General features: G+C 38.8%; 1 protein-coding gene and 1 pseudogene across 2 annotated transcripts; one reads left to right on the top strand and one right to left on the bottom strand.

Annotated features, from left to right (window-relative positions):
• Positions 1-12285: 12285 nt before the first annotated feature.
• SLC25A24 (solute carrier family 25 member 24) lies at positions 12286-66512 on the top strand. 2 transcript variants are annotated; one of them, XM_036998405.2, is made up of 10 exons: positions 12289-12653; positions 27071-27197; positions 30222-30309; positions 42836-42947; positions 48799-48957; positions 51143-51295; positions 57392-57499; positions 58835-59002; positions 62039-62189; positions 64495-66512. In XM_036998405.2, exons 1-10 carry the CDS (start codon positions 12471-12473, stop codon positions 64677-64679), a joined length of 1434 nt encoding a protein of 477 aa, XP_036854300.1. In that variant the 5' UTR covers positions 12289-12470; the 3' UTR covers positions 64680-66512. The 2 variants fall into 2 exon arrangements, with proteins under 2 accessions (XP_036854301.1, XP_036854300.1); XM_036998406.2 differs by lacking the exon at positions 58835-59002 and having other exon boundaries at positions 12286-12653.
• LOC140848936 (DNA-directed RNA polymerases I, II, and III subunit RPABC4 pseudogene) lies at positions 30318-42812 on the bottom strand (annotated as a pseudogene).
• Positions 66513-72089: the final 5577 nt, after the last annotated feature.

Genomic DNA, 72089 nt, shown 5'->3' with positions numbered 1-72089 from the left:
TGGGATGGGATTCTCAGGCCTATTACTGGAGAAAGACAAGAGAAAACTGTCATTGGTGTGATTTTCCTGTAGGCAATTAGTGTAGCTGACATTCTTTGCTGTCCAGAATAGAAAATGACCTTTAAGAAAAGGGGTATTATTCTGTTAAAATGTGCCAGCCCCATTAAAGTCTTTTTCTTTGCAAAGATAGTAGCCTCAAGAGGAGGGAATGAATGTCTGACCTGACATCTTGCTATAACTCCTTTAAAAGAGCTGTAATTACTGAACATATCAGAAAGGGAGGGATATCAAAAAGTCTCTTGCTTTTGTAAGAGCTATGGGTTTTGTGAATGTCTGATTAAGGAAGTTCTGAAAAGAAAATTCTGATTAAGGAAGATATAGGACTGTCTGAAAACATCAAATTTCACCTTATTGGAAAAGGTAGACCAAGAGAACACTGTGCCATGCAAAAGTAGATTATGTCAGGGGAAAGACCAGATGAATGTAACAACCTCACAGTGCAGTACACACTCCAGGGAAGTGTAAGCAGACGGTGGGGTAGTGGTGCAGCCTACTATGAAGCAGAGAGTAATATAGAAGACTTTATGGAAATAGCTCATACAGGTGATACTAGAGAGAAATCTTACCCTAATTTTTGTGGGTTTGTCAAAAAATTTTAGGCCACTGTGTCACTTTACTACTATAATTTTGCTTTTGCAAATGTATATGTTGCTCAATACTTTAGCTTTCAATAAAATTTCCTATGGATTTTTGCTTGTAGATTGGAGACTGAATGCCAGAATATTGATCTTCCTGAGGAAAAACATTCCTCAGGTTTCTGCATAGTACTGAATTAGAAATGTACATACAGCTTTCACAAATACTCAGTCTCTCCTTTTCCCTGGGAATGCAGCTAAACAAAGTTAGGGTAGACATGTGACCAAGTTCTTTGCAATGGAATGTGAGCAGAAATGATGTACCCAATTTCTGGGCCTGAATTAGATTTCCTGAAACTGCATGGAGGAGAGCTACCTGTGCTCTGGAGGACATGTGTAGCACTATCATGTAAATGAGAAATAACCGCTTTTGAGTTTGGGCATTTACAATTTGGGGTCTATTTGGTAGAGCAATACAACCTCTCCTAATACAAGTCTCTTTTGAATATTTAGTGAATAAATGAAAGAAAATCCTTTATAGAACTCATATACTCTTAAGGTGTGGGTATCTTATGTGGGAAATATTGATTCAATGCAAAGTAAAGCAGTAAAAAGGAATAGAGCAAAAACAACATGAGACATCTAGAAAATAAAAGTGAAATGGCTGGTAATCCAGTGATTTCAATAATAACATTAAATGTGAATTCATTAAATAATCCAAAGGCAGAGATTATCAGGCTGAATGAAAAAATAAGAACCCACTATATATTATCTACAAGGAGATATGCTTTAGATTAAAAAATAACAGGTTTAAAGTAAAAGGATGGAAAGATGTATCATAAAAATAGCAATTATAAGAAAGCTGGAGTGGCTATACTAATCAAAGTAGATTTTAAAACAAAAGTGTTACTAGATATAAAGAGGGATATTTATAATAATAGTTCTGTCCACCAAAATAAAACATGCACCTACCAGAAGAGCCCCAAATGATATGAAGCAAAAAATGACAGAATTGAAGGGAAACAACAATTTCTGGACACTTTAATACCCTGTTTTCAATAAAGGATATACCAACCAGGCAGAAGATCAACAAAGAAATACAAGATGTAAACAACACCATACGCAAATTAGACCTAACATATATAGAATACTCTATCCAAGACAGCAGAATACACGTTCTTCTTAGTGCACATGGGACATTCTCCAGGACAGACCATGTGCTAGCCTATAAAATAGTATTGATAAATTTAAAAGGATTAAAATCATACAAAGTATGTTCTCTGATTTTATTGTGAGTATCCTAGACTATTCTAAATAATTTTATAAAATATAAATACTCCAATAGAATAAATCTTTTTTAATGTCCATGATGATTTCCTTAAGATGAATTTCTAGAAATGAAGTTGGAGGATTCATACTATCTGATTTTAAGACTGCTCTAAAGGTACAGTAACAAGACAGGGTGGTATTGGCATACAGTTAGGCATTCAGATTAATGAAATAAATTAGAGAGTCTGGGAATAGACCTCACATATATGGTCAATTGAATTTTGATGAAAGAGCCAAAGTAATTAAGTGGGAGAAAGGATAATCATTTGAACAAATGGCTCTGAAGCAGTTGGATACTTATATGGGGTAATACGAATCTCAGTCTCCCTGCCTTACACAGTGTTAATGGAACCAGGTCATACTTTAATGTAAATGCTAAAGTAATGCTATTCAAAGTATTCAATTAAGACACCATTTCACCTCTTTAATTGAGAGGGTTTATAATATTCTAATACCCAGTACTTGCATTTTCTAATTAAATAAAGCACTCTCATACACTAAGGAAGTGTAAATTAGTTCAATTTTACTGGACGGCAATTTGATGATACTTAGCAAAAGCCATAACTGAGCAACTTCATTTCTAGAAATTCATCTTAAGGAAATCATCGTGGACATTAAAAAAGACATCTATTAGAGTATTTATATTTCCCATTGTTCCATAATAGCAAAGAATTGTAGTAAATATATTTACAAAATATTAACAAGATACAAAGTAGTTTAAATCTAACACGGTACAATATTAAGCAGTATTAAGCAGTTCTTTGAAATGATGTAGGAGAATGTTAATAACATGGGAAAATGTTTATTATATACTCTTATCAAGTAGGAAAAGCGATATTCAAAATAGTATATATAACGTGAGATTATTTTTAAAGTAGAAATACACAATAGAGCAGTTATACAAAAGGGAGGTAGGGGAGAGAGAGACAGGAAGAACGACTGAAAGGGTACACATCTCAGTTAAATCTCTGGAGGATGAGATCATGAGTATTTTTTCCTCTGTGATTTTCTGTATTTTCCATACAATAAGTAGGTATGTGTGTAATTTGGTAATCAAAAATGAAATTACAAAGGCCATTTAAAAATACCAACAGAAATTGGTATGAAGGAGAGTATTTTAAGATTCCTGAAAAAATTATAATACAGGTGTCTAATGAAGCTCTGATGTTTTTAAAATTAAATGCCTTAAACAGCATTTAAACAATAAAAATGTAAGAGTAAAACAGGCATACTTTAATCCATTTTTTAAAACTTTGTAATGTTGTAATAGTCATCACCTATCTCTTACAAGTAACCTTTGTTCTCCTAGGGAGAATATGATAAATGCCTTGAGGCAAGCTGAAGTGTTGTTTATAACATGTATTTATTCACTCTGTCAGGTCATGAATGACTCACAGGAAGTCTGTGCAAGGTACTGTGTGGGCAGTGGGAAGTTCTGAGCTTTAACAAATAAGTTTGGCTAATATTCAAACAGGTGCACCTAGTGGCCATCCTTACTCCAGTTCATTCAGGTGCACTCTGGATTATTGCAAGCCAAGTCATAGTTAGATTGGTATGATTTGTATAATCCAAACACAGTTTTTGTTTAGTGATACAAAATGGGAAAAGAATGGTCTCCCAAAGTTTTGAAGAATAAAAAGCCTTTGTTTTTTATTGGCAGCAATATTATGTTGTTTGACCAAAAAACTTATTTTTTGAGAAAGCATTTCCAGTTTGAATTTTTTTAAGAGAAGAAGGTAATAATGGATTTAGTGCTGTAGTAAATCCAAATAATTTATGATGATGATCTATGATCCCAAAGAAAATACATGAGATTTGATACCATAAAATTGTCAACATGCCTAGTTATAGTAAGATATAGTGTATTCTGTATCTGTTGAATGTAGTGATTTTTCTTCTTCCAATTCTTAGTGTGTGATACATAAAAGTTAACTGAGTTGTTTTCAAACTTCTTAAAGGAGAAAATGAAAGTAAAATCTTTAGACAGTTACTCTAAATTACTTGAGTTTATACATTTGTCACTAGTATTTTTAGTTGAATAATAGTAGCTTATAATTGTAGTTATTGTGGTTTATAGTATTTGTAACCTGCTTTGGTTTTGAATGTTGTTCTTAAGACTGTAGTTAATGACCCACTATGTTTTAATTGCTAGGAAATTTCAGAGAATGTGAAAAAGTTTTGGTTAAGCTTGGGAAATAACCATTCTTGCTTTCCTATAATTCTGTCTGCAGAGAAGGGACAGTAAAGTATTGCTCCCCTCCTCTGGTAATAGTATTTTGGAATTAATATAGTGCTTTATAATGTATCAGCTCATGATTCTTCCAATGTCCTTTGGAGGGAGGCCGAGCAGGCAATGTTAATTTGATCCTGTCTGCAAAGAAAATGGATCCCAGAGTTAAGGTAAATTTGCTGTGAGTTAGAGATGTCTAAGAGAAGGAAATGGGAACTGAGGTGATGTTTAGAAAGGATGTTGGCTGTTGGAAGCAGATAAAATGCCTGTGACTCAATGACAGTCTTTTGAGAAGGTCAATCTTGTTCATAGTTTTCACATATGTAAAAAAGGGATTAATTCCCACTTGGAAGATTGTTACGAGACTTAGATTAGAATTATATCTGTAATACATGTATATTAGATATATAAAGTATCTAGAATCTGTCTTTAACAGCTGTCTCCTTTCCTTTATCTTAAATATCTCTATATTTATGGGGACACTTAGCTGAACATTTTAAGTGTGGTACCAGCATTAATTGTGGGATGTAAGTGCTATGCCATTTTAGCTGTTTCTTAGAGTCACTTTGAATTTATTTTGTGGGGCTGGTTCTTCCCTCGCTCCAGATGAAATTTAGGGCAAGTCCTATGACTTACAACTTTTAGTCAATAAAATGTTCTTCAAAAAGTAATTAATATGTTTGGTGGCATGTAATCATTAAAACTTTAGTCTCCATTTAAAGCTTAAACTTATTCCTCTACCTTGCTTAGGTAAAGGTCCGCAAGATGGGCGTGTTTGGCTTCTTTCTTCCCCTTCTAGAAGTCGTCTTTCTCCAGCTTGCTAACTCCCATCAGAGCCACGACAGAATAGAAAGGACAGGAAAGGGCTGGTAGGCTGCTGCTTACTTGACTAAAAGGGCTGTGATGTGAGCAGTGCTGAGTTCTCTGCCCTGACATCTCTGGAAGCTCTCTTGTTCTCTCATGGGGCTCTTTCATGGGGTTTTTGCAGACTCCTTGCCCATCCAGTTACTAGGAAACTCTTGTGCAGTTTCCTGTTGGGTATCATGCACTCTCCTTGCCTGCCCACTTTTGTCTCCTTTTTCAGTCTCCAGACATCTGATGGTACTCCCACATTTTTTTTTTATATTACAATTTATCTCTTCAGACAGCCCTTCAACGCTTTTAGACAGGATCTAGGAGAGCTCCACTCTTTCTCTTGCATAGCCCACATCTGGTGCAGGAGAAACATTCACATATTCTTTGTTTCAACAAACTGGGAGTGTAACTTGCCTAAAGCAGCAGCTTCTCTTTCACTGTATTGTGAAACTGGTTGGCAGACATTTCTTATGCATGATCCTCAAAACCCGTGAGACTCAGATCAAATTCAACTCCTTTTTACTTTCAATGTAGGTGAGGGTGTCAAGGGTCACAAAACTGACTTCCAACCACTACTTACTTCCTTTGAAGATTCTGTATCATGGGCTTGCATATCATTTTGAAATAGGATATCTGTTGTCTTGGTGTCTTCATCTGATATCTATTTACAGCCTGTTAATTTTGTATTACTTTATATAAATCCTGTGTTCCTATGAAGTTGATTATAAATTTAGTTTTTATTGAATCTCATTTTGCCATTGACTTTAATAATAATTCCAGAGGTGCTTTATTGTTTCTTTCTGATTCGTTTTAAGTGGTACTGACTTTGGAACATTGGACAAATTAAGAATAATCTCACCTACTGAAAGCCACAAGCCAATTCAACTCAATAAGGAAAATCTATCTGTATGTCTGTATCCTCTTCCAGAAAATGCTCTTCTCCCTTTTCCTTTTATTTAGATTCATTGGGAACCCCAATGCATTGACATAATCTTGGGCCAATGACATTGCTGATTGTTCCAGTGGTGAGTGCCAAACCTAAGTTGAGGAGTGCCTTATGAAGATTTGGAGAACTTAGTACCAGAAAGACATGAAGAGAGGCTCTTTCTGGTGCTTGATACAGTAAGAGAAAGAACAGAGCTGTGACAACCATATTTTCTACCATGTGAAGAAAACTGATCTGCATTGTGGGAGAAGTTGGAAGCAGGAGCACAGATAGGAGCAGAGACACAAGATAGAGAATCTTGAGGCTGTTCCAGTTCATGGCTCTTCTCTTACCTGAGTTCCTGCTGTAGTCCTCTTTACATAAGTTAACTCACTGGATTTCTGGCAGTTGGATTTTCCAAACACTGTCTATTTATAAAAGCCTGCTAAGGTTTCTTAGAACAATTTTTTTTTTTGCAAAGAGAAAACATAAATTTAGGATTTAAATATGGTAATACACTGTATACAAACATGTAATATTTTGCCTTATACAGAGTCAACCTCTAGAAGACATTTGAAGCTGTATATACATCAAGAGAGGATTAATTAAAATCAACAACAGTAACAAAGTGGTACATTTTGACAACAGGAAGTTTCAAGGGTTATGAAAGAAACTTTTAACTATCTCTTGTCCTTTTTTTTGCAGCTCAAAGTTACGTTATAAACTTAAGAGCTTAGATGACTGAGTCACCAAGAAATCATTCACAGGGATCAAAAAGTTCCTGACTCCTCATGAACATTTGATTTTATTATTGATGGAAGGATGCTGATGTGAAGAATTGTTTTTGCAATATATAAAATAATTTTTAAAGATAAGATAAATATCTCTTCTGTTGATTTACTTTAGTTTTATTGGAATGCATGTAAATGAATACGGCAGAAAATATTTTTTAAATCAAAAAATTGTCTAGTTACACCTATGCTCTAAATGCTATTTTAGTTCTTTATCACTTGTCAGTGCATTTTAGGAATCCGTAACTATATTGGTGACTAAGAAAATAAAGTTCCATTTATTTTCCTTCTTTCCTTTGATCCCCTCCTGCCTGTATCTGTCTTAGCTTTTTAAATTTATTCCCAAGCCATTCTTCATCTTTAAGTACAGCACCCTTTTTACTGAGTTGTCAGTGACATTACATGGTGGCCATTTTTCCAATAGGGGCTGCTTTTTCTTCAGAAGGAAAATAATACTTTGAAAGTGTACTAAAAAGATGAATTTCTTGAAAATTGAATTGCTCTCAAACTATTTGAAACTTCCTACAAAGATACAAGTAGTCACATTACTTCAAAGATACAGGTGATCGTTCATGAGTTCGAAGATGTTATCAAGATATAAACAATGTAAAAGATATTCAGGTTTTGAGTATATGAAGCAAAACATTAAAGAAAAAACAGCGAAAAATTTTTTTTGATGTGTACAACTTTTAAGCACTTTAAAATGAGAAATGTGCACTAGAAATTTCTCACTGCACAGTGTAACTTGTGAAATGCATGTGAGAGGAACAATATTTTATTGCTTTTTAAATTCTTCATTTTATTTATATTAAAATTTCTTCTAGCTACATCATCCTGGAGATATGATTGTTATTTTTTGTCTGCTCTGACTAAAGTGTATGTTCCATGAGGACAGAGACCCACTTGTATTTCTATATCTACAAATATTTAAAACAAGCAGTTCAAATCCAACAGTGTAGTAGTTCATTCTAGCTTTCTCCTTTGCATATTTGTAACTCATTTCTCTGAGATGAAGAAGTTGATCTCATTATCCTCAATATATTTATTTATTTGCTCAGTCCTCTTATATGTTACCCATCTCCCAACCCATTAGGCTGCTGCTTCGAGCTTTGACCTGTACTGGGCAGCTTTCCTCAGGCCTGCTGAAGGGTTTTTAATTGGTGATTCAGAAAGGAAAGAGGCAAGGAAGGTAAGGTAGAAGGGAGGGAGGGAGGGAAACAGAGGTTTTACATTCGAAAGTGTAAGTATAAAATATTGATTCAATTTCCATGATTATCTTCAATATGTGCAGAATTTCTTTTTTCATTTTAAATCTTTCAGTCTTCAAAACAATTTACATAAATCTTTACAAACCGAAGACAGTTTTAACAGTCTTTTACATAATTTTCAAAGTAATGAGGCATGTGGTTTTGAAGCCGGTTTGAATTTGACACAACTGTTTTGAAATGGGAAGTATTTACATGATTTAGTAATAATGGCAATTTTTCAGTAATTAAATGTCATGTTTTTATGATTGAGAGTTGTCTGCATTTACTTTTTTAGGGGGTTAGGAGTAGTAGATAGGACGAGCAGGAGACAGAATTTACCTTCTTACCTGGAATTCTGTCTCCTAATTGGCTTGGAAAATTGGGGAGAATATCCATTTAGCTTAATATGATAACTGAATCAAGCTTAAAATTATTGTCTCCTTAAAGACTACTAGGATATTCAAGTTCAAAAATCATTGTATGATAAAATATTTCTAGTGTTGGTGATGGCTTTACGTTGAGCTAATCAAATTCTCTTACACAACCCACTTTTGATTGCTTAGATTTTGAGACAGCAGTGACCAGGATTTTGAAACTGAGTTTGTCCTAATGCAAAGGCTGAGACTTTGGTCTTACTAGCACCACATAGTAACTAAGTGGTCAAGTAGGTAAAAAGGGTAAATTTGTTTACTAGCTGTCTTGCCAATGGGTTTCAGCCCTAGGCAAGTTCACTATGGATTCAGTGTGACCAAAGTTAAAACAGTAGAACGTTCTTGGGGTGAAAGGGTTATACCCAATTTTATTTCCTCTGTGACAGGTCAATCACTAAAATCTCGTTCACTCAGAGGGAGTCTGTGTGCAGCGAGCTGGTCTCTGCCTCTGGGCCTCTCTGCCCTCACAGCTATTCTCTGGTCCCCTGTCCTCTGTGCTGCCACCACTTGAGCCTCTGCTCTCCTGCAGCCTTGCAGCCGTGCCACCGTGTCGCCCAGAGCACTGGGCGGAGCTCTTTATATAGTGTCAATAGCAATGTATTGCACACACGTGTGTAGTGAGCTAGCCAACCAGGGCCAGGTAAGAATCCTGGCCACAGGAACTTTCATTTTATACACATCAGCTAAAACTGTGAAAATCTATAATGATTTTTTGAGCAGATTTTCTCTTGACTGCAAGGTATTCAAAGTAGATGCTGACAGATCTTCAGAGACCAAAATATATGAAATTGATAAAGTTTGAAGGTTGTTCCAATGGAGGACAGTAGGACTTGAGGCGGCTTGAAGTTGGGAAAAACGGGCAAACTGAACTGGGCTAAACCCTAGACTTGTCCTGACCACAGAAATGAATTGGGTTAAGGAAATTTGAGTGAGTTCAGGAACTACTGAGTTTGGGGGACCACTGGTCTTTGAGAATTAACCAACATAGAAGTGGGTAGAGATGCCTTCTCTCAGATGTTTAAATGTCTATGTGACTTTTTCTTCCCTAATGCAAGAAGTTGATGTTGTTAATTGTACCTTTATTCCATATAACACAAATAATGTTTCTTAATTCATTGGGAACATTGGGAATTTGTAAAATACAGTAAATAAATGATACAGTAATAAATGTAAAATAAAAATGAATTATTAGAAAACATAGAAGGCAAGCCTTGAGTTTTTATTAGATTCAACAAACAGAATTACTCTATTAAACTGCTATAAAATTTCTAACTGCTTCCTCTTAATTTCTAATTTAACTTGTGAACAAGTAACAGGTTGCAGTCTGGCACTAATGTGCAGACCACCCTTTAGTATTACTTCATACCAGCCCAGCTTCTCAAACTCTAATGTATGAAAGGTTAACCTGGGGTCCTGTGTGACTCCTATTTAGTAGATCTGTGGTGGGCCTGACATTCTGTATTTGCTAACAGGCTCCCAGGTGAATCTGATGCTGCTGATCTGCAACCATACTTTTGTATAATAATTCTTGAAGTTTACATATTTCATAAACTTGATTTTCACAGTGATCTTCTGAACTAAGTTCTTATTCCATGTATGTTATTCCTGTTTAAATAAGATACTAATTAAAGTCATATTTATTGGAACATGACTGCCACATAGTAAAACCTCAGTGTACAATGCTGTGCATTTTAACAGAGCTCAGGTGTGTGTAACCACCACCAAAATCAAAACAGAACACAGTTCCATCACCCCCAAATGATCCCTTCTACCCTTATGTAGTCAACACCCGGAGCTCCTAGCCCCTGGCAACCACTGATCTGTTTTCTGTCTCGATGTATTGCTCAGTAGTAATCCATCAAATGAATACAACATATTGTTTATTCATCCATGCACCCATTTAAGAACATTTTGCCTGTTACTGCGATTTGGCAATTATGAATAAAACCACTATAAACATACAACTTTTTGTGTGAACATAAGTTTTCCTCAGTCAAAAACTTGATAGGTCATTCCTCTAATTATAACCAAAAAGAAAAACATTGAAGTCTGGGGTGACTATTTCAAGCAGGCTCTCTTCAAGCACCACAGTAGGGGATAAAAGGGTGCTTTTAAGGACAGAAAATTTGAAGTTTGAAGGCCTTTCCACAGAAAGAGGATAATTCCTAACAAGAATGTAAACGAAGTAATATAAGCAAATAAATTGGTTTCAAGATGATTTTACTAAGGCAGTCCTCATTTACAAAGTAGATGCACATATGTCTTAAATATATATGTCTTGCCAATGAGTTTCAGCCCTGGGCAAATTTGCGAAGGATTCAGTGTGACCAAAGAAAATTGACAGCAGAACGCTCTTTGGGGTGAAAGGGTTGTACCCAACTTTATTTTCAGGTGGCAGGTCAGTCACTAGAATCCCATTCACTCGAGTGAGTCTGTATGCAGCAAGCCAATCTCTGCCTCTGGGCCCCCCTGTCCGCACAGCTGACCCACACAGCCGTCCTCTGGGCCTCTGCAAAGTCGTCCTGCACAGCCGTCCTCTGGGCCTCTATCCTCGGCGCTGCCGCCACTCCAGCCTCTGCTCTGCTCTCCTGCAGCCTTGCAGCCCTGCCACCGAGTTGTGCCCAGAGCACTGGGCGGAGCTCTTTTTAGTCAGCAGCCATGTAGTGCCCACAGGTGTGCAGTGAGCTAGTCAACCACAGCCAGGTGATAATCCTGGCCACAGGAACTCTGATTTTATCCACAATATAAAATGATACGAGGGGTGGTAAATTGAAGATCTGAGTTCCTGGATTTTTTTTGGAAAAGCCAGTCTTTTGTTTAGTGATTTAGAAAGCGTGGGGAGAGCCTTACAAGTACAGAGGTGTATCTCCTGCACATAATAGGAATACAATGACAGTTTCCATTAAGCAGCTGTGGATGGACAGAATTATTACAGTTAATGACCTCTCATTTGATTGGCACTTGAGAGTTTTAAGACTTCACATAAAATGTACAGTCTTGTTATTACGAGGCAGATACTCATACTCTCATTTTACTGGTGAGAGACTACTCAGGAGCTATGCCACATCTCCAAGTTTACAGAGCCGAAGGATGATTTTTCTAAGTCCTTGTTCCTTCCCTTATCTTGTGTTATGCAGTTAATAAGTTCTGTCTTACCTGGGCAATAAACCAAGTCTGGTAACCACGCCCATCTTGAGAGGGAGGGGCCTGAGGTTTTTTTCACAGGGCTGTGGGCAGATTCCCCCTGATTGATCAGGAGCAGGTCATACTAAGATGTAGAGCAAAGGAGTTCCTCTCTTTACTGCTGCCCACCCAGATGTTGATCTTTTCTGCAAAAGCCCCTTAAGTCCTCCCCACCCCACCCCCTGCTGTTTTACTGAGAGTAACTGATATATAACATTGTATTCGTTTTAGGTGTTTATTGTTTTTATAATTTAAGATTTAAGCAGAATTCCTATCCCAGGTGTGCAATCCCCCAACTCTATCATTTTTGTAAATGGAACACAGGCCCAAGGATGTGTGTGGAGTCATGAAAAAAGTCAGGGAGTTGTGCTATCCGACAGGGTCCAATTGCCATGCGGGGAGAACCACCTGTGGCAGTTGGCCAGGGCCCCAGCCGGAATGGAAGGGATTGAAGTTTAGAAACCCAGCCTTCAAACTGCCCCCAAGCCCGCTCCAGCTAACGCTGGAACCCACAACCTCTGGGGGCTGGCTCCTCACACCCGCGCCCCTGACCGCCCGACCGCGGACGGGGCAGAACCCACTTCCTAAGGCCTACAGCCTCCCCGAGACCCATTCCGCAGCCCTTTCACTTCCTGCCAGACCCGCCTCTCCGCTCCGCCCTGAGAGGCTGGCGCGAGGCGAGCTCCTCCCCGAGCAGCCTCGACAGGCGCCACTCACTGCGCTTCGGCTGGGGTCTCGGCTCAGGCGCCTGCACGCCGCGCCCCCCACAGCCAGGTCGGCGGCCGTAGCGACCCCTCGGCCCCCGGTAACTTCGCTGGGCTGGGCCGCCCCTGCCTCCGGGACCATGCTGTGCTGGCTGCGGGGCTTCGTGCTGCCTGCGGCGGCCTGCCAGGACGCGGAGCCGAGGACGCGCTACGAGACCCTCTTTCAGACGCTGGACCGCAACGGGGACGGCGTTGTGGACATCGGCGAGCTGCAGGAGGGCCTCAAGAACCTGGGCATTCACCTGGGCCAGGACGCCGAGGAGGTGGGTCACTGCTGGGCGCGGCCCGAGGGCTAGGAGGGCAGCGGGCACTCTGCCAGCAAGAAGGCGGAACCGTGGCTCCAGCCCGCGCATAGGTTCAGAAGCTCGGGAATGGGATCTTAACCCCATAACGGATCTTTCAGAATCTGAAAGGCTACTGGTATTTTTCCAAATAAAGTTAGTGCAGTGAACACTCTAACCCACTGTAACAATGAAAAACCCTGTATCACGATACTTTTTCTGAATACATGCTGGGTCCTTTACCTGCCTTTCTGAGCCTTTGTAAAAATGTAATCAATGTTTTTAAGTAACCCTTAGCTTTTACAGTTAATCAAGTTTTTTCAGCTTTCATTCTTAGTGGTATAAAAAAGGCTCACAGTTTGTATCTCTTAAAGGCTGCTTTGTTAGTCCAGCTAGTTTTGTTCCCTGCTTCAGAACTGTTTGAAAACCAATCGTGTTTCCCCCAATTTCCTGTTGAGGAGGTGAGGCGACATTCCATTGTTTGAGACATTCTTAATGCCCTAAGTACACATATTGATGTAAAGGGTTGGCCCTTAGCTGAGCAATTTCAACTTCTCCAGGTCATTTTAACTGTGTCCCTGAAGTTTGGCCCCCTTAGGGCCACTCCTTCCAGGGCGGAAATATTTGGAACCTTTCCAGCCCCACTGAAACATGAGAGGACACTTGGGCATTCTGTATCCCAAGAGGGAAAGTGATTACCTATAAGAGGCAACAACTGTTCTATAGTTATATTTTAAGCTATTCATTCAGTGTCCTTGGTAGTTACAGGCCTCTCTGGTTTATTAGTTAAGATGGGTTAGAACTAGTAAGTTACAATTTTTAGGAAACTGCTCACTTTGTCTAAGGCTCATAATATTCATTTAAGATTTTTAAAAAGTTCTGATTGCACCTGTAGTAATGTTTTCTATTTCATTACTGATTTCAATCTATTTTTCCCCCTTCAATCTTAACAAAGGTTTGTCTATTTTATTTATACTTTGAAAGAATCAACCTTTGGTACATCTTGCTGATTGTCTCTGTTCCTTATTTTCTCCTCTTTCTATCTCTTTCTTTTTATTTTCTTGGGGTTTACTTGTTTGCTTTTTTCTAATTTCTTGAGTTGAATGCTTGATTCCTTAAATTTGAGCTATAGTATCTCTTTAATCACTTATTCAGCTGCATCCCACAAGCTTGTATTTTTGTTGTTATTTAGTTTGTATTTTCTAATTTCAAACATGATTTCATCTTTTTAAGTGCTTTCTTTATATTTCCAAGTATATGCTTTTTTGGTTGGTTCTTTGAAAATATGAATAAAATAGACAAACCTCTGGCAAGATTGATTAAGAAAAAGAAGACTCAAAATTGGAAATAAAAAAATATCCCCAGTTTTCTGAAATTTATATAAGAACAAATTATACAGTAAGGTGTATAAAACTCTGTATCAAACACACAGAACAGGATGGCATATATCTATCATTATAGGTATGTATTTTATACATATAAATAAAATATATTTTACACAAACATACATAAATACACATAATATTACTCCCTGTGCTCATGCCAGATATTAACTATTCCTAGCACTCTTTTTTGACTGGTAGGTACATGCTTCAACAAAAGGTTAATCATGGTTACCTCTGGATGGTCAAAGTTAAATTATCTTTTTTTCTTTGTAATTCTTTATTAAATTTTATGTGTTAGTTATGATTGGGGGAAAAAAGGTTTTTTTGGGGTGTGTGTGATAAATATCACCTCTACTGGGGCAAGCCTTTCTGGACCACCCTCTATAGACGAGTTGATCATGCTCTACTATGTGTAGGTCCCTTATCTCATATATCACTACTGTTACAATTTTCAAAAGGTATCATTTTTATTTACTGACTGTGCTAAGACCAAGGCTCTTGAGGAAAAGGATCATGTCTTAATTATCGAAGCACAGTAATAAAAAAGATTTAAGGCTGTGATTTGAAATACCATAAACAAGGTAGTGGCTCATTTGATTGAAGTGGCTCATTAATTAAAGGAAAAAAAAGATAAAACCTAACTGTAAAGCAGTTGCTAGTGCCTGTATTTCTAGCATATTTAGGACAAGATAACCAAAAATCCTCCTGTGGCAAGACACCTAAAAATGCTGGATAAAATAAGATAAACATGCTTATCTTATTTAAATATATAAAAATATTTATATAAAATATCAATATAGCGATAACAAATACATTTATATTATTTATATTTGTTATTTTTCTATATTATTAAATAAAATTGTTTATATTAAATATCTATAAATATTTATTTATAAAGATGTTTACCTTATTTTTAAAGACTTTATTTTTAGAGCAGTTTTAGGTTTACACCAAAATTGAGAGGAAGCCTCAGAGATTTCCCATATATCCCCTGAAGCTATGCATTACATGCATACCCTTCCCCATTGTCAAAATCACTCATCAGAATGGTATTTTTTTTTTTACCAAGGATGAACCAACACTGACCAATCATTTTACTCCAAAGTCCATAGTCCATAGTTTACCTTGGAGTTCACTCTTGGTGATGAATATACTCTGGGTTTGGACAAATGTATAATGACATATATCCATCATTATCATATGGTACAGAATATTTTCACTGCCCTAAAAATCTTCTGTGTTCTGCCTGTTCACTCCCCCACCACTACTCTTTCTATTATCATATTTTCCCCAGATAAGCATCTTTTTACATGCAGATAGCTTGTAAGAGAATAAGAAAAACCTAGTCAAACAGCCTGGGTTTAAATCTTGGTTCTGCTACTTACCAGTTAACTTTGGGCAATTTTCTTAATCTCTCTAGCCTCAGTTTCTTCACCTGTAACAGAAATCACCCTAGTACCTATCTGAAAGGATTATTGTAAAGAATAATTGAATTAAATATATGTAAAATAGGTAGAATAATACCTGGTACCTGAGAAGCCATCAACTAGCTATTAGCCTTTGAATTATCTACTACTGTTACTATAATCGTACTGAAGGAGCTGTGTCAGAATCTCCATTATTGGAATGTGCCAACTTTTCTTTATAATTCTGTCAGTTTTTCCCTTTTATATTTTAAAAATAGACCATATGGGGGCCTACACTACTGGTGTATCCAAGTCCAGCACTCCTGGATCTTTCCAGTGAACCACCCCTTTTGTCATTGTGCTTTCTTGCCTGCCCTTATGCATAGTTCCCTGATATTTTTCAGATGCCTGAATCGCTGCATTAGCCAGGGTGTTCCCCTCAGACAGGCCATTTTCCCAGGTCACCACCTGGAAATCTTCAGCATTTGGGCATCTGTCTTATGCAAGGCACTATCCTTGTCCCATATTCCACTCGTGGTTCTTTGCCAGCTGGGCTGTGAGTGAGCAGTTCCCAAGCCTACTGCTTAGTGTCTCACCTCGGCTAACGGAGTCACTGAGGAGCCATCACCTGGTAGTGGGTCCTATGGGGGCCGTCCATGCTAGTACCCTGCCACGGCTGGTTGCTGGCTGGACAGCCCAGGGCGGGGGCTTGGGGAAGCGCTGCAGCCAGCCCAGAGCTCCAACGGTGTGGCAGGCAGGCTGCCATCAGCTCTGCTCACACAGCAGGCTCTCTGGAAGGGCCAGCTGACCTGGCTACCGCGGACCGCTGCCTGTGCCACCCAGGCCTGCCCCTCTGCACAGGCTTGGGGACTGCTCCCTTGTTCTCAGCCTCTGTTCCTCCGGGGGTTCAGTGGGACAACCACAGGCCCCACCACTTCAGCTGGTCACAACTGGTGCTCAGTATTTCCTTTCTTAACTGGCTATTTTAAATTCTCACATGCAGCTGCAATTCCTGTAGATCTTTGTGACTTGCCTGATGGTGTGACCAGGCCTGCCTTCCTGAAGGGACTGGGCATCCCAAGCCAGTGTTGCGTGGGCCCATTCATGGTTAAAATGGGGCAAGGGAGTGCCAGGCAGCCTTGACGTAGTCACCTGGGTGCCATACGCATTCCTCTCTGTCTCCACTGTGTACCAGCAGCCCTGCCTCCTGCTGATCAGGGTCAGTTTACACCTGCTGAGATGGTGACTTCTTTTCTTGCTTCTTGCTCCCTGGACACAAGGATTTCCAAATGTCCAGGTGGCAGTTGTAGCTCATAGCACTATAGGACTCTTGCTATGTTCCCTGGCAAGAGTATATCCTATTTGGGGACCAGAAACTAACCTTGCAGAGCCCAGAGATGTGGGGTCAGGAAGCAGAGGATCTCCCGGTGAGTCATGGAGAATGATAGCAAGTGAGACCTCTCCTGCTAACACCTCTTGGGTCTTAGACTCATGTATTCTTTCTGCTGGGGGCACAGAGCCATACAGAGGTCCCTGATGTAGTGCATATAATGCACCCTGAAGGGGGCAACCGTCCTTGCCAAGTATCTTCTGTGCAGCACATGACCTGCGCTTTCTGTAAGCTGCTCCCACATCCTGTGAGATTGACTGCTTCCAGATGGTGCGGCTGTGATATGTCCAGTGGGTCCCTGGCCATGGGCCTGTTCCCACACCTCCTTTACTGTGAAGCAGATACCCTAGGCAGGTGCTGTTATGGGGTGATTCCATGCCCGTAGATCAGGCATTCCATAAACTCTCAGACAGTGGTGATATCTGAGCACATGTGGTGGGAAGGAGAATCCTTACCTGTAAGAGGTATCTTTACCTGTGAGAGGAGCCAGTGTCCCTTCCAGGACAGGGAGCCCCAGTATAACTGACTTTCCACCTAATGACGGGTTGGTTTTCTTGAGGAATAGTGTCATATGAAGGGCAGATAAGGGCCAGACCATGAAAGACATTGTAGGCCTGCTGAGTGGTTTGAATTTTTATTATGTGAGAAATGGGGTCCCTTGAGAGGTTTTAAGTAAGGGAGGACACAGGCAGACTTGCGTTTTAGGAAGATCACTCTGGTCACTGTGTGGGAGATGTATGGAGGAAGAAAAGGCATCGAGGTGAGCCTGAGAATCAGTGGCCAAATACTTGGTGGTATAATTACATGGCAAGTCTTTATAGGGGACAACTTCCCAGACATAGGCCAAGGGTTTACATAATGTCAAGGACTGGGGAGGTTATCTACCTGAGTACCATGCCCGTGGTTTAGGTACTCTTCGAAATAAGAACTGCAAAGTGACACTGCAAGATAAGTTTTCAAGGTAATAGCTTGCATCCAAGACATAGACTCAACTTGATGTGAATCCCTTAAAATTTCTGATTTGATGTCCTTACATGTTTCCAAGCTTTTGTAATGAATACAGCATTTAGAAAATAGCAAATTCTGTTTAAGTTTCTTTAGATGGAAAGGATATGGAATATAAAACTAGAATGTAGAAAATAGGTATAAGGAATATGATAGCTAATCCTAACTATCCAGACTTAACCTGGGAAGAGGAAAGACTTCAAAGCAAGTTTTGAGACAAAATTAAGAACTAGCTGGATTTTATTTCATTAACATTTTAGTTGCTAGAAACTTTAATACTAAAGTAAATGTGATACAGAAGTCACAGAGGCACATTAAGGCATGATAGCAGGAAGATTATCATATAAGAAAAACAATGAATTCCAATTACAGTTGTATCAAAATGTTCTAAAATACATAACATCTGTATCTTTTGTGTTTTCTCCTGACTTACATGTTCAAATTGGTGTTATCCCTTCTTTGAGGCTCTTTATTTCAGAAAGAATGAAAAAAAAGTGGAAGAATTCCTTAGTGAGCTATAAAATACCCTTTCCATTTTGGTGGCAGTCTACCTTTTAATCTCCTTCCCAAATCTCTAACATTCTATATCCTTGATCAGGCCACAGCCATTTACATTTATCCCTTTATTTTCTTTTCTGTGCTTGGCATTGCTCTCACTCCCCCTTTTCTGCCTGATAAATTATTACCCATTATGTAAGGCCTTAGCTCACATTTATAATTTTCCCCTACTCCAATCTGAATGATTTCCATTATCAACATTCCAGTAGAGACTTTTAGAAATGAATAAGCCTTCACAAGGTAACATTCTGTAAGGTTGCTGTTTTTAACTACTTCTGACCATTCTGAGGTCAAAGGTCACATAGAAACCACTGAGATGTCTGTATTTGACAGGACCTATGAAAACAGCAAAAGGATCTGTTGAGAAAGTTTGCAGCCTCACTCTGAAATGCAGACCATAGTCTCTACTACATTAACTGAGTAAGGTAGTTAATGCCTGGAAACCTCAAATGTGAACTAGAAATGGTAAGAGCTACCCAATAGCTATCACAAATATTAAATTCGTTCAATTAAATTAATTCAAGTGCCAGACACAGTTCAGTGAATTGAGGATATTCACAGTTCAGAGAAGATTCCTCGACTGGGTTCTAAAATACACAACATTTTTCCCTATAGGAGGTCTGTGGGGGGGTGGGGGTGTATGGGTGGTGGGGGGGAATAATTAAAAGGAAATAATTAACAGCATAATATCAAAAAGTGGAAAGAACTATTCAACAAAAATAGGTGACTTTTCACTTTAAGACTATCAATCTATGTTTTGCTCCTTTCTATCAGTTATATAAAATGCTGTCTCTGTTTTCCTTATTACCCTGGCCATGGCTTCTGTCTTTTCTACCAGGTCTTATGGACTCTTGTGCCCTGCTTGGGTGTCTGCTATGATTTTTTTTGTTGTTCTTATCATTAATCTACAATTACATGAAGAACATTATGTTTTCTAGGCTCCACCCTTAACCAAGTCCCCCCCACAGAGTCACAGTCCATCAGCATAGTAAGATGCTGTAGAATCACTACTTGTCTTCTCTGTGTTGCACAGCCCTCCCCATACTCCACCCCACATTATACATGCTAATCGTAATGCTCCCTTTCTTTTTTCCCACCCTTTTCCCTTCCTTCCCACCCCTCCTCCCCAGTCCCTTTCCCTTTGGTAACTGTTAGTCCATTCTTGGGTTCTGTGATTCTGCGCTGTTTTGTTCCTTCAGTTTTTCTTTGTTCTTATACTCCACATATGAGTGAAATCATTTAGTACTTGTCTTTCTCCACATGGCTTATTTCACTGAGCACAATACCCTCCAGCTCCATCCATGTTGTTGCAAATGGTAAGATTTGTTTTTTTCTTATGGCTGAATAATATTCCATTGTGTATATGTACCACGTCTTTATCCATTCATCTACCAATGGACACTTAGGTTGCTTCCATTTCTTGGCCATTGTAAATAGTCCTGCGATAAACATAGGGGAGCATCTGTCTTTTTCAAATTGGGCTGCTGCATTCTTATGGTAAATTCCTAGGAGTGGAATTCCTGGGTCAAATGGCACTTCTATTTTGAGATTTTGAGGAATCTCCATACTGCTTTCCACAATGATTGAACTAATTTACATTCCCACCAGCAGTGTAGGAGGGTTCCCCTTTCACCATAACCTTGCCAACATTTGTTGTTGTTTGTCTTTTGGATGGTGGTGGTCCTTACTGGTGTGAGGTGATATCTCATTGTGGTTTTAATTTGCATTTCTCTGATGACTAGCAATGTGGAGCATCTTTTCATGTGTCTGTTGGCCATCTGAATTTCTTCTTTGGAGAACTGTCTGTTCAGCTCCTCTGCCCATTTTTTAATTGGATTATTTGCTTTTTGTTTGTTGAGGTGAGTGAGCTCTTTATATATTTTGGATGTCAACCCTTTATCGGATCTGTCATTTATGAATATATTCTCCCATACTGTAGGATACCTTTTTGTTCTATTGATGGTGTCCTTTGCTGTACAGAAGCTTTTCAGCTTGATATAGTCCCACTTGTTCATTTTTGCTTTTGTTTCCCTTGCCTGGCGAGAGATGTTCATGAAAAAGTTGCTCATGTTTATGTCCAAGAGATTTTTGCCTGTGTTTTTTTCTAAGAGTTTTATGGTTTCATGACTTACATTCAGGTCTTTGATCCATTTTGAATCTACTTTTGTGTGTGGGTTTAGACAGTGATCCAATTTCATTGTCTTACATGTAGCTGTCCAGTTTTGCCAGCACCATCTGTTGAAGAGACTGTCATTTCCCCACTGTATGTCCATGGCTCCTTTATCTTATATTAATTGACCATATATGTTTGGGTTAATGTCTGGAGTTTCTGTTCTGTTCCACTGGTCTGTGGCTCTGTTCTTGTGCCAGTACCAAATTGTCTTGATTACTGTGGCTTTGTAGTAGAGCTTGAAGTTGAGGAGTGAGATCCCTCCTACTTTATTCTTCCTTCTTAGGATTGCTTTGGCTATTCAGGGTCTTGGTGTTTCCATATGAATTTTTGAACTATTTGTTCCAGTTCATTGAAGAATGCTGTTGGTAATTTGATAGGGATTGCATCCAATCTGTATATTGCTCTGGGCAGAATGGCCATTTTGACGATATTAATTCTTCCTAGCCAAGAGCATGGGATGAGTTTCCATTTGTTAGTGTCCTCTTTAATTTCTCTTAAGAGTGTCTTATGGTTTTCAGGGTATAGGTCTCTCACTTCCTTGGTTAGGTTTATTCCTAGGTATTTTATTCTTTTTGATGCTATTGTGAATGGAATTGTTTTCCTGATTTCTCTTTGTATTAGTTCATTGTTAGTGTATAGGAAAGCCACAGATTTCTGTGTGTTAATTTTGTATCCTGCAACTTTGCTGAATTCCGATATTAGTTCTAGTGGTTTTGGAGTGGAGTCTTTAGGGTTTTTTATGTACAATATCATGTCATCTGCAAATAGTGACAGTTTAACTTCTTCTTTACCAGTCTGGATTCCTTGTATTTCTTTGTTTTATCTGATTGCTGTGGCTAGGACCTCCAGTACTATGTTGAATAACAGTGGGGAGAGTGGGCATCCCTGTCTTGTTCCTGATCTCAGAGGAAAAGCTTTCAGCTTCTCTCTGTTCAGTATGATATTGGCTGTGGGTTTATCATATATGGCCTTTATTATGTTGAGGTACTTGCCCTCTATATCCATTTTGTTAAGAGTTCTTATCATGAGTGGATGTTGAATTTTGTTGAATGCTTTTTCAGCATCTATAGAGATTATCATGTGGTTTTTTTTTTTTCCCATGCAAGAGATTTTATTATCTGAAAGAGAAAGTGGCTGCCCCAAGAGGGTATGGGGTAGAGAGAGGATGGGGGGAGGAGCAGCAGCGTGGTACAGAGCATTGTGTCTTTTATTGTGGTGGATCTGCTGGGCCTGTTGCCTTGGGGGAGGGTCGGTATGCTTAGAGATAAGGCGGGGTAAGCCCAGGCAAGCCCAGGCATAATTCTCACGGGTTTATGTGCTTGGGACTATGGGTTAAATGGAGGATAAATTACTATTTTCTTATATTCCTCCCTTTTCTGTTTTATAAGTGGTAGAGGATTTGGGAAGGGGTGAAGGTTAGTCTTCAGTAACTGCTTCCTGCTGATTAGGGGTGATGAAGTTCATTTTTGTATTGAAGAGGGGCAGTCTTCGGATGAGCTCTTGGTCTGCAGTGTCGATGGCATTTTCCAGGTTCAATAAGGATCATACTCTTTGGAGAGGGGTTGGTAATCCTGTAATATAAGCAAATTGAAGGCCGGTATAGGGCAAGAAGACGAGCGACTGGGGAAATGGACGGTGAGCCCCTGGAGGAGGATTGGGCAGTGAGGGTTCCCAAAGCAGCTCAGGATCCCGGAGGAAGAGCAAAGTCAATAGGAGAACCTCATCCGAAGTCACGGCATCAATGAAAGGGTATCTCGCTGTGACCCTACTTACCCAGGATGACTCAGTAGACACGGGCCCACGCAAGAGATTTTATTATCTGAAGGAGAAAGTGGCTGCCCCCGGGGGCGGGGGCAGGGGGAGAGAGAGAGAGAGGGAGCAGCTGATCATATGGTTTTTGTCCTTCTTTTTATTTATGTGGTGGATGATGTTGATGGATTTTCAAATGTTGTACCATCCTTGCATCCCTGGGATGAATCCCACTTGGTCATGGTGTATGATCCTTTTGATGTATTTTTGAATTTGGTTTGCTAATATTTTGTTGAGTATTTTTGCATCTACGTTCATCAGGGATATTGGTCTGTAATTTTCTTTTCTGGTGGGGTCTTTGCCTGGTTTTGGTATAAGGGTGATGTTGGCTTCGTAGAATGAGTTTGGGAGTATTCCCTCCTCTTCTATTTTTTGGAAAACTTTAAGGAGAATGGGTATTACGTTTTCTCTGTATGTCTGATAAAATTCCGAGGTAAATCTGTCTGGCCTGGGGGTTTTGTTCTTGGGTAGTTTTTTTTATTACTGCTTCAATTTCTTTGCTGGTAATTGGTTTGTTTAGATTTTGTGTTCTTCCTTGGTCAGTCTTGGAAGGTTATATTTTTCTAGGAAGTTGTCCATTTCTTCTCGGTTTTTCAGCTTGTTAGCATATAGGTTTTCATAGTATTCTCTAATAATTCTTTGTATTTCTTTGGGGTCCGTCGTGACTTTTCATTTCTCGTTTCTGATTCTGTTGATGTGTGTTGATTCCCTTTTTCTCTTAATAAGTCTGGCAAGAGGCTTATCTATTTTGTCTATTTTCTCAAAGAACCAGCTCTTGATTTCATTGTTTTTTTCTATTGTTTTATTCTTCTCAATTTTATTTATTTCTTCTCTGATCTTTATTATGTCCCTCCTTCTGCTGAATTTGGGCCTCAGCTGTTCCTCTTTTTCCAATTTCAATAATTTTGACTTTAGACTATTCATTTGGGATTGTTCTTCCTTCTTTGAATATGCCTGGATTGCTATATACTTTCCTCTTAAGACTGATTTCACTGCATCCCACAGAAGTTGGGACTTTGTGTTGTTGTTGTCATTTGTTTCCATATATTACTTGATCTCTATTTTAATTTGGTCATTGATCCATTGATTATTTAGGAGCATGTTGTTAAACCTCCATGTGTTTGTGAGCCTTTAGCTTTCTTGGTACAATTTATTTCTCGTTTTAATACCTTTTTTGGTCTGAGAAGTTGGTTGGTAGGATTTCAATCTTTTGGAATTTACTGAGGCTCTTTTTGTGGCCTAGTATGTGGTCTATTCTGGAGAATGTTCCATGTGCACTTGAGAAGAATGTGTATCCTGTTGCCTTTGGTTGTAGAGTTCTATAGATGTCTATTAGGTCCATCTGTTCTAGTGTGTTGTTCAGTGCCTCTGTGTCCTTACTTATTTTCTGTCTGGTGGATCTATCCTTTGGAGTGCGTGGTGTGTTGAAGTCTCCTAAAATGAATGCATTGCATTTTATTTCCTCCTTTAATTCTGTTTGTATTTGTTTCACATATGCTGGTGCTCCTGTATTGGGTGCAAATATATTTATAATGGTTATATCCTCTTGTTGGACTGACCCCTTTATCATTATGTAATATCCTTCTTTATCTCTTATTACTTTCTTTGTTTTGAAGTCTATTTTGTCTGATACTAGGACTGCAACACCCGCTTTTTTCTCCCTGTTGTTTGCATGAAATATCTTTTTTCATCCCTTGACTTTTAGTCTGTGCATGTCTTTGGGTTTGAGATGAGTCTCTTGTAAGCATAATATAGATGGGTCTTGCTTTTTTATCCATTCTATTACTTTGTGTCTTTTGATTGGTGCATTCAGTCCTTTTACAATTAGCATGATTATTGAAAGATATGTACTTATTGCCATTGCGGGCTTTAGATTCGTGGTTACCAAAGGTTCAAGGTTGGCTTCTTTACTATCTTACTGTCTAACTTAACTTGCTTATTGAGCTATTATAAATACTGTCTGATGTTTCTTTATTTCTCTCCCTTCTTATTCCTCCTCCTCCATTCTTTATATGTTGTGTGTTTTATTCTGTGCTCTTTTGTGTTTCCTTTGACTGCTTTTGTGGGTAGTTGATTTTATTTTTTGCCTTTAGTCAGTGTTTCGTTGGTCTGTTTTCTTTCCTGTGATTTTATTTTCTCTGGTGACATCTATTTAGCCTCAGGAGTCCCATTTAGAGCAGTCCCTCTAAAATACCCTGTAGAGGTGGTTTGTGGGAGGCAAATTCCCTCCACTTTTGCTTGTCTGGGAATTGTTTAATCCCTCCTTCATATTTAAATGATAATCGTGCTGGATACAGTATTCTTGGTTCAAGGCCCTTCTGTTTCATTACATTAAATATATCATGCCATTCTCTTCTGGCCTGTAAGGTTTCTGTTGAGAAGTCTGATGTTAGCCTGATGGGTTTTCCTTTGTAGGTCACCTTTTTCCTCTCCATATCTGCCTTTAAAATTCTGTCCTTGTCCTTGATCTTTGCCATTTTAATTATTATGTGTCTTGTTTTGTCCTCCTTGGGTCTCTTCTGTTGGGATTTCTGTGTGCTTCCATGGTCTGAGCGAGTATTTCCTACTCCAGTTTGGGGAAGTTTTCAGCAATTATTTCTTAAAATACACTTTCTATCCCCTTTTCTCTCTCTTCTTCTTCTGGTACCCCTATAATGTGGATATTGTTCCATTTGGATTGGTCACACAGTTCTCTTAATATTCTTTCATTCCTGGAGTTCCTTTTATCTCTCTCTGCGTCAGCTTCTCTGCGTTCCTGTTCTCTGGTTTCTATTCCATTAATGGCCTCTTGCATCTCATCCATTCTGCTTTTAATTCCTTCCAGAGATTGTTTTATTTCTGTAGTCTCCCTCCCTACTTTGTCCATTAGGTCTTCCATTTTTCTCTGCAGCTCCATCAGCATGGTTATGACCTTTATTTTGAATTCTTTTTCACGAAGATTGGTTAGGTCTATCTCCCCAAGCTCCTTCTGAGGGGTTGTCTTTGTTAGTCTGGTCTGTATCAAATTCTTCTGCCTTTTCATGGTGATAGAGGTAGTTGTGGAGAGTTGGCATGTGTGACATGTGGGAGAACATCCCTTCTTGCTAGTTTGTGGCCTTCTTCTCTTGGGAGAACAGCGGCCCCCAGCAGCTTGTGCTGGGAAGCTGCTCACAGATGGGGTCTCTGATTCTTGCCTGGGCCACTGTGGAGGGAGCTCTGCGTGCCTGCTGTGGGCTTGGCCAGCCTCAGGCTGCTGCTCCGCTATGGCAGGGCTGCGCCAGAGGGGGATTGGTGGGAGGCTGTTTATCACTGTGAGGGGCCTCCAAGCTGTGCTGCCGCCCAGGGGGTTAGGTTGCCCAGAGTTTCCTGGCATTACCAGCTGCTGGGCTGAGTGCACTGGGATGCTTCCGTCCAGCTGTGATGCCCCTGTCCTTTTAAGACTTTCAAAAATCACTCGCTTTTCTTCTGTACCAGGGACACTAGCTGCAGGGACCCCCTCCCAGATTTTACTGTCCTGTTTCCCTAGTATCCAGCTCACCACACACTGTGTGTCTGCACTCCCAGTGTGGATGACTAGGGCTGGATATTTAGCAGTCCTGGGCTCCCTCTCCCTTCCTGCTCTGACTCCTCTCCTCCTGCCGGGAGCTGGGCGAGGGGTGCTCGGTTTCCACCTGGCCATGGCTTGCATCTTACCCCCTTCATGAGGTGCTGGGTTCTCGCATGTGTAGATGTTGCCTGGCTCTTGTACTGTATCTTCTGGTCTCTCTTTTAGGAATAGTTGTATTTGTTGTATTTTCAAAAATATATGTGGTTTTGGGAGGAGATTTCCACTGCTCTACTCACACTGCCATCTTGACTCCTTCTTGATGTTCATGTATTTTTATATAAAAATTACATAATATCTTTGATGTCTACAGTATGTAATTTTTATTTTTACTTCATGATGCTGATTATTGCCAGTTTCAGGGGTTCATAAATTTTGTTGGTAATTTCAGAGAGTCATCTTTTGATATTGTTGACCATTTCATTATATTTTTCTTTCATTCTTTCTTTCCTTCAACTTTTTTCTTTTAGTTTTTTAAAAGATTGAAGTAAGCCTCAGTGATTCATCATTGATTTCCAGACTTTCTTCTTTTCTAATTATGCATTTGCAACCATAAATTGCCCTCTAAGCTTTTGTTGTATCTCCTGGTTTTCAGACCTTTTCCTCTCTGATTCCAGAGGTTGGAGGTCTGATCATTATACTATTCCACCACGAAGTGTAATTTTCCCAAAGAGCATGATGATCAAACCAATAGAATTAATAAGCCTTGAATGGATGAGTGTGAGTTTCCTAATAGGCAAAAGGTTTATGTTTTGGGTGACAATCAGCAAAGGCTTACATGTAATATCAAATGCCATCATTTTTATGTCTTTCTTAAAAACAATGATTCCATTAATAGAGAGAGACAGGTTTTGATATGACAACTTTTTATAAGGATCATCTTTAGGAAAAAAATGTTTAATTTTGGAAATCAAGGGGAAAATTACTATTTTAGACATTTAAATTCCTACCTAGACCAAATGTTTGTCTTCTGTCTTGGGACTTATAAGATACATTCTTTTAGGAAAACAGCCAATTTGCTTGAAGTGAATATATAAATAATTTAGAATTTAGCCTATATTAAAATATCTATTTTTTTCTTTTTTTGTAGAAAATTTTTACTACTGGTGATATCAACAAAGATGGGAAGCTCGATTTTGAAGAATTTATGAAGTACCTTAAAGACCATGAGAAAAAAATGAAATTGGCGTTTAAGAGTTTGGACAAAAATAATGATGGTTTGTCTTTATTTTCTCTTCATCACCAGCTATGAAGAAGCACTTCTCATACTTGCAAGAGTCTAAAGCAATGTATATTTAGTGTCTCTTTTTTAGATAATGATTATTTCATCTAATGTTAATATTGGTTTTTCTCAGTCATGTGATTTTTATATAGAATTCAGTTTTTAGTGAAGAAAAGTTATAGATAGCTTTGCTTATTGAATTCAAAAGTGTGAGTAGGGCCATTTGTAAGATGTTAACAATATGGAACATTTCGCTCATCTGACTTAAAACTTTGGGTTAAAAATAATATGTTTCCTTGCGCTCTGAGCAAGAGATTTATTTTTGTTTATATATAAGCATGAATATTACTCTAACAGTTAAAAAACATTCAGATTATCTTACTTGTGATAATGTTTTTGAAAGAATTAGATGTCATTTCTGATCTCTCTAAATGGTTTCTCCATTTAGATTAATAGCTCAGAGTCAGAGTCCTGGTTATGTAGAACAAAAAGCAACAGCCACAGTAGGAGAGAGGGAAGAGTCATGAAATCCTTATCACCAGAGGTAACCTTTGATGGGAAAAAGGAATTTATTTAAAAAAATTATAGTGTAGCCTCAAACTTCCCTACATATGAGTAGGTCAGGCATTCCATTCACATACTTGTTTTTCAAGAAGCAAGTCAAACCAATAGATGGACAGAAGATATGGTTCATACCAGGGGTGGGCCAGCTTTTTTTGTAAGAGGGCTGATAGCAAGTATTTTAGCTTTGTGGGCCGTGTGGTCTCTGTCGCAGCGGCTCATCTCTGCTGTCACAGTGCAAAATCAGCTGTAGACATGTGTAAATGAATGGACATGGCTGTTCCAGTAAAACTTCATCTTCAAAAGCAGGCAACATGTCTTATTTGGCTGGAAGGTCATAGGTTGCCGGCCTTTGGTTTATTCTTGAAATAAATGACGAAATCCTTTAACTGGATTTGATGATTGTTCAAGTCTGTGACACTCAGCCAGGAGAGCTGCGTTTGTGATACTGGATCATTACTTCCCGTTAGCCTTGCATTACAGACCTCAAGTGTACTCCTAGTCCAGTCTCACAGTAAAATTCAGTTCTTAAATTAACTTTACTTCTCCCCTGCATGTTTTCATCCCACCCAGACCCCCCGTAGTGCAGCTGCAGAGAGAGTACATGCCTCCCAGCATGGCGGGGAGGGGCAGCTAAGCCAGCAGCATCTGCTACCAAGGAGAGGTCAGCCCGGGACATAAATTGGCACATATCTGTTGTCCATTTCAGCAGATTCTAAATGAAGCAGAGGAAATAGTTAAAGGTGGAATTTTATGATGCATTTGTAATAGATGCAAACAGTTTGTCTTGTTTGTACATTTAAAAACAATTTCTCATGATAGATTCATATTTTGCTTATTAGACTTCCTTAAAGGAAGCATATACCTTCTATCCTCATTACTCCTGGATTCTGTTTTTGAGAATTTGCCTACTTGCTAAAATTTAACCCCAAAAGCAACACCAAAGCAATACTTGTGGATGTTAGCAGAGCAGCAATAAATTTCATTTGCTTGATGAGCACATTCTAACCTAGCCAGAACAAAGTGATGCTCTGCTTTCTTGTTTTAGTTTTCGTGCTGTAAACAGGTGTACTTCTGCAGTCTACTTAGTGCCATGTTTTTTTGCATTTTGAGCTGTTTTGTTGGTTATTTTGCTGCTTAAAATGACTCTCAAGCATCGTGCTTCTAAATCCAGGAAAGCTGTGATGTGCCTTAGGAAGAAAATACGTGTGTTAGATAACCTTCATTCACGCATGAGTTGTAGTTCTGTTGTCTGTGAGTTCAGTGTTAATGAATCAACACTATATATATAATACAGGGTGTCTTTTAACAGAAACACATGTAAAACAAGGTTTTGTATTTATTGGTTGGAAAATGTTGTGACCAGAGGCCCACAGGAACCTCACCCTGTATTTCCCATAGGAACCATGGTTCCATATCTGATAGTTCAGGGTTCACAGTCATCTTACAGAACATAACCACCATGGATAATGAGGACTGACTGTATTTCTTTGAGTGCAGTTATGAAGGAGAATATTCGGAGTGGTTTAAATGAATTCCATTGCCAACAAAAGATGTCTCTAACTATCCTTACGTTGTCTGGGTTCTCACGCTGTTCCTTTCTTCTCCCAAGAATTCTCCCTGAATCTTGTCATTTCTTCAAAGTTCTTTTAAATGAAGTCTTTCCTTTCACCACTAGCAGTAATTTTTGTCTTCTTTTCCTGGAGAATTTTGCCATTAATATTGGTTTGGTATCAGCCTCTCTCTGACTCTGTTTTGTTTCATCCTATATCACGCAGGCTCGGACCCACATGAGTCTTTGAGTTGCTTCAGGGAAATGTAGCATTGCTCACATTTATTGCTTATCTTTTTTCCTTCTCCCTCTCTTCTGATTCTCCTTCTGTCCACAATCTTTCTCTAATTTCTCTACTAATAATAATTTCCCTCTTCTATTGTCCTACTATTCCTGCTTTCTTTATTTTTATTCCCAGGTTTCTCAAAAAAATAGTCCGCACTCTTTGACTGTATTTAGTCATTTCCAACATCTTTTTAACTTAGTGCAATGCATCTTTATGCATAATAAATGCCTAGTTATTTATTAAAATGTAGAAATGCATGTACTTTTAAAATTAATAGGTCCTAGCTTAATTGAATTTATGTCTAAGAGTATCTTGATTTGAATCTCAGTTCTGCTGCTGCTTAATGTTACTTAATGAGGCACATAAGCTCTCAGTCTCTTCTTTAGATGCAATGTCATTATTTACCTATAGGGCTTTATGATTTCTGAATGAAATAATGTGTATATACTTGTTTAATGTATTTGTTAAATTTTGAGTTGGTGTTGCAGTATGCTATTTAAGCAAATCAGTAACTCATGTAAATTCATAATTTTGCTTTAATTAGTTCAAGGCTTTCCCATTTAAAACATGATTTCCAAGGTCTGTCTGAGTTCACGTATGCTCTTTTTGATTTTTTAAAGGAAAAATTGAGGCTTCTGAAATTGTTCAGTCCCTCCAAATACTTGGTCTAACTATTTCTGAACAGCAGGCAGAGTTGATTCTTCAAAGGTAAGCTCTTCATTTTATTGATAATTTTTTTAACTCTAATTTTAATATCGTGCATTAGAGATCTGTGTTGTAAGTGTGCCTTAAAGCAACTTCCTGCACCTTACTGTTCTCATTACATGTGTTCAGTACCCTTCTTCCCTTTGTCTTCCCTTTTGTTTTGGATGTACACCTACATCTAAAGGGCGGGAACTGGAAATGTAATCTCAAACTGGAGTCTGTCCCAAGGCCTTAGGGGAAGTGGAATGGTAGTAAGGTATTAAATCTATGGAGAAGGAACCTCAGAGTTTTATGCTGCCATTTTCTCCACTTGGTTTCTGGAACTCATTATGTCAAGAATCAGATGAATGATGTTCATCACATTATTTAATTCGTATGTGACTGGACACAGGAGAAATTCCAAAGCTTTCCTAGCTGACTTAAACTTTCAAATTTTTAAAAGAAACACCAATTTAAACTTACAGGAAACACCAATTTGAATATAATTGGTCAGGATAATCAGCTCAGCTATTATTATGGCTTAATGTTTTATTTCCCAGGATAGAGCAATAATCTCTAAACTGTAAGTATCCTTGAAGACTCTTTTGTTAAAAACACACTACAGGGGCTAATATTTTTAAGAAAACAGAAAACAAAAGAGGGCAGTTACGTTATTTTCTTGTGAATATTTTTAGTCTTCAACATTATCTAAAAGGTTTCTTCTCAGTGGCTTTATTATTGAATTTATCTACTTTTATATCTGCCATCAGTAGCATTTTCCTCCTATTTGCTCAAAATTTCTTTTATAAGCAATCCTTCAGTAGGAAAGCCTCAAGTCTCAGAGCTGATCACGGTGTTACTTTTGTTAACACTGCATGAGAAAAGCTTTCCTAAGGAACTGAAAGTAAAAAAATGAAAAGGCAATAAAGAGCATTTGGACGGTGGGATATGGGGCATGTATTCTACTTATAAACTCATATTCTTCCAAGAAAGTGAGGGCTTTTCTCTAAATCTTAGGCCAGAGATCATATATATGCCTGTATCCCTTTTGATAGCTTTAGGAATGATACAAATTCCAAACCCAAGCTCCAGAATAGACCATTGGTCATGCAAAGGGATGAATTTTTAAAGGTAGCTATATAATTGTGTTTATATGTATTCTATGACAGCTTTATTGATATACAATTCACATACCATAAAATTCACTCTTTTAAAGTGTATAATTCAGTGGTTTTTAGCATATTCACAGAGTTGTGCATCCATTACCATTATTTAATTTTGGAACATTTTAATCACCCAAAAAAGTAACCCTATCCCCATTATCAGTCATTCTTTCCTCCTCCGCTGTGTGCCACCATCAACCACTGATCTACCTTCTGTCTCTATGGATTTGTCTGTTCTGGACAGTTCGTAAAAAATGGTATCATACAACCTGTGGCCTTTTGTGTCTGGCTTTTTTCACTTAGCACATTTTCAGGGTTCATCCACATTGTAGCATGTCTCAGTACTTCATTTCTTTTTTAGACCAAGTGATATCCCATTATAAGTACATATCACATTTTGTTTATCCATTCATCAAAGATGGGCATTTGGGTTGTTTCCAGTTTTTGGCTATTCTGAATAATGTTGCTATGAACTTTCATGTACAAGTTTTCATGAGAACATATGTTTTCAAATGGAATTACTAGTACGATGTGTTCTTTCAAATGTAACAGCAATAATAAATAGTATATACACAGCAGTCATAGTAATATAACTCCTTTCAGGTTCCCAGACCCAATGGCACTGTGTGTAAGCATGTGGGAGGGGGTCTTTCCACACATAACACCAAGCAATTCTTGAACACCTGCAGTGTGTTGGAGAAGTCAACTCAATTCTGATGCTATCTACCTGGAGACGGCACCAGATTCCCCAGGGTAAGGGCTCCATCCTAAAACACTGCCTTCCATGCCCCACTCCAGATGCCAGTCATAAGCCCTAGGCGATTAACCTGTGCTTCTGATCTACTGGCTACAGACTGGGGGGTTCCAATTGTTGTTGGGCAGCTGCATCTAGGGAGGTCTCTCCCTGCACACCAGGTGAAACCTCAACCTGGACGGGGGAGAGTTCTTGACTCTGAATGAGAAAGAATTCTCAAGCAGGTCAGAAGAGTATAGGTAAGGAAGGAATTCATCAAAGCAAGAGCAACAGAATAGCAGCTGCCTTGAAGGGAGAAGAGAGCAAGAAAGCTGAAGTAGGACAGAGAGAGTGAAGGCTTGTGCTAAAGTCTAGAAAATAGAATGAAATAACAAAGTAATGAAGATGCTTACTATTGGAAGAGTGCAAAGACAAAATGCAATTAAGTTGAGCAGTGAGAAAGCTTTATTTAAAGGTATGCACTTAAAGAAAAAGTGTGGGCATCCTCAGAGAGGAGGTTTGCCTAAAAGACTGGGGGTTCCCTCTTTTAAGCATTTTCAGGAATGTGACAAAGGGCCAGGAGGAATAGACTGGTCAAGTGGTCTCAAGATGCCTATTTCTGGTGAGAGACACTGTGTCTCCTCTCCTCTAACATCAGTCCTCCAGCTAATTCTGGAAAATAAACTTAACCCAAGAAATTTATTGATCCAGTTCCTCCCGAGGATGATGGCTTCTCTCTGGGAATATATGTCAGTTAAGGCTGTTTGCCTTTCTTCAAAGTGGGTTGAGTTATTTTCTGTTTACCAAAGAGTACATTAGGAATCTTATCTCTTAACTTGCTGTTTTTTTAAAAAATGTAATCTTAGCCATAAGATGGAATCTCTCTTGTTCTAACTCTACTGTTTATATCTCAGCTTGTTTGGAAAGTTAATCATGATGCTTGTCTCAGGTCCCTGCCCTATATCACAATGACCTCCCCCGTAGGTTTGATTAATTTGCTCACAGAACTGAGGAAAGCACTTAGGTTTACCAGTTTAATAAAGGATACCATAGAGAATACAAGTTAACAGCCAGATGAAAAGATACATGGGACAGGGTCACAAATAAAGGAGCTTCTATCCTTGTGGAGCTTGGGACCTGGCTCGGTGGCACGTGGAAGCATTCTGGTTCCCCAAGCATAGAAGCTCTCTCTCCAACAGATAAGCAGGATCCAAGAGAGCAGAGAGTGATAAACTCTTCTGCAGGGTTTTTGTGAGGGCTTTGTTGCATAGTCATGATTGACTAAATTATTGGCCATTGGCTGATTCAACCTCCAGTGCCCTACTTTTGAGTGGAGTCCAAAAGTCTCTCATTGACATGACAAAACACCCATTTCACATTTAAGACTCTGCAGTGTGTTCCGAATCTGTGGATGAAGACCAGATATACCTGGGAAATAAATAATTGGTCATATGAATGACCAAATGTGTATTTCTTATAACTCATTATATTGCAACTATATTGTCTGATAACTGTGTTTAACGTTTTGAAGAACTGCCAGATTGTTCTCCAGAGTGGCTGCACCATTTTATAATCCCAGCAGCAATGTATAAGGGTTTCAGTTTCTCCACATCCTTCCCAACACTTTTTCTGTTTTGATTTTTAACCACTTTAGTGGATGTGAAGTGGTATCATCATGGCTGTAGTTTATATTTCCCTGATAACTAATGAATTGCATATTCTTTTGTATTTTGGAGGTTTATACTTACACGTTTTCAGTAAAATATAGAAGGTAGATCAGTGGTTGCTGGAGGATATCACTGATTCAGGGGAGGAGTAATGGATGACTGATAATGAGGACAGGGTTATTTTTTGGGGTAATGAAAATGTTTGAAAATTTCTTCTTCAGTAAATACTAGAATATATTTTATTAGAAAAACCTCAGTTTTCCCTCCTATGTGTTTTTACTATTCACAGAACACTTCAGACACTTCTGGTCACCAAACGCATGGGTTTTTTTTCCCCACAATGCATTTCTGCAACACCAGCTGGGTGTTCTACAAACTTAATTCTAACGCTATCTGCCTGGACAGAGTGTCAGATACATCAGGATAAGGGGTCAGTCCCACAAGACTGCTCCCTGCTCTAGATGCCAATCGCAAGTAGTAGGTCCCCAGGTTACCTACAACTTCTGACTTGGCTAGATATCAAGTTCTTATGACTGCCTCCCGTTTTGATTAATTTACTAGAGTAGCTCACATAACTCAGGGAAACATGTTTACTAGCTTATTAAAGGATTTGATAAAGGATGCAGTTGAACAGCCAGATGAAGAGATATGTAGGGTGAGGTCTGAGAGGATCCCAAGTGCAAGACTTCTGTCCCTGTGGAGTTGGGGTGTGTCACCCTTCTGGTGTGGACGTGTTCACCAACCTGGAAGCTGAAAATCATGCAATTGGGATTTTTATGGAGGCTTCTGCATGTTGGCGTGATCAGTTATTAACTCCATTTCCAGCCCCTCTCCTTTCTCTGGAGAAGTGCTGGAGGGGAAAGACAGGGCTGAAAAATCCGTTTCTAATCATGGCTTGGTATTTCTGGTGACCAGCTCCCATCTCGAAGCCATCCAGGAGACCACCCAGAGTCACCCCATTAGAACAAAAGATGCTCTTGTAGTGCACTTTATCACTTGGGAATTTAGAAGGGTTTTAGGAGCTCTGTACCAAGAACTGGGGGCAGAGACAAATGTATGCATCTTTTATTATCTGCCAATGTTTTAAAAGGCAGAATGTGATTAGGGTTTTTAGTAGTGAAAATCATGGACCTTCCCTTGAGTGCTTAACCATCAGTGTGATTCATATACCTCCAAATGTCAGCTTCTGTTCTGCCGTCTCGCTGTCTCTTAGGGTCTAAAACCTGAATTTATGGAGAGAATCTGAAAGGTGCTGATTGAAAGAGCTCCCTGCACTTTCATCGAGTATGACATAGGAGTCACCAGGTTGGCCTAGAGCCTCCTAGTCCTACTCTTTCAGTGGAAGATATGGGTGGGGAGTAGCTGAAATAGATGGTTTCTCTGGAATATATGTACCACATACATCATTATCTTGTGCTCTCGAGTAAAAAAATCTTTTTTTCTTGTAGGCTTTCATTCCCATCCTTCTTGCCTCTCATTTTCTTATTTCTAGGTCTCAACATTTTTTGAGGACCTTGGCACCCATCAAATGGATTTTCTCTGTACCCTAGGTCCTAGGCAGCTTTAGTATTTGACCTGGTGACTCACCTTTTGCCTTCGCTTTACTGTTCCTTGCCTTCCTTAACACCCAGCACTTCCATCTCCATTTTGCTTTGGCAATCCACTCCCTCCCAGGTTTGTATCATAACCTGAAGTCATAAACACCTGCTTCCTACCTTCTGATCCTTCTTCAGGTTTTATACTGTCTTGTTCCTCCCATAACTGCTTTCAGACTGCAGATATCCAGCCTTTCTTCATTTCCACCTGCCAGGAAAGAGATACAATCTCTTGATCCAATTACTTTCACCACTTCTACTTGCTTTCCCTCCATCCCTCAGTCTATTGGCATCCTACCAGTTGCCCTCTTTGTCCCATCATTTGGGCTATTAAACATTTCTGGAGAAAAATGAAATACAGATTAGTACCCCTAAAGTGTACAGCCTTTATTCTTAATCAGACCTTGGAGATGAAGCTCTGCATATCTATTCCTGGCCATCTTTGTCTCCCATTCCCTACAGTGACTATTATAAATATTTACCCTTTTATCCTGCCTCCTACTCTCTCAGGGACTGGCCTGTGGTGCCTCAAAGAGGAAGTTAAGCTAGGCATGGGAGAAATCTGTTGACGGCGCTCAAGCCATGTTTCTTTCAAGTCTTTAGCTTCACTAAAGCCTGTTTCAACTTTGGAACCTTTTACTTGGAATTCCCACTGCCTAAGGGACTAAACTCTTCCCTTATCTTTTACCAGCCTTGAGTTTTTACCTCGGAGATCTACCGCCCTATCTAAAATAGCCCCTGTACATCAGTTTTCTTTCCTTATGCAACTTGTTTCTCTGTTTCAAGGTTCTTGCAGGTTCTAACCATGGGCTTATTTCTGTAGTTTAGTAGTTAGAAGTATAGTTTCTGAAGCTAGAATGCCTGGTTGAAATACTTAATTCCACTCTAATTACTAGCCCTGTGACCTAGAACAAAATGCTTAGCCTCTCTCTGTCTATAAAGTGGAGACAATAGTAAGTATGTAGCATTGCTTTAAGGATTAAATAAGTTTACACATGAAGTGTTTAGAACAATGCCTAGCAAATGCTCAGTGAATACTAGCTCTTACTCACTATGGCTTAGTACCTGTTCTTCCTACTGCACTGTAAGCTTTGAGCACACAGACCACATCTGTCTTGTTAGCTGTTCTGTGCTTAGCACTTGGCAATAGTGTGCCTCAGAAAATATTGAACAATGTGTTAAAGTTGGGTAGAAATTAGGCTAGTGAAAAAGGGTGGCTGGAAGGACATTCTTGGTGGAGGAAAGGACATGTGTGCACATGGAAGCATTTGCAAAGTGTATTCGGGGAATGGGTCAAGCAGTGGCTCTCAGGATGCCCCCTAGACTGCTGGTGTCTGTCTCCTAGCTCGTGGTCTCTGAGCTGTTGGCATAGTGCATTGGAAACAGCCATGAATGTAATGATAATGACCAATTTGTGGAATTTAAGAAAAGGACAACAGAAATAGTAGGCAATAGTAGTATGTAAGTCAGGAGAGTATAATTTATATTAAACAGTTCTAAAATTCTCATTCAAGCGAGTGGGGTAAATAATAATTTTAGATTTTGCCGCATGTAAATGGAAAAATTTCAAGATAAATCACTGGAGGTGTGGGTATTGACTATACATAATTTTTAAGCCAGGGAGAGAAGAAATGGAATAACAAAGTAAATAAAGAGCATGAAATTCTGACAAGCCAACAAAGAAATGAAAGGAGGAAGAAATAAAACATGAGACAAGTAGAAAGCAGATGAGATGGGCGACATAAGTTCAAGTGCAATAAAACCCTACCAGATGTGGCCTGTAATAATGTTAGGCCTTGTTTTCCTTTCAGCTCCATTCTCAAATGGGACAGGTTAAATTGTTATCTTTCCTGGAAGACGTTGGGTGGGAGAAAAGTAAGTTAGGCGGTAATTGCCTTCTGACCAGTCAGGATTTTCTCAGTTTAGTATACAACCTGGTGGGTACTTACAAATTTCAATATTTTCATGGTATTTTTGTGACGAAATACACTGAAAAATATTATTAACCTTATAGTAACATGAAACTATATTATATTTTTTATGATGCTTACTTTTGGTGGACTTTTTAGTGTATATCAAAATAAAAATTAATATAAATTTTGTCAGAACACAGAGATTGTCAGATGAAGGCAAAAGTAAAAGAAAATCCTCTGAAGAGCAAGCTGGGGTGGCTATATAATATCAGATAAGATTATACAGTCAAAAGCATTAATGGAAATAAAGTTCATCACATTTGAAAATTCACAACAAAGATATAAGATTTTTATCCTAGTAACAAATCAACAAATCTATCATAGCAGTGAGAGATTTTAATATACATTTTCCTGTATTTGGTAGATGAAGTGGGGAAAAGGTTTTGTCAAGACAGAAGAGATTTAAATAAATAAGAAGCTTGATTTTAATAAGCATACAGTAGAAACTTGAACCAAAAGATTAAGGAAAAAGACCTGTTCTTCCTCTGGTCCATATGGAACATGTATAGAAATTGATTTCACAGTAGTCCATAAAGCCAAGCTCAACACCTTTCGAAGAAGTGTCACCACAATCTTCTTTGAGTACTATGTATTTAGAAGTCAATAACAAATGAGCTTTAGAAATTCTTACAGTTTTTTAAGTGATTATATTCTCAGTAACTTATGGGTTAAAGAGGAAGTCATACTGGACATTTAAAGATATTTTGACTTGAAAAAATGAAAATATAACATATTGAAACATATGAGGTATAGCTTTGGTGGTATGTAGGGAGATTTTATAGCTTTAAAGCTCATATTATGAAAGAATTAAGGCTGAAAATTAATTTGCTGAATTAAGGGGAAATACCAGAATAATCTCAGCAAAAGTGGAAAGAAGGATATAACTAGGGGAGCAGTGGAGTAGAAAGAGAGAAACAATAAGAGGATCAACAAAACCAAACTTTGGTTGTTGGAAAAAAACAAAATTCTGGAGAGATTGATGAAGAAAAAAAGAGAAATGAGATGTAAAGAGACACATCAGGACATTTTCAAGTATAATAAAATATAATTTTAGACCAATAAATTTGAAAACATGTGAAATACAAGTATTGCTAGAAAAATATGATTTCCCAAAACTAAATAAAGAAGAAATAGCCAATAGTACTCTAACAAAGACATTGCATCAGTAATTAAAAATTTTCCCATAAAGAAAACTTTATCCTGAGATGGTTTTTATAAACTATGAAAGAACAGATAGATATTTGCAGAGTGAAGTACACTATCCAGCCCATTCTGTGAGGTCAATATAACTGTAACACCAAAGCAGACAATTAATGAAAGAGGGAAATTATAAGCCAATATCTTTTATGACATTAGTGTAAATAATTTAAAGAACATATTAGCAAACCAAATCAGTGGTATGTGAAAAGCATAATATACTATGCTCAATACTTTTAAAAGAGCAACTTCAAGAATTTCATTAGACGACATGCTACAGAAATGATGTACCTTTTCTCTAGATTGATAATCATGATTCAATACCATTGGAAAAAAACAGCCTACTTTTTTTTTTTGGAGGAACTTGTCAAGCTGAATCTCAAATTTATATTGAAGAGCAACTCCCCAAGAATAACCAAGATATTCATAAAGAGCCATAAGAAGCTGGAGACCTACCCTATCAGATATCAAGGGTTGTCATTAATTGATAATTAAGACAGCGAATGGTACTGCTGCACAAATAGACAAGTTGAAAAATGGAGCATAGTTCTCCAGAAACAGACCCATCCATATTTGGGATTTGCCACAAAAAAGAAGTAGCTTTGCAAATTACTGGGAAAAGGAGAGACTATTCACTAAATGGGACTGGTGCACCTCGTTATGCAGGCAGACAAAACGGAAGTTATATCCTACTTCAGACTACACACAAAATCAGCCTAAATGTGAAAGGTAAGCCATAATACTTCAAGGGGGAAAACAGAAAATGTCCTTATCTCAGTGTAGGGAACAGTTTATTTATTTATTTATTTATTTTTATTTATTTTTTTTTTTAAGTGAACCGGCTATTTATTGAATAGCAGGGCTAGATCTGAACAAATTTCTATGCTTTGCTCATGGACTTGCAAGTCCATAGTCATTGGTAAGAAGTTTACTAAGAAATAACTTATATGTTAACTTTAAGCTCAGATTTAATGATTTTTGTATTTAGCAAACACTATTCAAAAGAGTCTTTTTAAAGCAATTTTATATCTATTCTACTATTTTTACTTAAAACTGTTCAGGTAGGCAAGAGGTAAAACTACTTCCATTTTACAGATGCAGGGGAAACAGCTAAGTGAATGACTGAAATTGTAGTCTTGAGTTCCAGTGATAATTCTTTTTCCATTAAACCACTGTCTAGTTAACCAAATAACAATATCAATGAACTACTGATATGCAGAGGACCTATGATGAAATTAGACAGGTGTGAGCAACATTATCCAATGTGCTGGGGCTTGTTTAGAGGGCTATCATAAAAGATATATTTATGGGTACTATTTTGTCTAAGAAGGACAAGATCAAGAAGAATGTAGCAGAATTTAAAAATGAAAGCCACAGCTAAAGGAAAACCGGGACCAAGAGAACACTCTTTAAGAATTTGAGCATGGTAGTACTTTATACAGCATGTAATAAATTTATAGAACTTAGTATTCAAGGATGGTAGTAGGAATACAGGTTTTTAAAAAAAGTAGCATAATGGTTTTGAATGTCAGAGACACAACAGCTACTAATAAAGCTGGAATATATGTAACCTTCAAAACAAATTAGGGAGGCCAACATGTCATTCCATAATGATGGAAACCTGGAACAGATGGAGTATCTGAGTATCCATAAGTTTTAAGGCAAAAGTTTTAAACATTTATCCAATAATTCAGTGTGTATCCTGAAAACAGAATTTTATATGTTAATGAACAATTATACCTGAGAAACTGCCCCAGCCTTAATAGTCTGCCTTACTCACTTTACTTGGGCTTGATTTTGCCTTATAGAAAACAACCATTACAGTTTTTCTTCCTTGCCCAAGATTTTAAAAATAATCCAGCATTTATATAAAATACAAAAACGACTATGCCAACTAACAAATGAAAAGCACAACTCAAAAAATGTATGTACACTGACAGTGCACTGGTATAATCTATACAAAATGATGTTGAAATTAACAGTTGGTGACAAAAAACAATGATTTCCAAGGAACTTAACTTAATCAGACCTGAAGAGGGCCCTAAAAACTCAATTTTAACAAGGGTCCCAGATGATTCTAGTTTTTGCTTAAAAGGGTGGTTAAGGGAAGCACTTTTAACCTTCACTGTGTGTCAGATTACATATACAATAAAATTAAATTATAAATCATGTAGTTGAACAAAAAATAATTTCTTTATATAAACTATTGATGCCTAAATGCAATATGAAATCATGTGCATACAGTTGCATTCATTAAGTACACAAATCAAAAGCTACACATTAACAGCAAACACAAATGCAAACGAAGATATTCTTCTGAATTCTATCTTTCATCGAGCATCAAAAACCACTAATGTTTTAGTCCTTTTCTTGTACATTATTCTATATCCACATTCTCTGCATCTGATTGGATCCCTAGATTTTATTTCATTTTCTGTGTGACATTCTCCACATATATATATATCATTGGCTGCTGCTTTGGGGGCTGAACGTCCTTCTGGGTGTTCATTATTAGGCTCAGAACAAAACTACTCGCACTTCCAGATTATGGCTGTCACCGCATCTTGGAACAGTTTAAGAAAAACATGGAAGTCAGGAGCCATAAATGAAAAGATTGATAACTTCAGCTTTATTGAAATGAAGAGCATCTATTCATGGAAACCATAAACAAAGTGAAAAGACAAAGAGAAGGTTATTTGCTAATTTATAACCTGAAGGATTGGAATCTGCTATATAAAGAACTGTACATAACTAAGCCACACAACCCATTAGACAAATGGGCAAAAGACATGAACAGGCATTTCACACATGGGGAAACATGAATAGCAAATGAATATGGTACTGGAGATGTTCAACCTCGTTAGTAATTTGAAGAGAAAGGCAATTTAAGTCCATTGTGAGACTATCTTATTTAAGAACTTCGCCAATACTAAGTGTTTTGTGGCTGTAAGCTACAGAATTTGAAATTCATTTATTCATTATTATTTACTCCGTGCCAGGCACTGTTCCAGACACTTTGGTCATGTCAGTAAACAAAATCAACAAAAAACCTTGCCTTGTGGAATATGCCCATACATGTGTGAATGTGTGGGAGGTGGGAGGGGGTAGGGTCAAACCATAAACGAATGCATTAAAACAGAAAATAGTGATAAAAATAGAGCTATAAATACTGCAATCCAAAATAGTGTTATAAGTAGTATCAGGGACTGTCATGCAAATATGAAATGTTAATACTTGTGTACTGGGACAAATGGAAGTTTGTGATTTTTGTATACTCAGATCAAAATTAAAAGTGGCCCTTTTTTAAGAAAACATGACAATAATTGTCTGAAAATTGAATTTGACTTGACTGCCATCTTTATGTGTGATTTTCACACAAAGTATAGAATAAATAATCAATTTAGAGTACAGTCCAAAACTTTTTTCAGATATATGCATTAATTCAACAAATAAATGAGCACCTTCTTTGCACCAACCACTTTAGGTGCTTGGAATACAGTAGTGAACAAAATGGAACAAAATGGCCCAAATCGTGGCACAGGTCAGACTTGGTCTTAGGAAAAAACAGATATAAATGGCATTACTGCCAAGAAACTTGTAAAACAAGCAAAAAGTTAATGAAAAATATCTAAGGCTATATAATATTACTCATTTTAAATGTTGAAGATGAGGTACCAGGATTTTTGAAGATTCAAAAGTCCCTGTTACTAAGTTTGACTTTTCTTTCTTTCTTACTTTTTAACAGTCACTGCTAATTTTCTTAGCTTAGAGGAAATTGGAGTAGGAAACTGATAGCGTATTTTGGGTATATTCCAAAAATCACACCCAAATGTTACAACAGAACATTAAGAAATTTCTTCCTGAACCAGTGCAAGAAAAAACTAGCATAGATCCATTTATTATTACCTCCCAATCTCTACCTTCTAGCTTTAGTATTTGATAGGTTATTAACTTAGAATTTGGCAGAGTGCCAAAAATAGTCTTTAGTGAGATTTTGCTGTAGTTTCAGTGTCTGTTTTCATCTAAATGATTAAAATTATCTAACGGACCATCAAATGCTTGCTGCCATTTCCAATAACCTATTATTGTGAATTGGGATTTTTTAAACTTAGTAAGAATATTGAGTTGGAAAAGAAACTGCTATTCTGAAAAATGGCCAATAGTGTTAGTTTTATTTATAAGTTTTGTTATGTTCATTAATCAGCTTCTTTTATTTTTTCAGCATTGATGCTGATGGGACAATGACAGTAGACTGGAATGAATGGAGGGACTATTTCTTATTGAATCCTGTTACAGACATTGAGGAGATTGTCCGTTTCTGGAAGCATTCTACGGTAAGTACACTATCTACATTAATTCATGCCTATTTGGAGCTGTCAGCCATGGCAATTACCTGAGAGCATTCTGTAACACAGGCCACGGTGCTCAAGTTCCACCAGCTCCTTAACTTTTCAAGTTCTGCTTATCCTGTTAGGTGTATAGTCAGAGTATCTTAAGAAACTCCAAGATGCATAAACATTGCAGATGTTTGAGAACTTACTTTTTCCATTCTCAAAACTTGAAAGAGGTATTGCCTGCAAAATCTTATGAAAATACACTGTCCAGTTTTTATTGGCATTTAGGTATTCTACCATAGGGAAGTGACTTCTTATAGATACTATATTGCCTCAATTATCTCAGCACTTCATGCTTGCTGAGGATCTGTTTCCTTAGCCATTGATAATGGCCAGAGCCTCCTTCTGAAACTTTTTCCTTGTTTAGTCACCTGACTAGATTTATCTCTGGCATAAGTTTCTTAAAATAATGATCATTAAAGATTTAAAAAGTCTTTGGCTCAATCCACTTAGCATTTCACACTCGTCTGTCTGTAGTCCTCAAAAAGGTCACCTTTTAATGAATTTCATTAATACTCTGTTAAAATATACTGGTGTAAATAAAGTTCAGTTTATTGAACAATCCACTTTTGAAACCCACAATGACTCTTTGAAGGAGTTGTTAATGGGCTTGTCTTTTATGCTTAGTCATGGATTTCAGTAAATTTTATGTGCACAAATGAAGCCAGAGTTCACATTGCCACTAGTAATAATGCCTAAACTTACATAGACCATTGTAAAGTTATTGTTGTTCAATGCCTTTTCAACTGTGAGTATAAAATAAAACCTATTAGTAATTCAGTTGTCCTGATACATTTTTTACTTATGTGAAGTTATATTTACATAATCAAATCCTTACTGTATATTTGGAGATAGTTGAGGCTACAACTGTGTATGTGTTTTATTGATAGTAAAATTAAGAAAGAGAATGTTATTTATTATAATTTCTTGTACTTACATTCTTATATAATCTTTTATACCAGAATCATTTAGATTATAAATTATACAAATGTTACTATACTAAACTTCATTTCTCTCAAGCAATATTTGTAATCTATAGGAATGTTTAGAATAGATTAGAGGATGGATCATTTTAAACAATACCTCCCTGTTACCTAATTTTAGATAGAATCTACTCATGTTTTAAATGACAAGTCAAATTTATAAAAATATTTATACACAGTCTGTATAGGAAGGAGTTTAGGGATATTCACATACATTGTTTTATTTCACTTTTATTTACACATTTAAAGCATATATTGAAGGGGGAGCCAAGATGGTGGCGTGAGTAGAGCAGCAGAAATCTCCTCCCAAAACCACATTTATCTATGAAAATATAACAAAGACAACTCTTCCTAAAATAGAGACGAGAAGACACAGGGAAACATCCAGACCACATCCACACCTGCGAGAACCCAGCGCCTCATGAAGGGGGAAAGGAAGGCCACAAACCAACAAGAAGGAAAGCTCTTCCAGCTGTCACTCGTACCAGCTCTGCAAACTATCTTTACCACCATGAAAAGGCAAAACTACAGGCAGACAAAGATCACAGAGACAACACCTGAGAAGGAGACAGACCTAACCAGTCTACCTGAAAAAGAATTCAAAATAAAAATCATGAATATGCTGACAAAGATGCAGAGAAAAATGCAAGAGCAATGGGATTAAGTCCGGAGGGAGATCACAGATGTCAGGAAGGAGATCACAGAAGTGAAACAAACCCTGGAAGGATTTATAAGCAGAATGGACAAGATGCAAAAGGCCATTGAAGGAATAGAAATCAGAGAACAGGAACGTAATGAAGCTGACATAGAGAGAGATAAAAGGATCTCCAGGAATGAAACAATACTAAGAGAACTATGTGACCAATACAAAAGGAACAATATCTGTATTATAGGGGTACCAGAAGAAGAAGAGAGAGGAAAAGGGATAGAAAGTCTCTTTGAAGAAATAATTGCTGAAAACTTCCCCAAACTGGGGGAGGAAATAATCGAACAGACCACGGAAATACACAGAACCCCCAACGGAAAGGATCCAAGGAAGACAACACCAAGACACATAATAATTAAAATGGCAAGGATCAAGGACAAGGAAAGTTTTAAAGGCAGCTAGAGAGAAAAAGGTCACCTATAAAGGAAAACCCATCAGGCTAACATCAGACTTCTCGACAGAAACCCTACAGGCCGGAAGAGAATGGCATGATATATTTAATGCAATGAAACAGAAGGGCCTTGAACCAAGGATACTGTATCCAGCACGACTATCATTTAAATATGATGGCGGGATTAAACAATTCCCAGACAAGCAAAAGCTGAGGGAATTTGCTTCCCACAAATCACCTCTACAGCGCATCTTACAGAGACTGCTCTAAATGGGAGCACTCCTAAAAAGAGCACAGAACAAAACACCCAACATGTGAAAAATGGAGGAGGAGGAATAAGAAGAGAGAGAAGAAAAGAATCTCCAGACAGTGAATATAACAGCTCAGTAAGCGAGCTAAGTTAGGCAGTAAGATACTAAAGAAGCTAACCTTGAACTTTGGTAACCACGAATCTAAAGCCTGCAATGGCAATAAGTACATATTTTTCAATAGTCACCCTAAATGTAAATGGACTTAATGCACCAATCAAAAGACACAGAGTAATAGAATGGATAAAAAAGCAAGACCCATCTATATGCTGCTTACAAGAAACTCACCTCAAACCCAAAGACATGCACAGACTAAAAGTCAAGGGATGGAAAAACATATTTCAGGCAAACAACAGTGAGAAGAAAGCAGGGGTTGCAGTACTAGTATCAAGACAAAATAGACTTCAAAACAAAGAAAGTAACAAGAGATAAAGAAGGACACTACATAATGATAAAGGGCTCAGTCCAACAAGAGGATATAACCATTCTAAATATATATGCACCCAACACAGGAGCACCAGCATATGTGAAACAAATACTAACAGAACTAAAGGGGGAAATAGACTGCAATGCATTCATTTTAGGAGACTTCAACACTCCACTCACCCCAAAGGAGAGATCCACAGGGCAGAAAACAAGTAAGGACACACAGGCACTGAAGAACACACTAGAACAGATGGACCTAATAGACATCTATAGAACTCTACATCGAAAAGCAACAGGATATACATTCTTCTCAAGTGCACATGGAACATTCTCCAGAATAGACCACATACTAGCCCACAAAAAGAGCCTCAGTAAATTCCTAAATATTGAAATTCTACCAACCAATTTTTCAGACCACAAAGGTATAAAACTAGAAAAAAATTCTACAGAGAAAATAAAAAGGCTCAAAAATACATGGAGGCTTAACAACATGCTTCTAAATAATCAATGGATCAATGAACAAATCAAAATAGAGATCAAGGAATATATAGAAACAAATGACAACAACAACACAAAGCAAAGTTGCAGGATACAAATTAACACACAGAAATCTGGAGCTTTCCTATACACTAACAATGAACCAATAGAAAAGAGAAATCAGGAAAGCAATTCCATTCACAATTGCATCAAAAAGAATAAAATACCTAGGAATAAACCTGACCAAAGAAGTGAAAGACCTATACCCTGAAAACTACAAGTCACTCTTAAGAGAAAGTAAAGGGGACACTAACAAATGGAAACTCATCCCCTGCTCATGCCTAGGAAGAATTAATATCGTCAAAATGGCCATCCTACCCAAAGCAATATACAGATTTGATGCAATCCCTATCAAATTACCAGCAACATTCTTCAGTGAACTGGAGCAAATAATTCAAAAATTCATATGGAAACACCAAAGACCCCGAATAGCCAAAGCAATCCTGAAAAAGAAGAATAAAGTAGGGGGGATCTCACTCCCCAACTTCAAGCTCTACTACAAAGCCATAATAATCAAGACAATTTGGTACTGGCACAAGAACAGAGCCACAGACCAGTGGAACAGATTAGAGACCCCAGAAATTAACCCAAACATATATGGTCAATTAATATTTGATAAAGGAGCCATGGACATACAATGGCAAAATGACAGTCTCTTCAACAGATGGTGCTGGCAAAACTGGACAGCTACCTGTAGGAGAATGAAACTGGACCATTGTCTAACCCCATACACAAAAGTAAATTCAAAATGGATCAAAGACCTGAATGTAAGTCATGAAACCATAAAACTCTTAGAAAAAAACATAGGCAAAAACCTCTTAGACATAAACATGAGTGACCTCTTCTTGAACATATCTCCCCGGGCAAGGAAAACAACAGCAAAAATGAACAAGTGGGACTATATTAAGCTGAAAAGCTTCTGTACAGCAAAAGACACCATCAATAGAACAAAAAGGAACCCTACAGTATGGGAGAATATATTTGAAAATGACAGATCCGATAAAGGCTTGACGTCCAGAATATATAAAGAACTCACACACCTCAACAAACAAAAAACAAATAACCCAATTAAAAAATGGGCAGAGGAACTGAACAGACAGTTCTCTAAAAAAAGAAATACAGATGGCCAACAGACACATGAAAAGATGCTCCACATTGCTAATTATCAGAGAAATGAAAATTAAAACCACAATGAGGTATCACCTCACACCAGTAAGGATGGCTGCCATCCAAAAGACAAACAACAACAAATGTTGGCGAGGCTGTGGAGAAAGAGGAACCCTCCTACACTGCTGGTGGGAATGTAAATTAGTTCAACCATTGTGGAAAGCAGTATGGAGGTACATCAAAATGCTCAAAACAGACTTACCATTTGACCCAGGAATTCCACTCCTAGGAATTTACCCTAAGAATGCAGCAATCAAGTTTGAGAAAGACAGATGCACCCCTATTTTTATTGCAGCACTATTTACAATAGCCAAGAATTGGAAAGCAACCTAAATGTCCATTGATAGATGAATGGATAAAGAAGATGTGGTACATATACACAATGGAATATTATTCAGCCGTAAGAAGAAAACAAATCCTACCATTTGCAACAACATGGATGGAGCTAGAGGGTATTAATGCTCAGTGAAATAAGCCAAGCGGAGAAAGAGAAATACCAAATGATGTCACTCATCTGTGGAGTATAAGATCAAAGGAAAAACTGAAGGAACAAAGCAGCAGCAGAATCACAGAACTCAAGAATGGACTAAAAGGTACCAAAGGGAAAGGGACTGGGGAGGATGGGTGGGTAGGGAGGAATAAGGGGGGGGGGGAGAGGAAGGGGGGTATTAAGATTAGCATGCATTGGGGGGTGGGAGAAAGGGGAGGGCTGTACAACACAGAGAAGATAAGTAGTGATTCTACAACACTGTGCTATGCTGATGGACAGTGACTGTAAAGGTGTTTATAGGGGGGACCTGGTATAGGGGAGAGCCTAGTAAACATAATATTCATCATGTAAGTGTAGATTAATGATAAAAAAAGCATATATTATGGTATAATTTTGAGTATCTTTCAGGAATTGATGAACTCATTTCTTTTTGTAGCTAATAAGGATTCACTACATCTGACAACATGCCTCCCTTTCACTTGACTTAGACCAAGAGGAGAAAAGTTGCTCTAAATCTATTAAGAAAGAAAGTTGTAGTTGCTGGCTTTATAAATTTGTAATTACTGTTAATTAGCCTGTCTTATGAACTGATATTGCACTTCATTTAGTATAAATGAGTGAATTTATATGCTCAGGTTGGTTCAGTATACTTTCTAAGGAATATACTATAAAATAATATGTTAACTCCAAAATAACACATGATTCTTTCCAAAACAAACCAACCTTCTGGAATGATCTATTTTTAATTGAAGGATCATGGCAATCTTCTTTCTATTTTTACAGGGAATTGACATTGGAGATAGTTTAACAATTCCGGATGAATTCACAGAAGATGAAAAGAAATCCGGACAGTGGTGGCGGCAGCTTTTGGCTGGAGGCATCGCGGGAGCCGTCTCTCGAACCAGTACCGCCCCTTTGGACCGCCTCAAAGTCATGATGCAGGTGAACTGCATGAGCTTGTATCTAAGTTTGTCCTAAATATTTTAAAACAATGGGAAATACGATGCTTTGAAAAAAATTTTTTTAACTTCTCAGTAATGGTCTTTCATACCTTTAAAAAAGTCTCTACTTTATTGGTATTACCCTAAATTCAGTCCATGTAAGTATTTCAGTGTTTTACCAAATCTTAAATTGTTGGTATGTGTGTGATAAACTTTGAATGTTTGGTGGTCTGTGTTTAATTGAAAAATGTTTAATTAGAAAAAGGTCTCCAGCCATTATTGTAGGGTTCTCCTCAAATTATTTATATATTCCTTCTATTTTTATGTACTTTTGCAAAAGTAGAATATTTCTGAAATCTAGAATCTTGGAACCAGGATGTAATTTTTAAAATTATTCTAAAGCGAGGTTAACAGAAAAAGACCTGGATTTCAATACTGATTTTACTATTTACTAAAGTGTAGCTTTGGCTGGTCAGATTGAAAAGGAATTTAAAGTTTATTTGGTGCTCATTCTGGCAACCTGTTTAATACTCACAGTACCACAGTGAGGTGAGAATTTTATCCTCATATTATCCTTAAATTAGCTCATGGTTCTTATACTGCATAAATGCTGCGGTCTCATTTTCCTTTCTTCTGGAGTGGGAATAAGAATATAACAAGGACAGTAGAATGAAATGATGTAAGGTATGTGAAAATGCCAGATACACTGGAACACCCTATTGGAATATACTGGTTGCTTAAAAAATATTTTGAAAATTGTGTGGTTATACCTGTGATCAACATGTTTTATATTTGTCCTTAGATTTCTGTACAAAATGATGTCTGATAATATTTTAAATTAGCATCCGTTCAGACTGTATCTGAGGCTCAGTGTATATCTAGGGGTAAAGATAATGCTTTAAAGAAAAAGGAGGAGGAATTGGTGTGGTGTGTTTCTTTAGAAACAACACTAAGTTGACTTTGAAGGAGCTTGAATAAGCATTCATCTTTTCCTTTGTCATATTTCAATGTAAAATTTATTTAAAATAAAATGGTTATCTGTACATATTAGTTCCTGTAAGTTCAAGGGGGTTCCCAAAACTACCTTTAGGTTCAGTAATTTAATAGGACTCACAGAATCACTAGAAGATTTTACACTCATGTTTATGGTTTATTACAGGGAAAAGATACAGATTAGAATCTGCCAAGGAAGAAGTGCATAGGGCCAGGTCTGGAGAAGTAACAAATACATAGTTTCTGTTGTCCTCTCTCCATGATGTGTTACTTTCCTGGCATTGATGTGTGACAGTATGCTCAGTGTTGCAGACCTACCAAAGAAGCTCACCTGGACCTTTGGTGTCCATAGTTTTTACTGTGACTTGATCAGGGAATCGACATAGGAGATAGTTTAACAATTCTGGATGACCTTTAGTCTTCAGCCTCTCCCATCTTTTTTCTTTTTTTTTTTTAGTAGTAACTCATTTTGTGTAAGTTGAAACAATCAGAAGAATTTCTGACTTCCTTAATTATTTTTAATTAGATTTAAGCAGTTTGTATATAAAGTAAATCATAAGGTCTCATAGTTTAATAGCTATCACATCTGTAGTATGAGCCAAGTAATAATTCATCAGTGCTCAGGAGGTGACACATTTTCCTCTGAATTTATTGCCTGGAGTGGTCTTGAGATCAGCCATAGCTGGTACAGTTTTTGCTTCTTGTGTGAGGCCATGTGCATCCCGGTATCTGTGGCTTTGATATTCATACCACCCAGCTGTTTCCAGACCCATTTATATTTCATGTAGGTATTACTTCTTGGAGGGATAATATAGTACCTGCAGTACCTTTAAAAATTTTTCTTAAACTGAACCTGTTCACATTCCAAAGGATGTTCTATAGCTTAATGTACAATTTGGCTCATGTTGTCTTATGAATGTTCATCTTAATTTTAATTTTGATTATGTGTTCTCTCTCTGCTTTCCCACACTGGATATCAGTTTTTCTTATGTTTAGATTCAGAGTCAGCCCTGTAAAATGGTAGTAATAATCCTCCCCATTATTATATATTTTCTCAACCTTCTATATTCTATTTTCAAATACATCTTGCAGTTACAGATAGTATTGAGGAAGGTAGAGTTCATATGGTTACTTTAGAAATAGGAACAAGAACATTCTACCAGTATTTTATATCATTTTGCTTTTATTTTTAGGTCCATGGTTCAAAATCAGGAAAAATGAACATATATAATGGCTTTCGACAGATGGTGAAAGAAGGAGGTATCCGCTCCCTTTGGAGAGGAAATGGTACAAATGTCATTAAAATTGCTCCTGAGACAGCTGTTAAGTTCTGGGCATATGAACAGGTAATCATTATCACCTGTTGAATTTATTAACAAAGAGGAGTTAACACAGATTCAATAACAACATATAATACTTCTTGAATTCTTATTTTAATGCACAATTTTCCATATATATGGAAATGTCTCTTTTAAGAGATTAGACTACTCAAAGTGTCCGCCTGACGACATTCTGGGATTCTGAATTTCATGTTATTTATAAAGTCTTTTGTCTTCTTTTCTAAGTAGCTCTTAAAAGAACTGTAGACTTCTGCCTTATTCATTTTGAATTGAGAATAGAAGTTGCACACCAGCACGAATTTTATGAGAGTATCCCAGTGTAACATCCGGGAGGACAACTTAAGTTGAGGTCCTCTGTGTATGGTGACGCTGCTGGGAAGTGGATGGAGCTGAGAGTGAAAGCTCCCTGAGGGCAGGCGCTCAGCTGCTGCTCCTGCGCTCTGGCCCCTGAGAGCCTGGCGTTGGACAGGTGCTCGGTGCTCCTGGTGGGAGGGAGGGAGGGAGGGACGAGTGGATTCATTTACCTGAGTCAGCTTCCCCGTGGACTTCGATCCTCTGCGAGGCTGCTTCAGCATAATAACATGGTGTTGAGAGGAGATAGGGTAGTGAATTTTAGAGTTTGGCTCCCCTTTTTGACCATTAACAGAACTGTCTATTTGAGTATCCACAGAATTACTTTTTCCATCATTTCTTTTACTATTGCTCATCACTGACTCTTAAGAACCTTGAAATTTAACTCCATCTTCTGTTTTGTATCATTTCAAATAGATTTTTGGTGATTTTGGAGAGTTTTGTTCTTTTTGGGGGATCATTGATATACACTCTTATGAAGGTTTCACAAGAAAAACAGTGTGGTTACTATATTCACCCTTATTATCAAGCCCCCCCATACCCCATTGCAGTCACTATCTATCAGTGTAGTAAGATGCCACAGAGACCCTATTTGTCTTCTCTGAGCTACACTGTCTTCCCTGTGACCCCACACACATCATGTGAACGAATCATGATACCCCACAATCCCCTTCTCCCTCCCTCCCTCCGCACCCACCCACTCCCACCCCTCCCCTTTGGTAATCACTGGTCCCTTCTTGGAGTCTGAGTCTGCTGCTAGTTTGTTCTGTCAGTTTTGCTTCGTTGTTATACTCCGCAAATGAGGGAAATCATTTGGTATTTGTCTTTCTCTGCCTGACTTATTCAGTGAGCATAATACTGTCTAGCTCCATCCATGTTGTTGCAAATGGTAGGATTTGTTTCTTTCTTATGGCTGAAGAGTATTCCATTGTGTATATGTACCATATCTTCTTTATGCATTTATCTAGTGATGGACACTTAGGTTGCTTCCATATCTTGGCTATTGTAAATAGTGCTGCAATAAACATAGGGGTGCATATGCCTTTTTGAATCTGAGAAGTTGTTCTCTTTGGGTAAATTCCTAGGAGTGGAATTCCTGGGTCAAATGGTATCTCTATTTTTAGTTTTTTGAGGAACCTAAACTGTATTGCTTTCCACAGTGGTTGAACTAGTTTACATTCCCACCAGCAGTGCAGGAGGGTTCCCCTATCTCTGCATTATTGCTAGCATTTGTTGTTCCTAGTGTTTTCTATGTTGGCCATCCTAACTGGTGTGAGGTGATATCTCATTGTGGCTTTAATTTGCATTTCTCTAATAATTAGCGATGTGGAGCATCTTTTCATGTGCCTGTTGACCATCTGAATTTCTTGTTTGGAGAAATTCCTGTTCATATCCTCTGCCCACTTTTTAATAGGGTTATTTGCTTTTTGGGTGTTGAGGCATGTGGGTTCTTTATATATTTTGGATGTTAACCCCTTGTTGGATATGCCATTTACAAATATATTCTCCCATACTGTAGGATGCCTTTTTGTTCTGCTAATGGTGTCCTTTGCTGCACAGAAGCTTTTTAGCTTCATATACTCCCATTAGTTCATTCTTGCTTTTGTTTCCCTTGCCCGAGGAGATGCATTCAGGAAAAAGTTGCTCATGTTTATATTCAAGAGATTTTTGCTTATGTTTTCTTCTCAGAGTTTTTTGGTTTCATGACTTACATTCAGGTCTTTGATCCATTTTGAGTTTACTTTTGTGTATGGGGTTAAACAATAATCCAGTTTCATTTTCTTGCATGTCGCCGTCTAGTTTTGCCAATACCAGTTGTTCAAGAGGCTGTCATTTCCCCATTGTATGTCCATGGCTCCTTTACTGTATATATATATATATATATATATATTTTTGAAGAATATTATGTTTACTAGGCTCTCCCCTACCCCAAGTCCCCCCCACAAACCCCATTACAGTCACTCCATCAGCATAGCAAGACACTGTAGAATCACTACTTGTCTTCTCTGTGCTGCAAAGCCCTCTCCTTTCCCCCACCATTAGCATGACGTTATACATGCTAATCGTAATGCCCCCTTTCTTCTTCCCCATCCTTATCCTTCCCTTCCCTCCCATTCTCCCCATTCTCTTTCCCTTCCCTCCCATTCTCCCCAGTCTCTTTCCCTTTGGTAACTGTTAGTCCATTCTTGGGTTCTGTGATTCTGCTGCTGTTTTGTTCCTTCAGTTTTTCTTTTGTTATACTCCACAGATGAGTGAAATCATTTGGTATTTCTCTTTCTCCGCTTGGCTTATTTCACTGAGCATAATACCCTCTAACTCCATCCATGTTGTTGCAAATGGTAGGATTTGTTTTCTTCTTATGGCTGAATAATACTCCATTGTGTATATGTACCATGTCTTCTTTATCCATTCATCTACTGATGGACACTCAGGTTGCTTCCATTTTTGGCTATTGTAAATAGTGCTGCGATAAACATAGGGGTGCACCTGCCTTTTTCAAACTGGAGTGCTGCATCCTTGGGGTAAATTCCTAGAAGTAGAATTCCTGGGTCAAATGGTAAGTCTATTTTGAGCATTCTGAGGAACCTCCATATTGCTTTCCACAATGGTTGAACTAATTTACATTCCCACCAGCAGTGTAGGAGTGTTCCCCTTTCTCCACAACCTTGCCAACATTTGTTGTTGTTTGTCTTTTGGATGGTGGTGATCCTTACTGGTGTGAGGTGATATCTCATTGTGGTTTTAATTTGCATTTCTCTGATAACTAGCGATGTGGAGCATCTTTTCATGTGTCTGTTGGCCATCTGAATTTCTTCTTTGGAGAACTGTCTGTTCAGCTCCTCTGCCCATTTTTTAATTGGATTTTTGCTTTTTGTTTGTTGAGGAGCATGAGCTCTTTATATATTTTGGATGTCAAGTCTTTTTCAGATCTGTCATTTACGAAAATATTCTCCCATACTGTAGGGTACCTTTTTGTTCTATTGATGGTGTCCTTTGCTGTACAGAAGCTTTTCAGCTTGATATAGTCCCACTTGTTCATTTTTGCTTTAGTTTTCCTTGCCTGGGAGATATATTCATGAAGAAGTCGCTAATGTTCACATCCAAGAGATTTTTGCCTATGTTTTTTTCTAAGAGTTTTATGGTTTCATGACTTACATTCAGGTCTTTGATCCATTTTGAATTTACTTTTGTGTATGGGGTTAGACAGTGATTCAGTTTCATTCTCTTACATGTAGCTGTCCAGTTTTGCCAGCACCATCTGTTGAAGAGACTGTCATTTCCCCACTGTATGTCCATGGCTCCTTTATCAAATATTAATTGACCATATATATTTGGGTTAATGTTTAGAGTCTCTAATCTGTTCCAGAGAGACTCTAACAGAGTCTGTGGCTCTGTTCTTGTGCCAGTACCAAATTTTCTTGATTACTATGGCTTTGTATTAGAGCTTGAAGTTGGGGAGTGAGATCCCCACCACTTTATTCTTCTTTCTCAGCAGTGCTTTGACTATTCAGGGTCTTTGGTGTTTCCATATGAATTTTTCCTTTATTGTATATTAATTGACCATATATGTTTGGATTTATATCTGGGCTCTCTATTCTTTTTCCATTGATCTATGGGTCTGTTCTTGTGCCAGTACCAAATTGGCTTGATTAAATTGGCTTGATTACAAATTGGCTTTTAGTAGAACTTAAAGTCAGGGAGCATAATACCCCTAGCTTTATTCTTTCTTCTCAGGAGTGCTTTGGCATTTGGGGTCTTTTGTGGTTCCATATGAATTTTAGAACCATTTGTTTTAGTTTGTAGAAGACTGCTGTCAGTGTTTTGATAGGGATTGCACTGAATCTGTAGATTGCTTTAGGCAGAATGGCCATTTTGACAAAATTAATTCTTCCTATCCATGAGCATGGGATGTATTTCCATTTACTTGTATCTTCTTTCATTTCTCTCATGAATGTCTTATAGTTTTCAGGGTATAGGTCTTTCACCTCCTTGGTTAGGTTTATTCCTAGGGATTTTATTCTTTTTGATGCAATTGTGAATGGTATTGTTTTCCTGATTTTTCTTTCTGCTAATTCATCATTAGTGTATAGGAATGCAAGAGATTTTTGTGTATTAATTTTGTATCCTGCAACTTTGCTGAATTCAGATATTAGTTCTAGTAGTTTTGGAGTGGATTCTTTAGGGTTTTAGTAATAGAAGTAATTTTTACCATGAGTAGAGAAATACAATTTTACTAGGAGAAGTATTCTTGTGTACTTGCATGGGGCTCTTTGGATCCTGAGGAACAGAACCCTGGCTGGTTTGGGGAATAGGAGCCCCTTAGAGATGCCTGCAGCATTAAGGGGGGCAGGGACCCTCAGAGAAGCACAGGAGGTGGACCCTCACTGACCTGTCCCTTTTCCATGTGTGGTCTTATCTCTATTGACTTAACCACTTCTCCCTCTGGTGTCAGGCTAATTACTGCTGTAGACTCACATCACATTTCTAAGAAGGAATTTGGTTTGCCTGGCTTATGAGCATAGTCTGTGTCTGGGCAGAGCTTTTCTTTCTTCATATAGAAATATAATATATTAATAATGATAACATGTACTCCAGTTGCTGGGTGTCCAGCATGGTGCTGTACTACATGTATCATCTTACTTAAAACTGTCAGCATCCCATGGGATAGGCACTGTTATCACAGGGAAGGGCAGTGGAGCATGGAATGCTCATGAACTTGCTCTGGGCCATCTGTTTCTGGGGTTCCAGCCTAGATCTCCCTGACTCATGAGCTCCTGTTATTAACATACTGGCCTGTTGATATATTGGCTGCCGTGGGGTCAGATTTGCACAGTTGGTCAGATCAACTGTGTTGGTGCTTTATAACCAGTGGGCTGCATGGGCGCTGGGCTTGGTGTATTTGTATAATTGTATGTAGTACTGATAAAAATGTTTTTGTAAGTTGTTCTGTTTATGTTTGTTTGCCACATATTTTTTAGTTTTATTTGTCCTGGTAAAAATAGGCTCACTTTGAAAAAAGAAAACTATGGGGAAAATAGCCAAAAAATTATGAGCACTTTATTAATCCTGGGATAATTCATCTCGGAAAGAATAACATTCTGTATCATCAAAGGAGCAACTGGGTCCCATCTATGGAACACCTGTGTTCTGTGGAAATCTAACTTGAAACCTCCTATCCAGTAAACTGAACATATCAGCATTTAAGCTCGCTTTCGTCTATATATTGTTAATGCAGTGTCTGTACTTTAAGTAATATCATCATATTGTCAATTATTTGATTTCTAGGAGCTCATTTATATTTTGGTACTGTCTTAGCTCAGGCTGCCCTAACAAAATACCATTTGATGTTGGTTTAAACAACAGAAATTTATTTCTCACAGTTCTGGAGCTGGGCGTCCAAAATCATGGCACTGACCAACTTTGTCTGTGGGGAGGGCCCCCTTCCTGGCCTGCAGATGGCCACCCTCTCACTGTGTGCTCACTTGGCCTTGCCTTGATGCATACATGTGGAGAGAGAGACAGAGGGAAGGGGAGAGAAAAAACTCTCCGGTGCCTCTTCTTTGAAGGGCACGAACCCCGTCATGAGGATTCCACCCTCATGACCTCCTCTAATTCTGATCACTTCCTACAAGCCCCACCTCCAAATGTCATCATACTGGGGGGCAGGCTGCACAATCTGCATTGGGAGGAGACACGATTCAGTCTGTAGGAGGTATTAATTAATGTGCACTTAAAATTTTATTTATACAGTACAAGAAGTTGCTTACTGAGGAAGGGCAGAAAATAGGAACATTTGAGAGATTTGTTTCTGGTTCCATGGCTGGAGCAACGGCACAGACTTTCATTTATCCTATGGAGGTAAGTACCATTGTGAAGTCTGACTGTGTTAATGGTGTTTGTATTAATTATCTATTGCTGTGTAGCAAGTTATTCCAAAATTAACAGTTTAAAACAACCAGCATTTATTTTCTCATGGTTTCTGTGGGTCTGGGGTCCAGGAGTAGCTTAGCTGGGTTCCTCTGGCTCAGGGTTTCTCAAGGGCTGCCGTCAAGGTATCGCTCAGGGCTGCAGTCACTGAAAGACTCTGCTGGGGTGGATCTGCTTCCAGACTCACTCCTGTGTCCATTGCCAGGCCTGCCTGGTCATGGGCTGCGGACATCAGTTCCCTATCAGTCGGGCATCTCCATAGCTGCTTGAGTATCCTCGTGACGTGTAGCTGGTTTCCTCAAGTCCACCATCTAAGAGGGGGAGAGCACATGAGTGTGAGTGAGCACCTGAGGTGGAGGCTGCAGTCCTGTGTCCCTTCTGCTGTCTTCTGCTGGCCACACAGACCACCCCGGTGGAGGGGACTGCCCAGGGTGTGAATACCAGGAGAAGGGGAGGCCTGGAGGCGGCTGCCACAGTGTGGATGAGAATTATAACACCCATTCCTCTCCAAAGGGTTTATATACCACAAATTTAAAAATGAAGCCTCAAGATTCAATTAGCTGGTGGTAGTCATAACTTACCACCTTCTGGAGCACAAATTGGCAAACCATGGACCTGTGGACAACTTTGTACACAGCCCTTGAGCTAACAGTGGTGGTCTTTCTTAAAAAGAAAAGAAATTTGCTCCTCTAGAGCAAATACAATATTGTGGATGTAGGTATCTTTATTGATATGACAGAAGGTTTTTCAGTAACTGATAAGACTCAAGCAAAATATACTTTTGGTTTTCATTTTTGGGTTACACATATTAATATAGCTTTCCTTGCACACCCCTCAAACAATATTCTCAGTACTCAGCCTTTCTTTTATGTCCTCCAGTTCAGCTCATAGCATCACCTTCCCACCTCCCTGCTGCCCCCATCCTGTGTTCCAAGCTCGAAGAACCGGAGTCATCCATTACACTACCATTTCCCTTACCTTCCTTTTCTAATTGGCCACCAATTTTGTGAAGACAACAATAGATTATCTTCTCTCCATTTTCTCTGCCTCTGCCCTCATTCAGATCCTCTTTGCAATAAGTGTCCTCTGGGTTCTGGTCTCAGCCTCTCAACAGAGAAAATAACGTGAGGGAGAACACATCGACAAGTGGGGTCATTCGAGTAACCATATGTGCTAGGTTTTTATTCTCTATAAAATTACTTCTTTTGAATTCCATGATGAATTAATATGAACAATAACATTCTTATAAAATTTTTTCATAACCAGGTTTTGAAAACCAGGCTAGCTATAGGCAAAACTGGACAATACTCTGGAATATTCGATTGTGCCAGGAAGATTTTGAAACATGAAGGCATGGGAGCTTTTTACAAAGGTTATGTTCCCAACTTATTAGGCATCATACCTTACGCAGGTATAGATCTTGCTGTGTATGAGGTGAGTTTGTGGCATTCATTTGAATGTGAAAATGTTCCCATCTGTTTGTTGAGTCTGAAAATGTAGTTAAATATTTCTTATTGTTAGAATTTGACTTTATGTAAAAACATACATATATGCCAGAAAACAGTTTGTGACCAAAAGTAGATTCAGGGGTGTGACTATTTGATCTTTCTTTTTCAAGTTTCTTGAATATGAGATTCCATGTACCTGTGGTCACTTTTATATTAGATTTCCCTGTGAATTATTTTTATTAGTGAAGAGAGTGACCTCACATTCGGATATAGTTGTTCAGCTTAGAAGGTGGTACTAGGGATTTTTTTGAGGGAAGAAAAAATAAGCAAAAATGGCACATTTTCTTTGATTTGTTAACATCTGACATTGATAAGGCCACAAGATTGATATGGATAGCACAGATTCATCCCTTGTACTGAAGAAACAGCTCAGACTACAGATCTTGGATCAACCGTGTCACTTAAAGCATTTAATAATTTATGACTCTGACTAACATTTATTGAGCACACACTATGTGCAAGCCACTGGTTAGACGCTGGATCTAGAAATTGAAAGGAGGACTTGGTTTCTGCCTTAAGAAAACTGAAGGTCTAGTGGGGGAGGCAGACAGCTAACTCACAGTGTGGTTAGTTGAGCTGTGACAGAGGTAGGAAGCCTGGGTAAATTAGGAAGGGACCCAACCTAGAGCTGAGGGGAGGGGTGGAATGTGTAGTGAAAGCTTCCTTAGAGAACTTTACCTTTTTTTTTTTTTTTTTACAGTTTTATTAAGATATAATTCACTTTCGCTCCTATAAAGTGTAAAATTCAATGGCTTTGGGCATTTAGTTAAAAGTTTAATTTTATAATTATAAAATATGTATCATGTAAAATTTGCCATTTTAACCATTTTTAAGGGTTTAGTTCCAGGGCATTAATTACATTCACAGTGTTGTGCAACATCACCACTATCTATTTCCGGGTCTTTTTCAGCACTCCAAATATAAACTCTGTAACAACTATGAAATAATTCCCCCCCTCTTCTCCCTTCAGCTCTTGTTAACATCTCATCTACTTTCTGACTCTCTGTATTTGCCTGTTCTATTTATTTCATATGAGTGGAATCATGCAATATTTGTCCTTTTTTGTCTGGCTTATTTCACTCAGCATGTTTTCAGGGTTCATCCATGTGTAGCATGTATCAGAATTTCTTTTCTTTTTATGGCTGAATAGTATACCATTGTATCTATATATATCCACATTTTGTGTATCTGTTCATCTGTGGATGAACATGTGAGCTGTTTCTACCTTTTGGCTATTGTCGGTATGGCTGTGCTTTCAATTGCTTTGGGTATATTCCTAGGTGTAGAACAGCTGGATCATACGGTAATTCTGTTAAGCTTTTTGAGGAACTGTTCAACTGTTTTGCATAGCAGCTGCACCCTTTTCATTCCCACAAATAGTGCACAAGAGTTCTAATTTCTCTACATCTTTGCTAACACTTGATGGTTTCTGGGTTTTTTTTGTTTTTTGTTTTTTTTGGTGAGTTTTTTTGGCATGGCTTCCTCACAGGTATGAATCAAAAGCATTATCTAGTTATTTTGATTTTAATTTTTCTGATGATAAGTGACATTGAGCATCTTTTCATATGCTTGTTCATTTACTTATCTTTTTTGGGAGAAATATCTACCCAAGACCTTTGTCAATTTATAATCGTTTTTTAAAATTGTTGTTGAGTTATAGGAGTTCTTCACGTATTTAGTATATTAACCCTAATCAAATATATGATTTGCAAATGTATTCTCCCATTCTATAGATTGCCTTTATATTCTGTTGATTGTTTCCTTTGCTGCACAGAAATTTTTAAGTTAGTGAAGTCTGTATGTCTGTTTTTGCTTTTGTTGCCTGTACTTTTGGTGTCATTTCCAAGAAACTGTTGCCAAATCCAATGTCCTGAAGCTTTTATGCTATGTAGGATTAGGTCTTATGTTTATGTCTTTAATCCATTTTGAGTTAGTTTTTTTATATATAAGATAATAGTACAACTTTATTCTTTTGCATGCAGATATCCAGTTTTCCCAGCACCATTTGTTAGAAAGACTGTGCTTTCCCTAGTGTATAGTCTTGGCACTCTTGTTGAAGATCATTTGGACATATTTTGAAGAGTATTTCTGAGCTCTGTTTTGTTCCACTGAGCTATGTATCTCTCTTTATGCCAGTACCACACCATCTTGCTTACTGTTACTTTGTAGTGTATATTGAAATCAGGAACTGTGAAGCCTCCAATTTTATTCTTCTCTTCTGAGATTATTTTGGCTATACTCGGCACCCTTGAGATTCCATATGAATTTTAGGCTGGTTGAGATTTGAATAGGGATTGCATTCAATCTGTATATTGCTGTATACTTGGACTACCAAAAGGAAATACAGTGTTTCCCACATATCAGCATATGTTTTTGTACTTAAAATATTTTATAGTTAAAAGATGGATTAGGACATACATTTTATACCATTTCTCTCAGCTATTGCCTTCTAATGGAAATATAGGGATCTAGGATAATAGGGAAAAAAGCATGGCCTGGGGGTCAGTATACTTGATTCTGTATCCTTGTTAAAAAAAAAACTCCACTGATACTAGTTTTCCTCATTTCTGAAATCAGAAGAATAGTTTCACCTCAGAGCTTCTGTAAAAGGCCTAAATGAAAAAACGTGTTAAGTACAAAATTACATGCAATTAGTAGTATATTACTCTTATTAATACTCACCATAGGAAATGTCCTTCAGATCCTACATTTGGTGTGCTATTGATCTTCTCATTTCTTCAGAAGAAAATGAGCAGCCAGTGCAGACTTCCTGTGTTTGGAATCCCCGGTGGCTTCTCCACCCCTCTGCAGGGCTGCTGCTCTTGGGACTGTACCGCCAATCTTGCAGAAATGTGGCCTGCCTCTCATAAGGGCAAGAGCAGCTGGGAAATGTTCATGTTGTGTGAAAGCAGCTGTAAAATTACTTGTTCATTATTTTTCTTCTTTTCTGTTTCTCTGGCAGCTCTTGAAGTCCTATTGGCTAGATAATTTTGCTAAAGACTCTGTCAACCCCGGAGTCATGGTTCTGCTGGGATGTGGCGCTTTATCCAGCACCTGTGGTCAACTGGCCAGCTACCCCTTGGCTTTGGTGAGAACGCGCATGCAGGCTCAAGGCGAGTTTCTGATGAAAGAGGGACGGTGGTAAATGTGCCGCATTAGTGACATGCTTCTGGAACTTCAATTTCCAGTGAGACAGCAGAGTGTGGTTGTAAGATAGTGTTTCTCAACCTTTTTTTCCTGATTGTCTCCCTAAGGAATCTTTTTAGAAATTCTTTTCCTAATCACTCCCTCTTCATGAAATTTTAATACCATAGGTGCACTGCACACATGCATATATGTACATAATTCATAAACAGAGTACAATTTTGTTGCCTGTGCTGAGAATACATGTTTTAAGAGTATAACCTTTAGTATCTAGATGGTTCAGATTCTTGCCCTAAACCACTTTGGATTTTCACTTTCTCCTCTGTAAATGGGAATGAAAACCATGTAATAGTGTAAGAATTAGCAACAATATTAAAGCACCTGGCCTTTGTCGAACTCTTGGTAAATGGTGGCTGGAATTATTTCTTATTACTGGACCCTGCAGCTTTTGGACTGTGATCCTTGCCTGTGTGGCACTGTCTCCTCCCTGGGCCTTGAATACACTGCACCCTCCCGGCTCTCCTGCCATCTCATTGATTATTCTCTTTTCTTATGATTTCCTGGCCTTTATTGCTATTTTAAAGTATCCATTCTGTGCCTTTCTTTTTTTTGCTCCTTCCTTGGCCATTCTCACTCACCCACTGTCATTTCTTTAAATAGTCCACCTGGGCATCTGCAGTTATTTCTCCAACCCACCTTCCAAGCACTAACCACCCGTCCCCTAACCAAGCAGTCAGTCTTTAATTAACGAGTATTTCCTGAGCCACTGTCGGGTGCTGGACACTCTGCCGGATGCTAGGGTGAGAGCAGTCCGCAGGTCAGGTGTGGCCCCTGCCATGGGGGAGTGGAGACACACTCGGCAAGCAAACACCCTCGTTAAGCCCCTTCCCTCGGTGGGAGGGGCACTGAGCAAGGGCTTCCAGCCTTGTCTGGGAGCCGCAGAATGTTGTCATTGAAGCTGAGCCTGGAAAGGCAAGTGGGAGTTAGCTGGGCAACTGGGGGGTGGGGGAAAGAAAGAGCCTTCCAGCCTGAGGAAAAGCATATGTGAAGGCACTGAGGCAGGAGAAAATGGGCACGCCAGAGGAGCTGAAAGGAGACCATACAGCTGGAGAGGAAGAGGCCAAGTACTAAACTAAACATTCATGTATATTCATTTAACCATCACAACCATCTTTGGGGTTGACACTAATATTATGTCCATTTTGCATATGGATAACTGGGGCGAAAAGAGATTAAGTAACTTCCCTAAGATTATGCATTTATGCATTTGGGTAACTAGCAGAGCCAGACTTCAAACCCAGCCTGTCTGATTGAAAGCATTGCCTAACAAGTCATCCCCTCCCACCTGCTGACTCCCGTTCAGTGTCTTGGGTGACTGATAAGTGTGTTGTTTCTGAAGCCAGGTGATCATTTTATTCCTGTTCAAAAGTATTTGTGACTCTTCAATATCTTCAGAATAAATTCTGAAATTCTTGGTGGGATGCCTTTAATAATCTGGCCCACTTGACTTTTCTCCCTGTGCCTCCGTTTCCTCACCCCTCCCTCACCCTCCTGCGGCCAGCCCCTCTGGCGGGAGTCATCATCGCCTCCTGCAGGGAGTGGTGACCCGGTAGTCCAGTGTTTCTGCCCTCGTCTGCTGCCATCTGCTGCTCTGGCAACACCGTTTTCCCTTCCTCTCCTTCTTGCCTATTGAGGTCATTTTCAAGGACCAGGGACCCTGTATTTTCCTCTTCTCCCCAAAGTGTTCCCCAACTCCCCTTACTTCCCAAGATCAAACTGTTCTGCCCTCAACACTTGGCTAATGGTTGAGGGGTGGGGGTGCTGGCAGGGTGGGATGGTAGAGAGCGCATGAGCTTTGGAGCAGAAAGACCATCAGCTCTCAGCTGTCCCACTTGCTAGCCAAGTGTGTTAGGTAAGTGTCTGCATCTTCGTAAGCCTCCAATTCCTCATTTATAAAACAATATATAATAATACTTGTTATTGGTATATAAAGTAATTAGCCCAATATCTAGCACATAGTAATATTACACTCAACAAATAACTGTTATTCCCACTATTATCACAATCAGGGCACCTACTATTAGGTGCCATACAAGGACAGTCATAATGGGGTACTTTCTTGGGCCCCTTGGAATACGTTTTATTCTTTCATTGTATTCTAGTGTATCATTCTGAATCATAATGTGAATGGTAACAAATACACAAATCATAATGTGTATAATAACCAAACATGCTTGAAGATTAAATTAGCCTGTTTTCTCTCTTATTTCCTAGCCATGGTAGAAGGAACGCCACAGGTGAACATGGTGGGCCTCTTCCGACGAATAGTTTCCAAAGAAGGAATACCGGGACTTTACAGAGGCATCACCCCAAACTTCATGAAAGTGCTCCCTGCTGTAGGCATTAGCTATGTGGTTTATGAAAATATGAAACAAACTCTAGGAGTAACCCAGAAATGACATGTTGAATTTTTTTGCTTTAGCCAGATTATTGAAACTTTCAGCAGTCTCTGAATAATGACTTTTTCTCCTAGAATTGCAACAAGTCTCTGGCAAAAGGAGTCCTACTTTTTTCAGAAAAGGGAAGAGCAGATCAATGATCACTTCAGACATTTGGGCTTAATTTTATATATACAGAAATGTTAAAAATCACAAAGTTGTGTTTTATCTTTTTTCTTATTTGTCCTTTCTACAAATCCCTGCATTGAATCCTAAATCTGAAAAATGTATGGCTTGAATTAAATTTGTATTGTGTGGTAGGATTATAGACCATTAATCTTTATTTTGGTTGACTCCAGTTTATGCCAGTTCCTTTAAAGTTATGTGTCTTAAAAACAGAATGACTAGAAAATAGAAAACCTTGAAACTCAAATTGCTTTATGTATTTGAATGTCTTCATAGACTTATTAAAATTTTCTTGTAGAACCAGTAATAAAAAAATCATTGCATGAAAGTATACTTCACAGCAGCCAAATAACTAATAAGATGTACGTCCTTACCTTTCTTTAAGCCAAATAAGAACATACGTGGCAGAGGTTTAAGGCATGTGAACACCCGAGCCCATTCATACTGCTTTTGTGTGAGGAGGAGTGATAAAATGGTATTTATTTCAGTGGGTCTGTCTCCACAATCACTGTGCTGTGGCTTGGTTCCTGGGCTGACACACTCATGGTCAGTCTGTTACTCTTATGTTATCAACACAAAGCCCCTTATTCTGTTATTGCTTTGAAAAATATCAGGAAACAAAACCCTTTTACTTCTATCAGTGTCTGAAGAGCATCTCTCTTTTCTTTGTCCTTTTTTCCTACTTGAATCAGATTCTGTTTTAATCACCAAGTCTTCCAAGGACCCTTCTTGGTTATCTGAAATTTCTTGATTACCTGAGTGGGTTGATCACAGGTGAGTGACATTCTCATTTCCCCCTCACTATCGAGTTTTTTGAACCTGCAATTTTCAATTTGGGCATGCAAACCTAGGACAATAGTACATATTAATAGTAGCCTATAGTAATCATATATGTTAGGTACCTATGTTTAATGAAAGGCCCAATTTATAAACATGTACATTTATACTCTCTCTTACCCCAAGTTTTAGGAACATATTATGATAGATGCAACTTAATTTATACTATCAATACCATGTTTTTATTTTACTAAAATCATCTTTTTAGTCAACTGTCTTTTCTGATTTGTGTGACTAGGACTTAGAAAAACATTTATTAGCTGAAATTATTCTTATTAGTTCCTAAACTTGTTTGATTTCTAGTAATTTCTGTTTTAAATTACCAACATTTTAATGACAATCTAGTGACATAATAGGCATTTATTCTGTTTGAACCTACCTCTTATGTTTTCTGAACCAAAGAGAAATGTTGGATTTGGATTTGTGAAGCATATTCTAAAATGTAGTTTTTATTGTATTAGCTATGCCTGATAAATGTCTCACTATTTTTATAATACAAATGATAAGCATGGGACTCTATTTTCAGGGCTGTTTGTACTTTTGAGTAATACATAAGTGACAAGGTGTATGATTTTTTTACTCAAAAAATGGCATGAATAACTGAAATTTCAAGCTACTGAAAAATAGTCATTGTTCATTATGAAGTAAAATTGTTTGCTACTTAACATTTGTAAGGTATGAGTGTGATTTATCTGTGCATCTTTTATGTTGAAAAAAATGATCTTGTATCTTTTGAAAAGAGCCTGGAGTTGAAGATAGCTTTATTTCTGGCATTTTTGCATTTACATGCCCTTTATATTAACAAAATACATAATATGTTTGTTTTTAAAATGACTTGTTTCCTCATTTCTAAGAACTAGTATAACTGAGGCAAAAAGAAGGCTGTGTCATACAGGTCACGTCACTGGCAGTAGTTTGAGTAATATTTTTCACATCTGACTCCATATAGTCTTTCCAAATATTTTGGCTTTTCCTGAAGAGCCATAGCAGTTGTTGTCTCTATCATACATTTTGGCATAAGAAGGTGGTTTTTGTGATATCACAAGTCCACACTTATAATTACAGTTACACCCCTGGGGGTTCACAGTGTCAAGGAGAATCCAAAATCGCAGGATTTATTGGCACATCTTGGTGAAATATCAGTTTTCCTGGAAGTTGTGGGAGGCAAAAGCTAAGTAAGTTTAACTGGTAAGTAATATAAAAGTTTTTTTATAATGCAGATTATAAGTAAGTACAAAATATATTAAAAACAAAGTGAAATAAAACTTAAAACCACAAAGGAAATGTCTGTGTTTTAACTAGAATGCCACCCAGACTCCAGGGGTAACATATCGGCCCTCCTCTGCCCTCAGGAACCCTTTGTTAGAAAAATGCTGCCAGACTTACATCTTGCCTCTTAGTCTTTCATCTGCATCAAGAGAATAACCTTCGTTTGAACAGGGATTGCATTTTACACTATTCTGCTCAAGCTTTACAACAGGTCCCATGTATAAAAGTGTGGTATGATTTCCATATCCTAGAAAGGAATTTTGCCAGCCCTTTTGTTCTCATGGAATTTTTTTTTTTTTCTTGAGAAGAGCACCAAAGGGGTAATGATATTTTTAGAGGGGGGGCAACCAGCAGCGCTCCCCTCCCTCCTTTGCCAGACTCTGTTGTGGGAGGCGGGTGGGGCGGGCTGCTCACTCAGGGCACTCCGGGAGAGCACGCCCTGCCGTTTGCTCAGGTCCGCGCTACCCGGGCCGACCCACTGCTGCCCTCTGACCACAGGGCAATTGGAGACTCTGCTCACAGCCCTCCGGCAGGTGTGGGGAGGCTTTCTGGTTCTTGTGTTTTCTCAGCGGATGAGCAGGTTCTCCAGGTGTCAGCGGGCCCCACGCCCTGTACTCGGTTGCTCAGCCAGAGCCGCTGCAGCGCTGTTTGCTGTGAAAGCAGAAGCGCCCCGTGTCAGGACCACCTGAGAGTTTTTCCCTAAGTGTTTATGTCCTCATCTGTTCTTTCAGTGAGTGTGTATGAAACACTTACTATGTGCCAGACGCTTTGAGGCGCCAAGGGCACTGCATTGAAGAAAACACACAGCACCTTTCCTCATGGAGCTTATCTAGTAGGGAGACAGGCAGTAGGCACACTAAGTGAAAGCTGCCATATTCATGTCAGGTGGCGACAGGTGCAGACGCAGTGTCGGAGCTGCAGTCTGACGGAGGGCAAGCCTCACCAAGAAGGCGCTGTTTGAGTGAATTCTGAAGGTGCCCCTTATGGGAACGGCCGGTGGTGGCTTGGAGAGCATTCCAGGCCGAGGGACCATCCAGGGGCCGGTGTGGCTGGAGCGGGGTGAGCTGGAGGGAGGGGAGGAAGCCCTGAAGCCCAAGAGGGCCTTTGCGGGGCACCCAAGCCGAGCATTTCTCCATTTCTTGGCCTCCAGTGCTGCAGTAGTTGCCGTTTCTTGGTGACGCTTCCCCTCCAGGATTCAGATGTGTCTCCAGGAGTGGGAGCCTCAATACCAAGAATGGCACCTGCCTTTTCTGGTAACTGTATGTAATGACAAGCAGAATAGTTTTCTGCTGTCCCAACATGTTGCCCTTTCCCCAGGTAGCATGTATTTTGGCACTCTACACCTCTCCACTTTCTGGGGAGAATTTTAATTTTTAAAAAGAGAAGTTGACTTAGAGACCTTAACATCTTTCTAGATACTTTCCTAGGAATCACAGAGAACTTTAATTTTGGCAAACTAACAAGGTTATCAGTGCCCTTACTCCTCTGACCACCTTGTTTCTGCCCAGCATTTGCTTGTTTATAATGTATATATGAACTGTGCAATATTGGAAACAATCTTTTTACTTATTTATTTGTTAGTTGATATTGTACCGCTTTGAATTCACTTTCACAAAGTCAGGATAATAGTAACAAAGAAGTGATTTGTATCTGTTATTCTTGAAGAAGGTGCTGGTGTCAAATGATTTTAAAGCATTCTTAGATACTCTATCAAACCTAAGTTTATTGCAGACCCTTGGTATTCACTAGTTAGTTATGTTTTCTGAGTTTACATTTGTCTTTATACCAGTTCAACAACACAGTCATGGCCATGAGCTCAGGATGAATTAGCCTAAATTCCAGTACCTGTAATCAATGTTGGCTGCAGATGCACATCACTCAGCCCCCATGGGAGATCCCACATGTACATTACTGAGCCAGCTGGTATGTGCAAAAAACATGGCATTTCCTAATTTCAAGGCAGCTTAAATCCAGCGGGAAGCTCTTAGACCACGCAGTTTATGCCATTGACCTAGGGTCTTGGCCCACCAATCACTGCTGAGGCACTCTTTGTTCCAGCCAGCATGGTCTCTCAGCCCCAATGGCTGTGCTGTGCGTGGCATGGGGCTAGTTGGTAGGATGTGGGATATCTGTGCCTGGCGTCTGGCCTTTCCATTCTGAAGGAGTGAGGAGCCGAATGCAAATCTCTCTTAATTTTGGACCCACGAACCTTTGTGTCCTTCCCAGCCTCTGGGTTCACCCCTTTTTCTCTTTGTTCCTAATAGCACATCTCTTCCCCCTGGACTCCCGGCATCCTCTCTGCAGGTAACTTAGATGTTTGCAAAAGACGTAAGAGTCTTTGATTCAAAGTGATTTCTGGTGACTGTGGCTGTACACAGGGGCTCTGTGTCCAGTTGCCAGACTCTGCTTCCTCGGGAGAGTCTCCAGCCACTGGAGCTTACTTGGCTGCCCGTGTGACCAGCGTTGCCTCAAACTGGTGACCTGGGGCTCCCTTCTCCCTGGCTCCCACTTCTGCACTGGGGTCTGGCTCCAGGCGCCCACAGTGGCAGCTGGTGTGCTGACGTGCTCTTTCCTGGCTCCCTTCCCTGCCTCATCCTCCCTCTGCAACCTGCCCATGAATCCTTGTCTTGGGGTGAGCTTCTGAGGGAGCCCAGACGAAGGCAGCCCACCGCCACCAGGTCTAGCTCCAGGAGCTAGCGGCAGGAGCATTTTGTTTAAGGAGATTAGGTGGAAAAAGCCGAAAGCAGAAGCTAACAGACCTATAAGTATTTACCTTGGGGAACAGGACTAGAGGCGGGAAGGGGTGGGCCAGGGGACGGAGGCCTTTGTAAGATACCTGGGCATGTGCCACTGTAATGGAAAGTAGATCATTTAAGACATAAAGCAAATTGGAAATGTGTGACCAAGTCAAAAGGGAGCATGGATACCTCGGGGTGGCCTGGCCTGGGCGCCACTTCCTAATCCCTTAACTATACTTGAACATTTTAGTAGTTTTTGAACAACAGCCATAAACTAAGATGGATTTCACATCTGAGCCGATAAAAACATTCTCTGTATAGAAATTTTATACAACTTGAATCATAATGGGGGATAAGTATACTCCCACCTTGTGTTCTCACCATTGTTCAGGAAAAGACACACACAATAAATATATTGATAATCACTGTAGAAATGAGATGGAATTTGTTAAATAAAACATGTGGCATTACTTTCTGAAGAGGCATTTTCTGTAGCTCACTACCGTGCAGTTTTCATGCATATGAAGGAACCTTTCGTGTTTTGGGTTTGAGTATTGTTTGCTGCTGTTAAGCATCCTCTTGAGACCACAGCCCAGGACTCCAGGCGCAGTTCCTTGGCGACCTTAAGGCACTGGCACCTAACTGCCATTCCGAGTAACTGCCGTGGCCTCCGTCTTCCACTAGGTAGCAGACTTCTCCCAGCTCTGCACGGCAGGCGCCCGGAAAGGAACACAAGCCTCTCAGCTCTGCTTCCTCCGTTTGCCTCTCCTGGAAAATCACTGGGGTGCTGCGGGCCAGATTTAGATTTCCTGCACAGACCCACATTGCCTCGGTTAGAGGAGGGAAGGTAGGGTTGGCTGGTTACCATTCCAGGAGGAGGTGACAAAGAAGACCCTTTATGTGCAGCACCGAAGAGAAAGGCTTGTTGTTGTTTTTTTTGACAATTTTTCATAAATAGAAAAATTCCTTGTTTTACAAGACCAATTGGAAATGAGTGAAATAAACAAGTGTTACCAGTCACATACAGAGTTACAGCTAAATGTTCGGATAACATTGTGACCAGAGAAGATATTTTGGGATATTTGTTTTCATAGTGTGATGAATATTTTTTCATTTGCTTAAAATATTTTGAGAAATGTACTCATGACTCAAGCTTGAAGTACAAGGTTGGTAAAGTAAGTGTAAAAATAAAATAAAACAAACAAAGTAAAATGCACCGCAAAATTGAGTTTACTTCATTCTCTTTGAGGGATTTTTTTTAAACAAGAACTTGTTTTCATTGATTTTGCACTCCGGTCGACATGTTCTAAAAGAAATGCAATTCAGGTTTCAGGTGGTGTATCCCTTGAACAATAAGCATCTGAGGAAGAATTTAATAGGAAAATCAAGCAACTCAGTCCATATTTTAGGGTTAACCAGGAATAGTCTTTAGTTCCAGTAAACAGGTAGAAACATTTACAAATTTTGATGAGAGAAAAACAGGAATTAGGATGAAGAAGAGAAATGTTAGGTTCTAATTTGATGGCAGAGCCCCCCTCCTGGGTCCCACAAACTCCTTAGCTGCTTTCCCAGCTCCCTTAAGTAGAAGGAACTGAGAAGGGGTGCCTGGCCCCCACCTCCTCAACCTCCTCCTCCCACCCGCCTACCAGTGCCTGAGTGCCCTTTGCAGGATCATTCTCTGCTTCCCAATTGTCTCTTTACCCTTGTTTGTAACTGGAAACCCACGAGGAGCCTGTAAACCACAGCCTCAAGGCCTTTGGAGGAAAAAGGTGCAAAAATTGAAAATCAAGGTGATAAAAACTGGCCTTGTTACATTGTTAAACTCCTTCAACCCTGCCTAAAACTGAGATGGGCTCTTCAGCTCATTTCCCTCAAAATTCACAGAAAAATGTCTGTGCTTAAAAAAAAACAAAACAAAACAGAGAGGAGCCAGACCTGAGATCTGGTGATTTCCAGCCAATGTTTAGCCAGTGGTAGGATTTCCTTGCAAAATGATCAATATTTAAAACAAAAAGATTCTTATAAAAATGAGTCAGAAAAGATTATAAAAGATTAACATTATAAGGTTCATTCAAGAGAATAGATGACACACATTGACACAGCCTCCCACTTTTAATTATTGTTTAACTTGGGGATGTTGTTTTTAGAGTGTGATACTGTGGAGACAGTGAAGGTTCCTGTGGGCAGGATTCTCACCTGGCCCTGGTCGGCTTGCTCACTGCACATGTGTGGGCAGCACAGAGGCTGGAGTGGTGGCAGCGCTGAGGACAGAGGCTGAGATGGCTGCAGGGGCAGAGAGGCCCAGAAGCAGGGACAGGCTTGCTGCCTGCAGACTCGCTGAGTGGACGGGATTCTAGTGATTGACCTGCCACTGTGGTAATAAAGTTGGTTATAAACCCTT

This window comes from Manis javanica, chromosome 4 (assembly GCF_040802235.1).
Source record: "Manis javanica isolate MJ-LG chromosome 4, MJ_LKY, whole genome shotgun sequence".
Lineage (NCBI taxonomy): Eukaryota > Metazoa > Chordata > Mammalia > Pholidota > Manidae > Manis > Manis javanica.
This window is presented reverse-complemented; position numbering and strand designations above follow the sequence as displayed.

What these genes read in the sequence shown, in the direction of transcription:
- SLC25A24 (XM_036998405.2), top strand. Translation starts at nt 12,471, where the DNA reads ATGCTGTGCTGGCTGCGGGGCTTCGTGCTGCCTGCGGCGGCCTGCCAG. An exon ending in GCAGAGTTGATTCTTCAAAG is followed by an intron (nt 30,310 to 42,835) that starts GTAAGCTCTTCA and finishes TTATTTTTTCAG; the next exon opens with CATTGATGCTGATGGGACAA. An exon ending in AGTTCTGGGCATATGAACAG is followed by an intron (nt 51,296 to 57,391) that starts GTAATCATTATC and finishes TTATTTATACAG; the next exon opens with TACAAGAAGTTGCTTACTGA.